The sequence below is a fragment of the Excalfactoria chinensis genome, chromosome 4 (assembly GCF_039878825.1).
Source record: "Excalfactoria chinensis isolate bCotChi1 chromosome 4, bCotChi1.hap2, whole genome shotgun sequence".
NCBI lineage: Eukaryota > Metazoa > Chordata > Aves > Galliformes > Phasianidae > Excalfactoria > Excalfactoria chinensis.
Window position 1 is genome coordinate 13,927,956 of NC_092828.1, and position 71,202 is coordinate 13,999,157.

Sequence of the window (71,202 nt, forward strand, 5' to 3'; positions counted from 1 at the left end):
GAATATTAGTTATTCTTGCTACTTAAGTCCATGGCGCTGCCGAGATACGTCTGAGGATGCAGCGAAGGCATGTAAAGATCTCTGCTAGCAACAATAAAGAGAAGGAGATCGCTTTCCAGACACATCAAACTTCTTACACATCTGATTCACTTTTCCATCACACGCTGAACTCTGGAAAACTAAACCCAACCGTGACTCAGTCTTAAGGCATTATTTAGGTACCTGCACACTCTACCTGTTAGTAACCTTACAGTTAATTGCCTGAAAAGCACAGATGCACCCAACTCACCCTCACTAACATTTAGTGGATTTTTCCACATCAAGATGCTAACTGATAGCAGCTATATTACAGTGCACAAGAACACTACGCAGTATAAAACTCACAAAACTCCAGACCCCCTCAAGGACAATCTGAACTTACGAAGAAAACGGCTTTACAGATTATAGTTAAGATGTAAGCAGAACTAAAGTCTTATCTAATTACAACATCTCGGTCACACAAAGGAAGTCAAACAGCTCACAGATTTTTTCCGGATACAGAGATAGTTCAAACAGTGGGGTCATGGGCCAGGCACAGCTTCAAGTTCCAACACAGGGCTAAAATATGCAAAAATAGATGCTTCCAAAATAAATAAACAGGCGAATCCTCATCCACATTCATGCTTATACTTCTTCGAGAGAATAAGGAAACAAGCAAGCGCACTCCTGTATGAAAAGAACTGGAAAATGAGAGATTACCTCCACTGCAGACTAAGCAGTTCTAATCAGTTTACTAGGACTTATGAGAACTAACCTTCCTGCCCATTTAGTTTCACTTTTAGGAAAACACGGTAAACTTGATTACTGCTTTGTGGACAGAAACAGGAGCAAATGACTACAATACTGGGCGGTCCTGTCAGCAACCTGGTTTGCACCTTGGCATAGAGGGGTGGTGAAGAGTCCCAGGTGTCTGCTTCCTTGTCTAAAAGCTCCTACGGTATGGCAGAATGAACTTTCAGGCAGATACAAAAACAATTTAAAAACAAACACAAAACTCTAGAGCATTTAGAGCAAAAAGGTAAAAGTCCAACTGCTCGCCTCGCTTTCCCCACAGACCCCCCCTGCAGAGCTCAGCCAACACAACAGAAAGCCGTTGGCATTCAGCGAACCGAAGGAGCCCTCCGGTGGGACGTGTGGAAGCCCGGCGCAGCACACGTGGATGGAACGCAGCGGGAGAAGGCGAGGCCTACAAGCCACGGTGCAGCAGCGGGCTGCCTCCACGTAGCCTCACCTTCATTTCCAAACGCTGCCGGGTGCTTGAAACACACACAGCCGCTGCTGGCCTACGATGGAGACGCAGCTCCTGCCGGCGGGACTGCGGGCTCTAAAGTACTGCCCGAAGCTCTCATTACACACAGCGCTGCAAAGTTCGCCTTGCAGGTGACTCACCAGGCTACTGCCAGCCACCCTGATGCAAGCGCAGAAATCACTTTTTAAGCACAGTAAAACCACCAGCACACACAGAGCTCTGCTTCGGCATCCTCAGCCACGCATTGATCAAGCACATCGAAACGAAGCGCAGCGTGCCAGCTGCCGGCGGGTGCGTACACACACACACACACACACACACGTACAGGGACAGGGCCACCTCCCGCCGCCCCCACCCCGGAGCCGGGCTCTACCGAGCCGGCACGGCCCGACCCGCGGCTGGAGGTGGGCGCTGCGGGGCCGCGGGGGAGGGGGCAGCCCGCGGCCGCTCCCCCTCACAGGCGCAGCGGGGCCGGCGCGCTGACAGCTGCGCACTCACTAAACCTGCCCTCAGCCCCGGGGGGAGCGGGCTAAAGGCCGCCGCCGCTCCCCACCCGCCCACTCTCTACCTTGTCGCAGTAGAGCCCCACGAGCTGCTTCATCCGCCAGTGCGGAGCCGAGAAGACGTCCACCTCCTCAGGAAAGGGAGCCATGTTCTCCCCATAGAGCCCGGGCGCTGGCGGCGCTAACGGCGGCGCTAACATCCGCCCCGCGCATGCGCGGAGGGCGCCCCGCCGGGCCTGACGCCACGTGACCGCGGCCGCCCCGCCAGCTCCGGGTGCGGTTGTTGGTGGCTGCGCTGTGCGCATGCGCAGCGGGAGGCGGCGGCCGCTTCGAAGGTGAGGCGTTGCCTCATTCGCCGCTTCGGGCGGCTCGGCTTCGTCGTGGCGCAGCGGGTTCCTCTGTTGCTCGGCTGTGGGGCCGGGCTGGCGCCAGCTCCGCTCGAGGGCAGCTCGGCCCGTCTGCGTCTGTGCTTCCAGCTGGGCCTGCTGCGTACAGAGCGGTTAACCAGAGCTGCGGAAGCGGTTCCGAGCGCTGCTGGGCTCCGCGGGGTATGGCGGCCGGCTCTGGGAGCCTCGCTGCTCGCCTGGCGGGCGTCTCGTGTGCTGGAATCGGCGCTTCTTAAATCTGCTTTGTAATAAAAAAACGGTTGTGCGTTTACACGAAATATCTCTAGCTTCTCACCCCCGGTAGAACGAATCGCTGCTGGGGTTATGATGCGTGAGGAAGGAACAGGGGACTGGCAGATGAGCCAGTGCGTGGGGGGAGGGCGTGTGAGGTGTCCGGGGCTGTGCCGAGAGAGCCGCGCTAACTGCGGATGTGAGCGATGAACCGTCAATGAGCTGCGATCTTCTGGGTGAAAGCAAACCTGCGTTTTAGCCCGGTGCTTGTCACTGTGCTGGCTGTTGGGAATGGAGCGGGAGAACATCGATCGGGAAATCAGTAGGTAACAAAGGGAGAAGAGAGGTGACGTGAGCTGGGTTATCTAGATCACCCAACACGATAATCCCTTCAGCTCTTTATCTGAGGAAATGATCCTTAAGCAATCGCAGTGCTGGGTGTTTCCTTTTCCATTCATCCCTTCCGCTTCAAGAACTTTCGAACATGTTGACCTGTTTGATCATATTTGACGAAGGTGTAGAAATTTTGGAGGATTAACTTTGTGCAAGCCTCCGAGAAAACGGCAGTTACACAAGAGGAGGGAAGGAAGGCAAAACAGAGGGATTACACAACTAGACGCCCAGCACACAGCTGTATTTCTTTGTGGCTAGTACACAGAGATCTGGTTTTGAACCAGGTAGGCACATTTCTTACACAGAGAAGTATTGCAGCATACTAGGGCATAGGGGAGTCTTGGAGGTTACTGTTCTAGGTAGAATTTATGAACCAAAAGTTCAAACCCTCAAGAAAAGGTGTTTGGTGAAGCATGTTGCTTGCTAATATGGGCAGTTCCAAAATCATACTTTAAAGCCTAAAACATGAGATCACACAGAATTAGGGTTCTCCTGCCAGCAGTTCATGCCTCAGTAATAGCAGAGGATTAATGCTCCCACCCATTAATCTTCCATCTGCTGGAAGTTACTGCCACATGTTGCAGAAATAACAAGAGAGAACATGTCCATCCTCGTCTTCCAGGCTTTCGAAACATAAACACGCTGAATTTCATGGTAGTTTGAAGTAACATTTGCTTTGTGGACTAGACTATCTCCAGTGCAGATGTGCTTCACATTTTGATGACTCTGCTTCATGGGCACACTTCTCTAGGAGAGAGGGACAGAGCAAGGGGCAAAGTGGTCCACGGCCACTATGAACTGCTAGAGCTTAGGAGGCAAGGTGGACAGACAGTTCACTGCACTCAAGTGAAATGGTGCATGAGAAAGTGAGATTAAAATGTTATATTTTTCATGGACAAGTTTAAGGGAAGAACTGGTCATCTACAAGTGTTTGCACAGAGAGAATATAGTTCTGAGGGTGGAATTATCATTAATATAATAGAAGAAGACATATGGGGATCCAGTGACTGGAAAGAGAAGGAAAATGAGTTCAGACTAAAGGTATGACTCTTAAGGCTATCTAACCATGGGAACAATGACCCTGAAGGCCTATTAGATCAGACATCACATGAAGTATTTAAATCAAAGCTAAGAACATACAAATTCAAGTGGCTCTGCTTTTAGTATCTCTTATTCCCAAAATAATTGGGCAAAATGTGTCTGATATTAATTTTTTTTTCCTTGGCTTCTATGGGTGGTTGCACTGCCTAATCCTAACCCAAAGCAGTATGCTTGAAATCATGTGATTAGTGTGCTAATGTCCTGTCAATAGGTCACGCTTTAGAGAGATTGTGAAAGGGAAATAGGAAGGAAAAGCCTTGAAGAAGTAAATGAAGCACATTATCTGCTGTGTCTCCACTATATTAAGCCCAATACTGCACATCTATGACTGGGTAAATATGGTTTTCCTAAAGAATTTGCTGCAGATAATAAGGCAACGTGTGGCCATGCTTACAGGAGAAATGCATCAGTAGCAATTTACTGGATGATGAGTAGGATTTTACCTTCAGCAAAACTTATTATGCAAGTACTGTTGTGTATATATGTTAGTATATTTATATAGTATAGTTATACAGCACATATATCTGGCATGATATCAATAAATACAGAAATAATAAAGATGTCTATATTCACTGAGCTGTGGAAACTGTGAAACAGAAACGCTGCATTCCTCAGAAATGTGGATGCATGCAAAAATTTCTCTGAAGCTGAAAAAAATGTATGAATTATTTTAAAGAGGGAAAAAAAAATCTTTACACTGAGTGCATTAATTTGTACCATTTGTCATTTGACTAACAGAGTTCGTGAGGAAAAAAGAATTTGGAGGCAAAATAAAAGCAAACAGAAGTTGAAGATATTTCTTCCATGCACAGAAGTGTTTTAAGCCTTTCTGGCTGTCATAATCCTGCCTGGTTTTGTTCACAGAGACGGCTTCAAATCACACATCATGACATCAGCATTTTAGTCAGTACCCAGTGGAGAGGCGGAAAAGGAACTGACTAATGATATCCATATGTGTGACACATGATCACACAAGAATTTGGATTATTATGAGATCAGCACCTATGTTTTTCAGTTTGTTCTTGACATGAATTTCAGCATTTATTTTTACCTAATCCATTAAAAGAATTGTAGCCCCTTCTTAAAACTAAATGAGACTGCTCTAAAATGTGCTGCTTGCAAACACTTGTGGAGTTCTGGGAATCTGTAGTATGGCAATTAAGCAAACCTAAGGCATTGTAAATACATTGTAAATGCTGAACAGTAGCTATGTTTAATACTAAACTATATTGTAGTTCTTCCCAGTTATCACCAGGTGGCAACATCAGAACCATAAAAGTCTCATTTTCCTGAAGTAGAGGACTTTCGGATAGAAGGAAGTGATGTGTCCCTTTGCAGTCATTTCAGGAAACAGTAAGATTACATTGTCCGGCAAGGTTCAGGTTTCCGTCCAACTTTGTCATTTGTGTACAGAGCTACAACTACTATTGAAGATATTAATTGTTAAGCTTTCTGGTTTCCCTTTAACTTGTATCATTTAATCTGGTTCTTTTTTTTTTCTTTTTTTTTCTTTTTTTTCTTTTCTTTTCTTTTTGTTTTTTTTCTTTTTGAGAACTTGGGTTGTAAAGAATTCATGATGAAGAGCCTTTTTTTGTCTTTCTTACTAGGCTCTATTCTGTTTATGAACAGCTTTTCAGAAGTGCAAGGAAGAAAATGGAAAGGTGAAGGTACAACACAAAACCTGGAAAGCATAACCATTGGAAGGTGTTATGACTATATTAGAGTTGTGAATCCTGCTGTTGGGTAAGTTATTGCATGTTTCTGGAATGGTGTTTATCTTCTGTACAAATTGGTCATTAATCAAAAGTCTGTTCTTTCACTCTTAGCCACAATGGTAGTCCTACTGAAACCAATTGTGTAGCTTTCTGGAAACAGAAATTGAACTTTGATGAATGTTGCAATAATACTAGTAGTGTAAATAAGGCAGTATTTTTAATGCTTCAACTTTTTTCCCCTAGTAAGGGTGTTCTGTAAAGAGAACACTGCACTGAACTTGTGGGGATGTTATTTCTAAAGCACCAAGTCTGTCGGTGCTCCTGGAAAGACCAGCATTACTCTGTGTGTATTGTAGGTCATGTCGAGTAAGAGGGTGAAGACCACACTTTACAGACATCCTGTGCTAGTGAAATAAACTGTTTAGCTCATCCAGGTGAAAAATCAAGTAGTAATCAACTGAGTGTAGTATTATTACCTGTGTGTTTTCATTGTCTGTCAGTTACACAAAATTGGAGGAAACATCCTTGCCTCAAATGACCACGTTTTCTTTCTTCTTTACATTGTTTTGGCTCTAGTGAAAAGGAAAAAGCTCTAAAGGACAGTCACTTTGAATTCAGTCCAAAATTGCTCCTGATAGTTTGAAGGTATTTTCGGAAGGAAGCGGTCTGGATTTCTGCAGTATCGAGTTGTGGTCTTGTATAGAATGTTGCGTAATAGTAGAAAACACCACTACCTTCCCCCAGCTTCACTTTTTCAGTTCCTGCTGCAAAACAGGAAGATTCAGGACTTGTCTTGAAAATGGATTTATGATATTTAAGAAAGACAAAACAACATTTTTCTTCTTAACGACTTTCTTAAGATATCAGAACCATTTGTTGTTGTTTTTAAGTTCCATAGGAAATAATACCTCAACCTAATGCAGGTAATAAGGTACTAAATTCTGTTAAAACAGCTCCAGCTTGGCAAATGTATAAACGCCTCACAGTGGATAGCATCAGTAAGCTTTAACTATATGTTCCTATGTACCTACAACATAAGATTAGCTACAAAATCATATGTCAACTGACATATATGAAGTCTTACAGCTATAGAGTTCCTGTGACAGTTAAGAAATGTCATTTCATTTCTTACAGAAGCAAGACTTCACTAATATATCAGAATACTCTAAAATGAACAACATAAAGGATGGTTACAGTGGAAATGTTTGCTTTATCATGTAATTACAGTAATATAGAAAGTAAAGTATTTATATATTACAGCTTTGTGACATTTTTGCAGTATAATTATAAAGTTGAGGAGTCTGAACACATCAAGTTATTCTCAATCTGAAGAGCATAAAGCAAGGTTGGATGTCAGCATTGCTTTCCTGAATTAAGGACCAAACTGGCAGTATAAAAAGAACAGCTGCACAATTAATTTCATATAATTTCATGATATATTTTTATTCTCTTTCCCTTAGGTCTATAGGAAAATACTATAACACAATCGAAATTGAAATTTCATACTGCACAGCTGCAAGCCAGATATTCTAATTATTTATAATCCTTTCTGTTCATTGTCTGCTTCTTAATTGCCCCCAGGCTGGCTCTTACAGAGGCATGGCCACCTGGATAGGTTTTGTTTCAGAATAATTTTCAAGAATACTTCACTAACAAAAAAGAATCTGCCAAAACACGTCTTTACGCTGCAAGACAATTAAAACATAAAAATGTTAATAGAAAGAAGAACAACCTTCCATTAAGAGAGAACATACAAAACTGCAAAAGAGGTATTTTACAAAATGCAGACGTGAGAAATTTGAATGAAAATCATATTGGAAGTTTTTTAATGGGAGTATGCTGTATTATACAAACACAACTGTTATATTAACTGCTATATTTTTATATAGATAGCATATAATGAAAGCTTTTGGGAAAAAAATATTATGAATTAAATGTAATACAGCTTATTTTTGTCTATTAAGATTGAGAAGAACAGTTCTGAAGCACAGTCCTTCCCCACTCTGTAGTTTATGAAGTATTTTTGCCAACTAAGAAATTTTGAGTTAACAGAGAAGAATAATCCTTTTGATTTACAAGCTGTTCAAACCTGAGATGAGAAGACATGAAGCGAAAAATGAAAGTGAATTAACCAGAAAATTACTGCTAGTTTCAACTGTCAAGAAAGATGTTAAGAGTTCAGCTGCTGATAATTTACAAGCACTGACATGAAGACGTGAGGGCTGACAGCACAGAGCTGTTCTGCAGAACAAAGCATAAATATATACAGTTGTCAGGAGCTGAAGTTCAACAGCTTGAAGTTAGAAATAGGGTGCAAATCCTTTTATCAAATAAGCTGTTTAATCATTGGAACCACTGACCAAGGGTCATATTGCATTACTGAAGATTTTCAGGTCAAGGTCTCATATTTGCTTAAGGTATGTTAGTTTTTAAATAAAATTTGCATGGGACCAAAGTTCTTTTTCCTGCATGGAAGCCTAAGCATGGAAGCTTATCACTGAAGGTCCTCTAACTTTAAATAATCTGGGATCTCTGCATCTCAAAGCAGCTGCTTGAAGAATCTCATGAGGAGAAGCACCAGCAGACACCCCACTGTATATGGATAACAGTAAATGAACTAAACACTCTAATGGCTAGGTTTAGTTTGTTCTTAGAGACTACTGTTGTTCAAGCTTCGTAATTACAGCCACTCACATTAGGAATGCTTGATGCATGTAAAATAGGTTATTCTGTTGAGCAGAGTGTTCCCAGCATAGACATTGTCACAGTGTAAGTGGGGAAGGTACCACAGGAAAGCGATGAAAGCAGCAATTCACTTTTTAATTACTTCAGGCAGGTTCAGAGCTTTCACAGATGAGCTTGTGCAAATCCAGAGATTTAGGATGCTCCCATCACTGAATACCTGGCCCTGTCCTTTTGCAAGAGCTTATTGTCTGCAGAGCAGAACAGGCAGAAGGGAACTAAGTGCACAGCCTCGCGTCTTTTTTCAGACCAGCTCTTCATGTGCAGTTTAAATGCTGAATCCTACAGTATTCTTGCAGCTGCTGCACAGTGACGGCACATGCCCCACACAGTCACTGTGCTCATTCCAGAAGTTAAAGCTGCATCACCCTAGAGTCTGCTTACACTGAAGGCGTTCTTTGTCGAAACTATTTTTCTGTCATTGAAACTGTTAGTAACTCCTCCTGCACTTGAATCTGACATTGTAAATTTTACATTCAGTAGCTTTGCATATTTAGCTGTGCTTTAAGAGAAATGGCTTTTTGAATCCCTAAGATTTCAAAGAAAGCTGTTTGGTTCTTTTAGCATTTCTACCGAGCTGGATAGCAGAGTTCATTGTGAATACTTTATAAGATTTTTTATGAAATGCATGTATGTCTAATTCCACTCTGTAAATCCAACTATTTATATTGCATTTCACTTCTTCCTAATTTCTTTGGAGAGGTGCTGCTGTAAGGAGGAGGAAGATGAATTACATGCTCTTCCTTGGTTGCAAATTTTCTGTCTTCATCTTGTGAGGGATTTACTTTGTGGATTGAAAGAGATGGGGAACAAATCACTTTCTTGTTCTGCTTTGAAAAAAAAAAAGCAAAAAAAAAAACCAACCAGTTCTGCTGTTTGTTTTGACAACTGCAGTGAGAAGAACTGTTCGGAGTTATGGGAAGCCTTTAGAAATGCTTTTGTTAACAAGGATCCTTGCAACATTCTGCCTCAAGACTTTGAATTATTTTTCAAACTGTCGTTGCACGCAATTCCCGCTGGCAAGGTAATGATTATTAATGTTATGGTAAATGTCCAGTGACATCTAGCAGATTTCCTATCACAGTCATTCAGAACAGACTAAAAGTCATTCTGTGGCTGATGATTCATTGTTTTGGCCCATCTGCAGTTTATAAACTAAAGCTGAAGCTGGGTAGCATTTTGCAGTATATTTATCTGAATTTCTTTTAAGCAGTAACTTAGGCAGCAATCTTCATAATCCTCTGTACTATCTTACGACTCCCTACTCCTGTGCAGGAGACCTTGGTCCCCCTATCAGTCCTGTCCCCAGGGGTTCTGGGTGTCCTTTGTCTCTTCCTTCTCCTGTAGGAGCCTCTCCCTGTGTCCACAGTGGTTGATTGTGTTAACGTTTCCTCTTCCTCACTGTTTCTGCAGTGAAAGCCTGGGATTTGCATGTCTTCCTTATCTGTGTTACTCCCTTTCCATGCTACAAAGATCTCCTGTTTTTCCTGTTGTGCCAGTAGTTCTGTTGCAGTCTCTGACCTTGCACAGCTACTTTTCCTCAGGCTAGATGCTCTGCCTGCAATGGCTGTCTCTGTTCCTTCTCCTTGAACACCAAATCCCAGGGCACTGAATGTTCAACTCCAACATGTTAAAAATGTTAAACTCACATAAACAGAAATGAGTATCCCACCAAAATGTGTGCTGTTGCCTTTTCTAACAGGCTGTAGTACAAAGCAGTTTTTCTGCTGACATAATTATTCCTTATCTCTAGTTGATACAAGCTAAACCTACAAATGCTACTGACTATGTAGATTCATTAATGAGAGCATTTTGCAAACATGAGAGTAACAGTGTAACACACAATTTTATTTCACACCATAAGCCAGTGCAGTAAAGGAAGAGAATTCTCTGAGCTGTATCTGGATTATGAATGCCTTCTTTTTTTCTTTCTTTCCCTAAACATCTGATGAAGAAAGCAAAGCTAGGCCTCATTATATTTAATATAGATGTGTTTCCAGTCTCAGCACGGTAGAAACACCCCTTAAGCCTCTAGTGACCAGAATTAACACTACTCTAAGAATTAAGTCTGTTCCTATAAATAGGTAGTTAACATTTCTGATTCTTAGCTCGATTTTGAGACAAATACCAAATATATTTTAAAATGTTTTCAGCACCACATAAACTCATGGTGTCTGCACCCAAGTGATGCTTCATTTCTTCTGTATTTTGTTTTCCTGTTTAATTTAGTCTCTCTTCTGGGAAAATAACCAGCTGCTAGTCAACAGCTTTTCTAGCAGAAATCGTCGCTACATGACTCTTGGTGATACTCTGTTTGGCTTCTTTGGAGATTTTCTAAACTGGTGTGGGCAGGAGAACAGCACTGGTAAGACAATGAGTGCTATATTATATGCTTGCCTCTGAAACTATAATGGAGACAGACTGCTGTGTTTTGGAGGATTTAATTTTGCTCTTACCTCATAAAAAGTTGGGTAGCTCCACTGTCTCCTCTCCTGTTTTGTGTGAATACTTTAGGGAAGCACACAGTGAAACAATGCTGCATGGGAGATAAACCATGGAATGTAGAGCTGTCTGCAGCCAAATTATCGAGTCCACAGCATGTCACTGATAACGTTAACTGCAGACAATGGAAAATGCTAAGAAAAAAATAAAAACAGATAACAGTTTCCTGTGTTATGTCAGGCTATCTTGTATGTAATTGCTTTCTGAGGTCACTTTTTGTAGTCATGATCATCTCTTTGACAGTACATATCACGTGCTTCCCAACAGGACTGGACTATGAATCCTGCCCTACTGCAGCAGAATGTGAAAACAATGCAGTGGATGCTTTCTGGAGGATGGCTTCGATGACTGTAAATAATGCATTAACACTCACTTTGTACATTTGTGAACATGTCCCTGGTGGTTTGGGAAAGCATTGCTGGGTCAAAGCAGATCTAAGGCTCGTGCTGTGCTAAATTATTTCCTCAGGTACAAATAGGCTTTTCTAGGCTGGGAATGGTGTTTAGCAGGGGGAGTCTGACTTTCATCCCATCTAGTTAACACGGTCACGTTCTGTGTTAGCTGTGTTAATACATATTAAGCATATACTAAGCACAGCAAGCACACTAGGGACCTTAGGACCAGCATAGATCAAGCCCAAGGAGTGCCAAAATGCTTTGTTCCTGACCTGAAGAAGTTGTTAGTAGGTTTGAGAAAATAATTTGAGAAGGTAGATTGAATTCATGCATTGGCTGTATGATTCTTGTCCTCTTTACTGGAATGAGCTGGCTGGGGTGCTAGTTTGACATTACTTTCATGATTCTGATACTGCCCTGATAAAACTGTCTCCTTAGTCATCATTGCTTGCAAGACAATAACAAGTCATATAACAAATCTGTAAGATGAATTCTGAAAAAAAAAATCTGTTATGTATTGCAGTATGCACAACACAGTTCTGGGGTGGTACATGTCTTGTTGAATGGTTCTGCAGAAGGAGGAGCTTATCCAGTCAAAGGGTAAGAAAACAGTGTGTGAACACAAAATAATGTGTTGAAGGTCTGATGACTGCAAAGAAAAGGTAAAACAGTGGTTCAGGTCTTCTGCATGGTTAAATAACTGGCTTAACTGAAGTCTGTTGTACATTGTTCTTCCTGGGCCTCTGGCTTCTCTAGTTACAGATCCCATTATGTTTTGGAGGAGTATGCATTTTTACTGGTGAGTGTGAACAAGTTTGCATGAACAAGCAAAAGAGTTAAAAAATAACCAAAATCTTATTTTTTGGTTATACTTTTACTATTTTAGGGAGGCTTGAACACCTTGGACAAACAAATCTACTGTTCCTGCTACAGATCATAAAATCATAAAATCATAGAATTACCCAAGTTGGAAAAGACCTTGAAGATCATCAAGTCCAACCACAGCCTAACCATAGTACCCTCTCTGGTTAGTTGCAGCCGTATCATACTTGACTGGAGATGGTAACTGTTAGTAATAGCCTTCCACTTCTCCAGAAGTATAAATTAACATATAATGAATGGGTCTCAGCTGGGTACCAGCACATGCCAATAACCATCCCAAGCCTTGTGATTCCTTTCCAAGCAGCTGCTTGCTCAGATGCAGAAATTTAGAAGACTCACGATAGGAAAATGAGTTCACACACATACATAGGCTGGGGCTTGGATCAGCCAAGATACAGCCCTTACAAGCTTTGTGACAGGGGGTGGGAGGGAGAAGTGCAAAGATAAGGTCCGAAAACATTATGTCTTTGCTGGAGTGTTAGAAATCTGTGGCTTTCAAATACCTATACACACACATACACACAAATAAAATAAAAAAGTTTCTTACATTAAAACAGTCTGTTGGACTTGGCATTTTCTATTTGATGTCAGAGGATTTAGTCTCCATATCATTATCCTGTTTTAACCAATATTTAATTACCTCACAAAGTAAAATTACACAAGGCAATAAAGTAGAAAATTCATCCTGGGCCAGGGATAAACACAGCTAGAAGTTTTTCCTTTATGGTCTTATGTATTCTTAGGCCAAATCTTTCATCACTATTGCTATGATTTCATATCTAAAAATATACATGTCTTGTGGCTGTTGTTAAATTTTGATTAAAACAAAATTGTATTCAGTCTGCAAGTGGTAACTACAAGAACAATCCTTTTTTGGCTGAATAACAAACACGCTTCATTTTGTGTTTGCATTTTAAAGTTCATTTCACTCCAATTCACCTCTAAGTCATAATTTTCTTTAGCCGAGCCCTTCAAAGATGAAGTATATAAAAACAAAACTTCAGATTAAACGTGTTTCACTTTGTGCATGTTTAGAGCATGAATTGGATTCTTTCAACTCTGTGTTGAGTCTGATTGTAATCACAAGATACAAACCTAAAATCAAGCAAGCCCATATCCCACAGCAGGATCAGAGGTTTGATTATTGCAGAGGGATTTTTTTCCACACAGTCCTAAAGAAGTGTTTCTTGAATCAGATTTTTTGCAGATTATGAAATACCTTATCTCCAGAGAGACAGGATCTCACAAATAGTCATCTGGGTTGTGGATGATATTGAAGGACCAAATATGTAAGTAGTATCTTCCTGCAAAAATCATTCTTTCTTTTTAAGCCTGTCTTTAAATTTTAACCTTAGTCTTCACTTTTACTACGGTTGCTCAGCAATTAAACTAAAAATATTTTAGATGCTTTTGCTATGACAGGAGGCACAAGCTGGCATTCCCAAAGAGTATATAAACACTGCAAGCAGACAAAATAATAATAAATTCTAATGTTAGTTCTGATGTCCACTTAGTTTGAGATATGTTTATGTGTATCTCAAACCTTAAGCGATGATTTAGCATGTGCTGTTTTACTAGGAAAATTTCAGATTAAATGCTGATGTGAAGTATTTATTTTGCCTTTCCAAATACATTATTTTCATTTTCACTGATCTTAACTGTTCTGGAAATCAGCAGAAGCATGGAAATACCACAGTCCAGGTCATCTTCTCTCAGAACGTAGAATCAATCCAAGAGTAAAAAAGTAAGCTTTAACAAGTCTCCTGCTGCTGTTAATTTCATTTAAAAACAAACAAACAAACAAACAAGTCTAAAAAGAATAGCCAAAGACCAAGTAAAGATTTGCAATAGAAATATGGTAAAAAATGGACTCTGTAGGTAACAAAATTGTTATGCAAGGTGATAGGCCTCAGTAAAGGAAAAAATAAGTGGTCTATTCTTTATTACTTCTGTGGAGAAAAGTTGTCTCTCCATGAGGGAGAGTAGTGGTTATCATGCATAGATGGTAGAGGAGTAGAGGAAGTAAGCTTTACTCCAACCATTTCCACAGTCCCTGCAATTTAGTATATCATCCTATGGAGATGTTAAAGACCCGTCTGGATGCCTACCTGTGTGACCTATTGTAGGCTGCCTGCCTTAGTAGGGAGGTTAGATTCAATGACCTCTTGAAGTCCCTTTCAACCCTTGTGACTCTGTGGGAGCTCTCAATTGGTCTTAAAAGTGCCCTGGTTGAAAGGGGCAAGGAAAACAGACTCAGAAGTCACCATATCCACCATGAGCAGCTAAATGTCACATGGATACTTTGGAGTGCGAGGGTGCTCTTCGTGAAACCATTCGTTTTTATCATTCTCTTTCGCATCTCATCTCTTTTCTTTTGCTTCTCTTTCATTGCCAATCTAGAGCACATATTTTACTGTAGTTCTATGGAATCTATCACAAGAGAAGCAAGTATAAGCAATTAGAACAAGCACTGAATTTGTACTGAGTTCACATTTCAGTTTGTGTTCAGCTGGATGCACGGGAATATTTGCATACTTTACTAAGAGTGATTTCTTTAGAGTCATGAGTACTGACTAATGGGTAAGTAGCAGTGGCCTTACTACTTGACATTGGTGCAAGTTTTAGAGATCGCAGTAGGTTCATTGCTATGCCAAGCCTTCTTTGTTGATTGGGCCAAATTAAAAAAAATCAATGCTAGGCACAAGAACTGCCTGTTTTCTTGTGTTTTAGCATTGTTCTGTATTCAAGAAGGGAGGCAAACTTTTAACTACAAGAATAATTTGAATTTATTTATATCCAACTTATTCTGTAAAGACACCATCAACTTTATCACTGACTAAATACCTGCCAAAGAACATTGAAAATGAGAGCCTTATTTAGTATTTTACAGAATTGTCTCTTTTCCTTTTTCTATAGCAAAACCTGAAAGATTTCTGGTTAATAGCATCTGCAAATGCTACACAGGCTGAAGCCAATCTTCAGTCTCTGCAAACTGAGTGTGCAAAATCCTAAACAGCTGTAAGCAAATGAAGGATTATAGATAGCAACATACATCTGTTTTCTATGTGTTTTAAGGAATATAGAAGAGACAAGTAATGGAGACTTACTTTACTAATTCCATCAAATTCAATGGGAACTAGGTAATATTTCAAAGGGAAAACAGATAATAAAATAATTGCAATAATATTCAAATCTTTTCTCACAGAGATTCCTGTGGATACAATACTGTACAGATATTAGAAGGCAGGCTGAAATCCCTTGGTTACAATGTCACCTGCACTGACAATTACAAGTAAGTGAAAATCCTTTATAAATGCAGTGCATTTGCAGATCTGACTGATCTACTTTAAATTATCGCTTAGCTTCAAATATCTAAGTGCCTCTAATGTTGTGTCTTCATTAAGAAACTCGTATCTTAGAGAGCTCATGCCACATTTTTTTAGACTTGGCATTTTTGAGCAATGAATTAAGCAAAGGGCTACATCTTATAGATGTGGATTGTGTAATTAAGTGGAACATTGTACTTATCCAGGTTTAGACACAGAAGATGACCAAAGGTATTCCAGTTTGCTGTAAAATATTTATTTGGACTGAAGATCTAAGCAGTAGTTTAAAACTGTTGAATATCTGCATAATTACTATTTATTTACAATAATATTTACAGCTCCAGTTCAGAGTATTGTTGTAGGGAATCTTCAGACATGGTAATGCTGTTGAGTTTGTTTTGTTTCTTCGTTAGTTTTCCTTAGTTTTCAGTCTTAAAGATGCAAAATAAAACCATCTCTTCACAGGCCTGTAATGTTCTTACTCTGCTTGGATAATCCTGATCATTCCAAGTGTACCCTTTCATCGTAAGTAAAAGAAGTTCAGTCCATCCTCAGTGTCATTATAACCACGTGAAAAACGCAGAAGCCAACAATTAACATTCTGTCTCAATCATACATATGTAATCCATAAGCAATGTGCGTTATTCCTAAGTTTATTACTTACTGTATATTGAGTAAATGATTTGTGTCTACAAATTGTGCACAATTGTCAGCGAGTCCCTGCTATGGCAAATTAGGTGTAAATTAATTCTCTTTAATCACACAATCATTGTCTGATGCTATGAATGAAGTTTGTAAACATGAGCATTCTAATGCAAAATCTATTCCAAATCTTGAATTATTTTTGTTAATATCCATAAAGGATGAAATAATGGCAATAGAACTAGAGAACATTTCTCCAACTACTGGAACTTCCAGTTCCAAATTTTGAGGAAGATTTTTGATCTTCCATTTTACAAGCAAACTCAGTTTGTACATTTTAATGTATTTACTTTTGTCTAGTAGGTTATTTGCAGGGAATGCACATTACATCCAAAATATGTATTTTACTGGGTGAGCATCACTCCCATAACGTGTTTTAATTGTTTTCCTTCCTATCAGCATTTTTCTTTACTGCATAAAGAGGATTAAATTAATTTATATTTTATTTTGGTTAATTTTACTTGAAAGATGGCTGTTTTCAATTGTCTTTTAAGCTATATGTGGTTACATGTATAAAATATTTGAACATCTGAATATGAAAGCTACCTCACACTTTGGAAAGTTGCAGGTTACACAAATGTGAAGTTGTTCTCTAGTTTTATTATTTTTATTCACAATCCATACGTTTGTGCACATTCTATCTTCCACTGCCCTTCCTGCCCTAATTCAGACATCTGCAAACATTTTGTGTGTTAAAACCCACCCATTTAATGCTGCAATAACTTTCTGCTATCAACAGCCCAATTTGCTCCCCCTGGATATGGCAGCACACAAGTCCTGCATGCAGTTTTGGATGCATTCTGCCTGCCTCTGAACTGAGACTGTGTGGCAGTAATACCTCACCTAGTATAACAAAGGAGGTGTATGTTGCTACCCATAGCATATGTTCAATTTTTAATACACCTTTACATAAAAAATGAGTACTCTGTTTGTTCAGGTCACCCATCACATGGCAACATTTATTCTAACATCAAAATTATGCCCCAGCACTCACCTATAAATGTGCAATAAAAAGAGTGCCATTTTAAAAATGACTAATTGCTCTACAATCCTTTCAGTTAGGAGATATTAGAAACAAAGCGTTCCTGACTTCTTGAGGCATTTATTTATTATCAGATACCACTTGAAGAGTGCATTAAAATATGGTTTCCTTGTTCTGCCAGTGAACTATGAGGCTTTGCTCATATGTGTCAAAGGAAAATCCAGTTGTTCCATGTAAAATCACAGCTGTGAACACAGTGATGATATTTGCAAACTGGAGGAAAGTGCTTTACAGGACTTTATAAAATACAATATTGTAAACTCTTAACAGAAGACTATTCTCTCCACCCAGGTTTTAATCCATTTGTCTCAAGCTTTTGTCATTGAGTTGCATTCCTTAATTGAGGAAATCTGGATGCAGAGGCTTTTGGAAACCTTTTTGTCTTCTTCTTTTCAGTTAAGGGATGAAAGTACCAGTTCTGCAGTACCACACACTGTTTGCAGGGCAGCAGCCACCTCTTCCCATCCATCCTTATTGGTATTAAAATGAACATAATCACTAGCATATTCTAAGCACCAGTCTCATACTCTCTTGGAGTAATTACTAAACAACTCAGCCATTATCATCCTCAGGAAAAGTTTCCTTGCTTCTTTTCTTCCTGAGCTTTCTATTCCCTCTTATGTGCATGGCAATGCAAGAGGCTTAATGCACTTCAAATCTATGCTATCCCTGATCAAGACAGAGCTTCCCAAAGTAAAATGCATGCTAAATATTATTACCTATCCTGAAAATTTAAATAGCCAAAATACTTAACACAAATGAATACTTACACTCTTCCCAGAATCACTTCTCTGCAAAAATAACATCTCTATTAAAATTAGCCACCCTTTCAAAAAGCGCCTCTAAGCAGATGTTTTATAGATTATTTGATGTTTATCTTATAGATCTGTTTTCTCTGTAGATGGATTCTTCCTCTGTGATGGTCCACGAACTGGCATGGGAACAGTTTGGTCATTAGTGGTATCACTATTAACAGCATATATCCCAGCACAGGAAGTATATGGACCTGTTAGAGCAGGTCCAGAGGAGACCATGGAGATGATCAGATAGCTAGAGTACCTCTTCTATGAAGAGAGGCTGAGAGAATAGAGGTTGTTCAGCCTGGAGAGGAGAAGGCTCCAGGAAGACCTCATTGCGGCCTTCCAGTATTTAAAGGGCCCTTACAAGAAAGATGGAGACTTTTTTACAAGGACATGTAGTGATAGGACAAGATGTAGCAGTTTTAAACTAAAGGAGAAGAGATTTAGGTTCGATGTTAGAAAGAAATTCTTCACCATGAGTGGGGCTGAGGCACTGGCACAGTATCTGGAGAAGCTGTGAGTGCCCTATCCCTCCAGATGTTCAGGACCAGGTTGGATGGGGCTCTGGCCTGCTTAACCTAGTGAAATGCCCATGACGAAGGAGTTGGAAATGGATGATCTTTAGTGTCCTTTCCAACCCAAGCCATTCTATGATGGCCATTAAGAAGAGGCTTCCTTTGCATTTTGTGTACTTGGTGTACACACATGACATTTTCATACTTCAGTAATAAATACTGAGAGTAGGCATGCAGGCTCTGCTGCATCCCCTTCCAGTATGGCTGTTTGCTATTACATACTCATACCTTGTTTTCATCCTCTGGAGATTAATATTTCCATCCCAAAGACATCAGTTATGAAAGTGACTTTTTTGTGACCATAGTTCCTGTTACGTCAGCATTCGAAAGGAGAGAAGTGGGTCAGGATAGCAAAGGAATGTTTTAGAAAGCGCTGTTATCCACTTAGCACTTAAGTGTGAACTTAACACCTGCCTGAATTTGAACTGTTTCTCCTGAGCCAAAATTCAGGTTTTGAAGAAAACGTGTAATTAAAAAATTACCCACTAGGTGGCAGAGATGTATTACAAACATAAGCAGAAAGGTAGTGCCAGCAATTAGTGGTGATATCTATTACTTGCGTTTTTGCAATGTCAGTGAGTCTTGGAAATAGATCTGGATACTGTGCGAAGCCTCTAAAAATATAGACCTTCAGAACTCTACTGCTGTCTAGAAGAGTTCTATACTGCCTCAATTGTAAGCCAGAGATGGTATGTGGATACGGAGATAAAAGAAGGTGCAGGTAGTATGGACAAACAAGGTAGAAGGAAGTGTTCCCAGGGCTCTGCACACAGATAAATCTGTTTATAAAATCATGACAGCTGAAGGGAACATGGTGACAAGCACTTACAAAGAATCTTCTGGGTTAGTACTTGGACTGCAAACTTCTCCCTTGACAACAAACCTCTGGTATTTAAAAGAATCCTAGCTCAGCCTTGTGCTGTGAACATCCTGTTTGTTTTCTTTTCTTTAGATCTGCACCAGCAGCACAAAGAGGACCTATATCTTCAGACAGAGGAGGCAGCTGGAACAAGCTCATGTTTGTTTCTTTTGTAGGCTTTTTGTTTAGATCTGCTCTAGTGTACTAAGTGAATAGACTGGATCCAAATCCTCTCTTGACTTGGCTGGCTTTAATTAATCTCTAACCACAATTCCACCCAAGTTCTGGGACTGGCAAACATGCATGTTAAAACTCTGCATACTTCTATCCAGATTTCAACTACTAATAGTACAAAAAAAATTCTATTGCTGCTAGAAAGCCTCAAGTGTATTTTCCTTTTCTTGTACAGAAGAACTCCCTTGCTATTCCCTGTTATCCAAAATCTCTAGAATGAAACTGAGAATAATGCTCTCTCTCTACTCATGTATTTCAGAAAGAAAAGCAAAACAATTCCCATGATACATCTCCCACACAACTAAAACAATCCTAGTATTTTGGCCTTGTAAACTAAGGGCTGGATGGTCATGGTTTGAGGAGAGAAAATGGAGGCAGGAAATAGGATTTCAAATGGGAGAACTCAAGATGACTTACCTAATAGAAAACTTAACAGGTGAAATAGTGGGAAAAATTAGACTCGTTTTCATTAATAGTATTTGAGCTGAACTTAATTGAAACTGTTAAATGGATGTAATAGTTACAGAACATGCAAGGCACACATTCTTACATGCAGTATTTTACTCTCAAATGCTTTGTCATTCAACAGCGGTTCCTCAGCTGGCTATTTCCTGGCCACAGCATAACCAGCAATATTGTCATCATAACCAGGTCTAGAAGGCTCCTCAGGTCATCTGCCACGATGTGAGGGAGTAGATTGATGGCATTTCAGATTCAGACAGGGATCTACCTGTCTGTGTTCAGTGGACTCACTTAGCGTGTATCAGAACATACTGAGAAGAAAGTAGCTGCCATCTTGAAGTACTCTTGAGTTGTCTTGAGTTATCTAAGTGTTCCAGATGGATCTTCATCTGAGCATCCAAGCCAATATAAGATGACACATACATCTTCATGGGGAGAAGTATATATATATATATATATATATATATATATATATTCTAGAAAATAATTCAAATTTTGTTGTACATTTTCTGTTTCTATCTTTGTCATTTGTGTCTGTATTAGTTGATTGCCAGGAAACTGGGAAAGAACGTTCCTGTTATCTCAGTGCTTGTGATTTAGGACTTCCATGGTAGCTTGCATCCTTTCAGTCTCCAGTACAATTGTGTCAGCTTGTATGTTTGAAAATTAAAATATCTGAAATACATCACTGCAGCTTATTTGTCTGGTTTCCATTCCCAAAATAATCTTTAAATTGATTCTACTGTGAATCCTTTTATATATAACTCCATACGGAGTTGCATTTGCCTGTGACAGGGTTGGATTAGGGCTCAGGCTCCAAGGATTTATGTGTATTTCAGATGCTTGAAAGAACACTGACATCAGGCTATGAAGTGTGTGAGAGACCCGTGGAAACTTACCCAAGACCTTCTGGTCTCGTATTTTCCTAACCAATGGCACAAATACTATAGTGATTCCAAGAGTAGTTAAATACCTTTAACAAGGCATATGCCTTACAGGCAACTGCCATCCACAAGCTGACCATCCCAGCTGGCCAACTTTTACTCCCAGCCATTGGAAGCCTTTCAGCCTCTGGATGCTTCCTATTTAAGCGCTGCAGTCAAGACTGGCAGTTATGAATGATACCAAACACACCGTAGGAAGTGATAAGTGATTCTGTTTTGAGAAACCCACAAAATATGTGTCAGGATAGATATGATTCCATTAACTTGAGGTTATTTACTGAATAACTTTATGTCAAGACCAACATACTCAGAAACCCCTTGTGCTGTTTTCTCATTTCTAATATTCTTGCACTCTTTCCCATTACATCAGCTCAGAAGCAAAGACAGCAGTTTTTTTTCCAGTATCTTTTGAATGAAGTGCCTCAAAGTTGCTGGAAAAGCTTGGGAATTTCTGTAGAGCACATACAGCTGGGAAAAGAAGACCAAGTTTTAGATGGGCCTCCTCTGATCTTAAACACAGCAAATTTCAAGCTGAGTAGGATCTCTTCTTCTGAGTTAAATGTAATTGTTTTAATTAACGTGAAAGAACAGTGTAGCCAGCATCTCTGAAGCAGCGGGGCAGAAGTGTTAGCAAATCTAGAAACAATGAGGTCATTTGTTACTCCCTGGGGGAGGGAGAGATGTTAGCAAAAAGTTGCAGGCAAGAAAATCCTCTTACCTCTCTTCTATTTCTGCAGCTACACAGAAGGTGCATAATGCTTAACACTTGGTAAATGCTTTGACTAATGACGCCTCATATAAAAGCTGTGGCACATTCTGAGAAATCATAATGTCTGTGTGCCTGCTGATGTTCAACAGGGTGGTTCAAATACAGATTCAAAATGTTCGGTCATCCATACTTTGCACTGGCAGTGCTGGAGATACAGCTGTTTGAAACTGCATTGCAAGGAGGAAAATGTTTTAAGGGGTCACTATTTCATATGAAGACATCATATCTATTGCTTCATTTTGAATCTAGTTTGATGCCACTATTTGGAACAGATCTGTTAATACTCAACTACTCACAGCCTATGACGGTATTGCATACCATGGCATCACAGGGTGCTTTGCATTTATGCAAGACAAACCTGTGGAAGCTACTGATTCTAATTCAGTATTTCCTATCATTGCCCATTTTTTGGACCACTTGAAGACTCAACTGTGTCGCATTCTTCATTACTGCAAGGAAATAAACATCCCTTCTGTTCACCTGTTTTGTTTATGCTGCGTGTCTTCCTGTTGTTGTATCTGACAAAAACAGAACTATAATTCAGAATAATTCATTTTATCAGCATGTTTATGCATGAACACAAATATATCTGCTCATGTCTGCTCTACCTGTTCTTAAATGCAAACTGTTGAGTGCTTTGGAGTGCGAATTAACACAAATAAATCAAGGACAACTTGTTTACCTCTCTGCCCTTTTAATACTGCTGGTGTTTATTTTTGTCATATTGGCATGGTGAGATATTCAGCTGACATGACCATGTTTCCAATCAGCCATCTCAAATGCAGTCAAACCTCCACTTCAGTCTCAGGAAGCTGCATAACACTTAGTTGTTCAAAGGAAGCTAACTTCTATGATAGTTTTCTTCATAATTTGCTAGAAATAATTCTGCCATATTCTGCTTCAACAACAGACAGTGTAAATTGGAAGAAGGCTTGGCTTAAAATAGCTCACTGTGGCGAGGCATGGCATCTTAGTTTAGACAAATGTTAGGGTGGCTCAAGCAGCTGACAAGGGTTGTTCTGATTTTCAGGTTTTTCCTAATTCCAGTTTCTGCCCAGTCTAAATTTACTTGCCATTTTACTTACAAGGTGAAGGTTATTATCTGCTGGTTCTTGCAGGTAGCCAAATTCCTGTACGTCTCCAGGAATTACAAAGGCAAGCTGTCTTTGAGACTCTGTCTCCCCTGCAGCAGAGCAGCTCAAGTGCAGGCTGGCAGCCAGAGGGGCCATGGAAACTAGAGCCTTAGTGCACAGCACATACCTGGCCCTCACACTGTGCCAGAGTATCCACCTCGTCTGGGCAGCCCCTCATCATCTGCCTTCTGCTATTTCCTGCCACCTGCAGCAAAAGTGAATCTGATCCTCGGTTCAGATGAGTTTCTTCACACTTTTAGCAGAATATGGGTGAAAAATTACAATGTTAGAAGTTTTATAAAAGGGAAAAGAAGTGGCAAATAATATTTAATAATACACACTTTTTTAAGTAAAAGCTACTAAGGTAATTAGCCCTTTACTTTTGTGACCATTTGACGAGGAAAACCTCTGTTTTAATGAAAGGTGCCCGAACACACAGAGCTGATATTTCCACAAAGCTGAGTGAAGTCTCTTGGCTGTCATCTTGACTTTTGTCACCTTTTCCCAAAAGCAGGGGGTTAAATTAAATGGGAGCTGCTGGAATACTATGAAAAAGGTGAATGATTGCTGGTAAATCCTGTGGCACGTATCATACAAAAAGAATCTAAAGACAATAAGAATAACTGATAAACTTGAAAGATACAGCATCTAATCCTGGACAAATATTTAAACACATATATACAAAAGCGTATTTTACAGAGATGACAACTAGGAAAGATCTTGTTTTTCAGGTTTCCTGTTTTGTGTTCACATGGATCCCTTCCAAGTGGCAGATCTACCCCCCTATGGTTCTTTCAGGATAAACTTTGCAATTTACACAATCTTGTGCCTGCGCAGCATACCTTTATATCAACTTTGTTTCCTTGACTGCCTCAGTGCGAGGGGAGCCTGCTGGGTACTTTGCTCCAAAATGTGTAAGCAGCATAATGATTAGCACTGGCCAGAAAACAAAATTAGTACTGGCTAGAAAACAAGCCCTGGAAAGCTGGTGAGATTAATGCATTTGTTTGTACTCTGCGCTAAAAGTAAACTTTGAAAAGTGGTTTGCAGTGAGAAGCACAGCAACCTCATCAGACTATTAAGCAGTCCCAAGCTGGATGCCTGCTCATGCAACCAGAAGATCCCTAACCAGTAAGTCACAGCTTTGGTATATCTCTAAATTTCTGGCAGTCTCTTCTATTGCAGCTGCTCCATTCTGTATAAATTAAACATCTACTGATAAAATAATTACTTTCTTCACAACAGGATTTGTCCTGAATTCATTAAATTTGTGCTTCCTACTCTGCAGATCAGTGCTTTAAATGCTAGATTCCTGAATGTTTCTTATTTAAACTTTGTCTAAGCCATTACTTTCTGACATGGTTAAGTAGAAAAGCATATCATTAAAGGGGGAAGGTGATGCAGAAGAGTAAAGCAGCTTGTTTACTCATATTGTTCTGTAGCTACTCCATGGCTTGTGTGCCCCCCGCTCCAGCAGTGTGCTTGTATGTAGGGGAGCTGTTTGCACATTGCACAACCCCCAGCTATGGCTTTGTTTTGTTACAAACATGCTGCTTGGGCTGTGAAAGACCAAACTGTGAACTGAAAAAGGCAAAAAAGCAGCACTGATGACAGCAGGATGTTCTCCAGGCAGCAGAAAAGCTTAGGAAGCGCCTATAAATGTGCCAAGCTTTCCGATTGAAGGGCAAGGAGCAGACAGCCCAGCACTCAGGAGTGCTAGCAAGAAACCAGCTTGGAAATGGGAGGAAGAAAATCGGTCTCTTGCAATAAACAAAGGAAAAGGTCAGTCATCAGTGTGTGTTAGTCTGTCCTGTGCTGAACAGTAAGATTCTGCTGTCACAACTTGAGCTTCACAGCAGCAAGAAGAAACACAGACATATAGCAGGAAAGGAACGAGGCTGGAAGAGTTATTAAGGAATAGTGATTCCCAATCAACCCTTTTCAGAACGTGAGCTTTAAATGCACTTCTCATCATAATGTTATTAATTGGTAAGGCAGTAAAAACTGTAGCCTGGTTTCAAACATTGAAGCTGCAGAACAGATGTTACCACTTCTGAGAAAGATCAGGGTGTATCTACGTCCTTGCCAGTCTATCTCACAGGATATTTGATCCCACTGAATAAATCTCGCTGTCCATAAATGATGGCCTAGAAACAAGCAGCATAAAATCTAGTAGCTCCAGTGCCGTTTCATTGGAGTACAACACTAAGGGGAAACGCAGGCCACTAATTTAAGGATTTAAACCTTAACGAGCCATGGAATTCACTGTGAAACAATCCCATATGAAAGATCAGAGCTTATTTTTCCTAGGCAGTGTTTGGATGGAGTTTCATTATTGAAAAGGTTTTTAGAAACAATTAACATGTTCATTCAGTAGTGGCTTTCTAAATGTCCCCGAATCATTATTTAAGACTACAAATAAACTTCACAGGAAAACAGTAATAATTAATCCATAGGGCAACAAACCTTACCTATCCAGTATTCAGAAAGGGTTGGAAAGTTAAATTTACTAGTAGGGAAAAAATAGCACTTGCTGATAAATTTCTCCTCTATGCTAAAGTGAGAGTAAGGACAATTGGAAGCACAAAATAGGATGAGACAGAGCTTGTCTTCTAGGAATCATAGGGAACTGAAGATTCTGCAGATATTTCTGCTTTAACAAATCCCTAATGGAATTCGTTTGGGCAAAAAGAAGAAAAAAAGAAAGGAATTGATCCCAACACAGCTATTCTGTGTGCTGTTCATCACAGCTTCCCTTCATCTCATCCTATTTCTTCAATAAATACTCATCTAAGAGGAAAGCTTTTCTTAAAATCTTTTTGGAATGGCTGGTGGGTGTGTGTCAGAAACCTGGAGCTGAACAAATGGGATCAGAAGTCCCTTCTGATACATGTTGGTGAATGATACCATGAGTTTTCAAACAATGGCAATTACTGAATATTTTCTTTCTGGAAGAGACATACTTTGTCTCCTTTATTTGTTCCTCAGTGCTAATGCCTAACTGGCAAGGCAGCTTTATTTTTATAACATATTTAACTGTACGTGCATTGTTAGCAAGCAGTCATACTGGATGTGTTTATTTTACTGATGGCTAACATCACCTGCTCACCAGATCAAGCTTTGCTGGTGATGGCACACACATTACACAGCCACGGTCACTCCACTCACTGGCCCCACATGCATACAACAGGCCCTCAAACCTGCGGTCTGAGTCCAGCTGACCCTCCCTTGTTCTACCTTTCATTCTTCCCCCTAAAAACTCTGAAGTAAGTCCTGTGCAGCCACAAAATGATTCATCCCTGCATCCCATGAGCAGCAGTGCCCACAGCTCAAGGTGATCCAGAGTGCTTCTCCTGATGGCAACCACGATGAATAGCACACTGGGACAGCCCTGGGAGGGGCCCAGCAAGGTGGTTGACCCTCCAGAGCCCTTGATCTATATTCCTGCCTGTCTTTGTGGCCCTGTGCTCAATCAGGGATTCCCAGTTCATCCGAGCTGGAGTCCTGCCACAGTTCAGCTTCCTGCACATCAGGACACACCATGTTTGGGATTTGAGGATTTTGCCCTTGAGTCAAGTAGCTCTTCCTTTTATTGTTTTCTATCTTCTGTGTCCCCTGGGCGCACCTTCACCATATCTTTGGATAAGCCACAGTCATTAGGCCAGAAGTGTTACTATCAAACTAAACAGAGTGCATCTCCAGTTCTTTTGGTGTTATTTTTCCTTCATGAGTCACTTTTTCGATGCTTTCCTCTAAGTATTCCTTGCTGACCAACTGTCAGTTCTGATCAAAAAGCTCCTCACGCTGCTAACAGCTAGAAACTGCTCTCTGACTCAATTCATCCCTACTAAAACACAATGGAGAACCACTCCTCAGTTGCACCAGGTCGCTGAACGCCAGTGCTGATGCATGGCACTAGAACATTCAACCCCGGGAGGAAGATTTGCCTGTGCCTGTCTAAGTTTATTCCCAGTTGCAGATGTGACAGACGATGGACAGATGGACCAGGCTGTGCAGTCATGCAGGAATGAAACAGCTTTGTGCTGTTTGCCTTAAGACTTCCTCCACCCTGCCCTTCTGTAGTGAGTATTTTTATTTGAGAAATGAAGTGGGAAGGAGGGAGAAACAAATGGCCCGAATCTGTGTAAATACAGAAATGTTATTTTAGATGTTGCTCTGTCATGGGCTGCTGGGTTGGCTCTTTCACACTGCAGTTCAAAAGCAGTGCATTCACCTCGGCATACAGTACAGCAATGTGCCCGTGTGCCTCCTCGCATTTATTTACACTAAAAGCAGTAACCCACGATAGATTTTATTGATATTATTCATTATTGATATCTATATTTTTTTTCTCTTTTACTCTCCTTTTCTCTCTTTTTAAATGGTTTTGTTTTTTGTTTTTTTGTTTTCATTTCCTTCCTTCTTTCCCTCCCTCAACCTCCTGCAGAAGTCGCAAGATGAGACACACTGCGTGTAGTCAAGAGTGCGTGTAGGGTGATGGAAAGGTCACTGGTGAAATAGGAAAAAGTGGTGACATTTGGTCCTCCCACAGTCACAGTGCATGAAAATGCATAGGAAAAAAAAGCCAGTGCGTTCCGGTCAAGAGAGTAGAATGCTTTACAGAGGAGAGACAGGCATCGTGCATGTCAGCATGAGCTGATCCAGTGTTTTCATTTCTTTTAAAGCCCTCAGCAGCATACAAAACAAAGCTGAATAAATTCCGGATGGAAAAACAGGCTGCTTAGCAGTGACATGGATGAAAGAAGCAGAAAGCCCCAGCAGCTTGTAGTGGGAAAACTGCAAACAATTGCTGGATGGTGCCTTTTTACAGGGCATTTTATCACACTTCAGGTGCGGCAGCTTGAGCCTTCAGTCAGGTGGACTTGCTCATGCTTGAAGAACCCGTGGTATGTATGATCTGTGTTTATAGAAGTGGAAGTAACTCTGCAGTTTCAAACCTACAAGCTGCGTTAGTCCCAAAACATGTCATCAGTATGAAAGAATGTGCATACATCCCCAGATCGATGCAGCTGGTAAGAGTGATGGGACACGGTATTTCTCCCACAACTGTTAACACATACAGAAGCACATATCGCTGACGGGCCCTCTGCAGACCTCCTGTCCTCCCTAGGAAATGTACTCTGGTGGATTTAAAGAAATCATGCCTTTACTTACAGCAAATGTAAGAACAAAATGGCCTATCCAAATTTATATAAATGCAGCAGTCAGTTTTACATCTGTATCAGTAACTGTTCAGGTGATCTACTTAGAAACAGCTCAGGTGCAAGTAATCGCTATCCAAAGAAGAGAGATAGTTAATGCAATGGAACAGAGTTAAAGGACAAATACATCAAACTCCTCCACCGTTGTTATGCAATATAACACATGTCCACAGAGCCCCGCATTCTGTATGCAAACTACCGAGGAAAACCAGAAAAGACTTGCAAACATCTGAATAGCTTCTAAGTTGAATCAAAGCAGGAAGATAAGTGCATGAAATTTATTTTCACAGAATTGAAAATATGCTAAAGATATTAATAATAATAATAATAATATATATATATATTAAAAGCCCACCAAGATGATGAACCATAGCAGTATCACTTTAGATGACCAAGGTTTGAAGCCCAGTTATATAGTTAACCAGTTGGGTTTTATGCTGCACCTCAGGAGGAGCCCTGCATGTAACAAACCCATCTGCAGTCAGATACCTATTCTGTATCACCACACAGCACTTTGCATCTGTTGTAAAGATGCTACTGTAGAACAGTTTTGCAACCTTGTAAGTGGGAAGATATTTTATCTCCAGCCTGGCTTACAAATAAAAGGAGGCATGCATTTCTTGATTTGCTTTTCCATTCCTCCATCTGTCAGTCCTTTCCCTTCCACAGACCTGTGAATTTATTGACCAACATTATCCAAAATCTAATGGAGTGAGTTGTAGAAGTTCTGTTCTTGTTACCTAATTCATGCGTATTCACTTAATTTTGGTTATATCTGTTTTTTTTCTTACTGTGTAGATAGAGTGAATGATGAGTTACGCTGTCCTGTTCAGAGGAGATAAACCCTCACTACAGTCTGATATTTGAACTTTAACATGTGGAGATGCATTTTCTCTTCAGAAGTAATCTTAAATTATTTCCAGTGGAAGCAAACGCAGTCAGAGTAGAAATTAGTATCAAATAACAACAACCCAAGCAAGATGATGACAGTGGGCTGAACAAGGCAGCTGGGTAATGGCAACCAGCTGAGAAAAAGAGATTTGGGAGAAATGAGTGCTGGTGTTCAAACTGCCTCACCCAGTAAGTGAAAGGGTAAGTCAGCCTGTGCTCCTGGTATAGGTATGGCTCTATCAGAAGGCACTGCAGAGATGTCTGGGTGCTGAGATGTCATATTGCAGATGCTTTGTTCACAGTGGTGTGTGCAGGGCTGGATGGCGTGCTGCTCTTCTCAGCTATCACTTTGCACTTGCTGTTCTACTTTTCTCAGCCCATTTCTCATTTTCACTGTTCATCTCGGCCTCCTCTAAATGTTATGACAGCAGTTACCCTGTGAAACCAGGAAGCTATGAAAAGTCATCGCTATTTTAACGAAAGGAAAGGAATAATTTCTTTGATTATTTTAAAAGCCTTTGCTCTTTTCAGTTCAAATTCCCTTATTCTAAAGTTCTGCTGAGCCCTGACAGCTAGAAATTACAGGTGTCCACAGTCATTAGTGGCACTATGCCTACTGTGCTATCATCATAATCCAGAGCATTATGTTAAAATGATTCTTCATGATTCCTAACCTGACTCTGTAGCCTTTGAAGCAGCCTGTTTCCTACCATACAGAGAATGTCAGTGCTAATAAAACGAAGTTTAATGTTATTAAAAGCAATGGTGTTATTTCTACTAGAGTACACTCACATGAGAAACAAGATTGTGAGGAACAGCCAGGATACAGTCAAATTCTGTCAAACCTTTTACCCAATGAAGAAACTGAAGAAGAAACACTTTCTAGAGGTGAGTTTTAACCCAGGGCACTGAAAAGATGTGCAGTATATTCTCTTCTTATTCACATTTGCGGGTTAGTGTTATTTGGTCCTACCTGCTGACAGATAATTCTTTCATGAAGGATTTGTGTCCTCAGCCAGGACTATCTGTGCTTATAGTAAGAAGCTAAATAATAAGTGAAACTCCTGAATGGTCAGTTGTTGGGGATGGCTGGGGGTGGTTTGTAGTGCCTTGCTGGGTCAAAAATGGGATCCATCAGGAAGCAGTGGAAACCATTTGCTTTTCATCTTATGATGTGCTTAGCAGTACCAATACAGGCTACTGAATTATATATCATATAGTTGTATTCTTACAGAAGCCTCCTGCTGCAATACACAGTATGAAAACAGAGGCTGGCACTTATGTGCTTAAAGCATGTCTGTCTTCCGATCTTTTATTCCCACTTTCTAATCCACCCAGGGACTCAGTATAAACTGACAGAAGAGCAGACACACCTTGCTTAGAACAGTATTAATTTGGCCTTGTCTTGGGAATTCACATGGCTTCAAGGGGTCTTCATGTTGGAGTTTTATCAGACATAACAGTACTTCAAAAATGTCAATTTCCTGATAGAAGGCATACGTACCAGTCTGAGAAGCATGCAGATCCACGAGCACTTCACTGCAGTGACAGTTACTGTCTTACTTATGCCTGCCCTGGAAACCCTCTTGTGCCAGAACATTTGCAAGGAGTGAGTTCATTCTCACATTCACACTGGGAAAGAAAGAACCATTTTCTGAAGCGCTGGCCTTCCTGCCACCCTCTCATCTCTGCTCAGTGCTGTTACTCAGGCTGATCAGGGAGCAGAGGCTTGTTGAAAGAAGGCTTGGCATTTACTTATCTGTTCCATTCCTTATACAGCTTGAGGAGTTATAAACCAACAGCAAAGGCAGCTTCCAGAGCAACTCAGCCTGCACTCACCTCATTTATTTATTCCTAACAAACTGAAACCAAACCAGAAAAGAAGGATAAGTTTTCTCATAACGGGTTTTTGATAAACAACTCTCTTATAAAGTTTTAAACTTCAACTATTCCAATTATGCCACTCAAAAAGAAACTGGTTTCAGACTTCCTGAAGGTAGGTATCTTCATTACCTACAACAAGCGGAGATTGCAGTTTTATTGTGCAAATTGTTTAGGATAACAAGTTCTGTTTTTCCAATGTGACATTTCCTCAGTTAATAAAACTGAACAGCAGCAAGTTGAAAACACACGCAAAGAAGCATTTTGGGGAAAACAAAACCTGTTGAAATGCAGTATGGCCCAGGTTGGAAGAGACCTCAAGGATCATGAAGCTCCAACCCTCCTACCCCAGGCAGAGCTGCCAACCTCCACCTTTAATACTAGACCAGGCTGCTCAGGGGCCCATTCAACCTGGCCTTGAACACCTCCTGGGATGGGGCATCCACAACCTCTCTGGGCAGCCTGTTCCAGCACATCACCACTTTCATATTAAAGAACTTCCCCCTAATATCTGACCTAGATCTTCCCTCCTTTGACTTAAAACCATTTCCCCTTGTTCTGCTATTATCTACCCTTTCAGAGTTGTTTATAGGTTCCCTTTAGGTACTGAAAGGCTACAATTAGGTCACCCTGCAGCCTTCTTTTCTCCAGGCTGAACAAGTCCGGCTCCCTCAGTCTGTCTTCATAGAGAAGATGCTCCAGCCCTCTGATTATCTTTGCGGCTCTCCCCTGGACCTTCTCCAACAGCTTCCTGTCTTTCTTGTGCTGGAGGCCCAGACCTGCACACAGAGTAGAGAGGGACAATCACCTCCCTGTCCCTGCTGGCCACCTCTCTTCTGATGGAGCCCAGGATACCATTTGCTTTCTGAGCTATAAGAGCACACTGCTGACTCATTAAGTTTTTCATCTACCAGGACCTCCAGGTCTTTCTCTGCAGGGCTGCTCTCAAGGACTGCTCCTTCCAGTCTGTATATTTACCTGTGATTCCTTGCATTTTGCTGTGTTGAACTTCATTAGATTCACCCTGGGCCACTTTTCAAGTCTGCTGAGGTCCCTCTGAATGGCATCCCTTCCTTCCACTGTGTCAGCCACACCACCCAGACTTCTTTTCATCCGGCGAAGCCAGTTCTTCTTTTACATTTACCGAAGGAGGTACACTCGCTTTGGCCTGTCTCTTCTGGCCAATGTACCTGTAGAAACCTGTAGAAACAGTCTTCATACTGTTTTTCACATCCCTTGCCAAGTTCAGTTCTGCATGTGCCTTGGCTTTCCTGACCCCAGGAATGTCTGCCAAGTCCAGACCTTGTTTCCAGAGCTTGTATGTAACTTTCTTTGCCCTCAGTTTGCCCAGCAGGTACTTGCTGAGCCATGCCTGTTTCCTGCTCCCTCTTCCCACTTTCTTTTTCAGAGGGACAGAGAGCACTTGTGCTCTCAGAAAGGCATCCATAAAGAGTACCCAGATTTCCATGATATCTTTAAGGACAGCATTCCAAGGGATTGTGGCCAATTATGTGAACAGCCTCAAGTTTGCTCTCCTGAAGTTCAGGGTCCTGACCCCACTCTTTGCCAGGCCCACATTCCTTGAGATCACGAACTCAACCAGGGCATGGTCGCTACAGCCCAGGCTGCCTCCAACCTTAATGCTTTTAATGATCTCCTCTGTAATGGCAAGCAGCAGGTCCACCAGCGCTTCACCTCTGATCAGTCTGTTCAATACCTGAACCAGAAAATTATCATCAATGGATAACCTCTTGTACATAATAATTTATTAAACAATCACAATGTTCAGATGCAGATACCTGTGTTATCAGTAAAGTAAACAAGGAACAAGTAAAGAACAGTAATGTGGGACTGCCAAAGCAAAAAACACAAGCTTATGGAAAAGATCTTGAGGAAGAACTTCCTTTGTGAGCTCAATGGTATTTGGGAAGGAACCCCTGCACTCATTCCATAACTTGCACTGTGGGTCCAATCATAGGTCACATCCAAGCAATCTTAGAAAGTTTAATTCAATTTTCCTATTTGTAAATAGGAAAGCTTTCATGTATTTTTATCAAGTTACCAACACTTTTTGCAACCTACTGTAGGGAACCCATTTCAGCAGGGGAGTGGATCTCCAGAGGTCCCTTCCAACCCCTTTGGCTGTGTGGTTCTGTGAAAGCAAACATCAGCAATAGCTGTGTAACTTCTTTCTGTGATGGTAAGCTAGACAGACATTTTTCAGCTGACAGAAGGCACATGGCAGCTTTTTCATGCCTGCCTCATCTCATCTACCTTCTGAAGCTGGGAAGAGATAAGCTGCTTCCGAACTGAAACTTCAGCTCTGAGAACTCCCCCAAGGTTGGTATCTTTGAAAACAAGATCTCAGAATCTCTTTATATGCTTATATATTGCTTATCACTGAAGGCTTTGTCAGAGCATTTCTCAGGTCTTTAGAACCCACAGGAGCTGTGTCTGGAACTCCCTTTCTCACACTGAACCTCACACGGAACCCACTGAAGACAGATGCTTTGTGATTATAAACGACTTATAGTTAATACTATGGGGACTTACAGATGTTTTGTCTATTTTTAGTTTGTCTTTGTCTATTGTTAGTTTATTTCAGTCAATTTTAGTGTTTTATTTTCACTTTGGTTTCTGACTGAAGGCAGCAGAACCGTCCTGTGTATTGAAGGAACCTCCCTCCTGCAGGGCCGTACCTTGGGTTATTTCACACTGCCTCACAACCCTCAATGTGCAGAGCTTTTTTTCTCTGGGGAATTCCCTTGACAATCAGTCTGAAGCCATCTGCAGGTGTGAGAATGTTTCCTGTTTTCTTAATTTCTCAAGGGATGATAACCCAAGTCTACCTTTGTTGATGACCCAATTTATATTCTCACAACTGCTGTAAAGTTAACAGATAATCGGTAAAATGGGATTCAGCGCCTGCCATTTAGGAACAAATTAACGTCGAGAAACTGGATTGTGGTCGTCCTCACTCGGGTTTCACTCACTCACGGGTGGCCGCAATTGGAATCTTTATTTAAACGAAACTTCGGGGAGTTTCCTTCTGTGACTGACCTTCGGTCATTCACACCCGTAAAGCAAAAGTTCAGAACTGCGACCCAGAGAGACCAAACCACAAGCAGAAAGCGCAGCAGCCAGAACAGCGGCTCTCTGAGCAACGCGGCGGGGCCACCCGGGGGCGGTGGGCCATCTGGGCTCTCTGGAGCCGGGCAGCCAGAAGGGGAGGCGCTGGACCGCAGCTCGGAGCCCGCTGTCTCCGCCGCCCCCCTCGCTATGCCCTCGCAGCGCAGCTCGGAGCGGAGGCGGCAGCGCTGCGTTCTGCTGGCCGGCATCGCCATCCTGCTGATCGCCCTTGTCCTGGCCGCCGTGCTGGCCTCCACACTCACAGGGCACAAAGAAGAGAAGAGCCCGGAGCTGCTGAGGTGGCAGGGCAGGGGGACGACCAGGAACCTGCGGGAGATCGTCCTGGGGAGATGCTACAGCTACCTTACCGAGGGGCACGTGGAGCTGGGGTGAGTATTGGCCTCGTGTTGAGCCTGAGTTGAGGGTAGCACGGCCTCACCTGTGCTGAGTGCTGGGGGCTGTGAGGTAGCACGGTCCTGAAAACTCAGGCAGTGTCTGCACACGGGGATGCCAGGTTGGGCACTGGGAGAGGTTCTGCACCATGGAACGTGCTCCTAGGGCTGCTGGAGTTCAAGGAGCATTTGGGCAATGCTCTCAGACACTGAGATTGGATTTCGGGTTGTCCTGTATGAAGCCTGGAGCTGGTGGTCCCTGTGGGTCCCTTGCGACTATGTGGTTCTGTGCCCAAGTGGGGATTTTTAGGAATCTGTGTGCAGAAGGAATGTGAACATTGGTAACTCTGGGTTGAGAGCCACCTCTAAGTACCTATTGCAACTACTGGACAGGCAGCTAAAGCCAGAACTGGATCCTCACAGTTTGGAGTAAGGAGAGGTGACAGCAGTTCACTAAATCCTGACTTGCCAGAAGTCCTGAAGTGTTTAACTCTGCATTCTTGTAACCAAAACTAAACAGGAAAAGGAGGTGGTTTGGCATGGATTTATAGAATGGACGGAGATGCTGGGAAATGCAGTGAAGTTATTGGAACCAGCCATTTTCAGCTTGTGGGAAAGACTTCTTCCTTTGTGGTGGGATGGTGAGCAGTGCTGGCATGGCAGCCCTGGGCACAGCCTACAGCCAGGGCCCTGCTCAGTGCATTGGAGCACTGGGTGCTGTCAGACTGTGCAGCTCACAGAAAGGTTCCCTGGATCCCTGTCAGAAATGAGGGCTGAGAGCTGAGTTTCTGCTTTCTGGCCCCACAAGGAAAGACAGAGTGCAAAGTATGGAGAGCTACATGTTCTCTGCAGGTAATGGGGACACTGAGCCCCTCAGGATGGTTGGCAGAGGACACAATCCAACCATCAACCCATCACTACTGAGCCCAATAAATCACATCCCTGTGGCATCAGCCATCCTGTTGTGTGTCCTCAATAAGCTCCACTAGACATTTCCACTGCTGTGAGCCTTCTGACATAACCATCCTGCTCTTCGTCTGTGAAAAAGACAATTGCAACCTCTCATTTTCATAACATTGAGCCAGTGAAATCAAAGCTGTATATATTTTGTTTGGATTTCATCTTCTCTTGGACAGTTCAAATAAGCTGATTTGCAGCATTTGAATGGAAATGAGCAGGTGGAAGATCATGGCCAGTGTGCACAGGTTTAATGTGTGCTATACATTAAGTATAAACACCTGAGTGCTCGCAGTGTATGTGAGGGAGCTTCTCTATTTGTAAAGCTCCTGAAGCTTTTACAGCATCACATACAGGTTTCTAAAAGTGCACATTAATTGATTAAAGAAAATGGACTCAGGTTTAACTCAGAAATCACTGTTAATGTGCTTTTGTTTTCAATATAGTTACTAGGAATCTTGTGTTTATTTTTTTTATCACAAACTCATGATCAAAAGTTTTCTAACAGGACTGTTTTTCCAAGGCGTAATCTTTTGTGCCATGCTTAATCCAGCAGTGCTTAATGGCTCGAACAACTTGTCTGCTGTAGGATTATTTTAAACATTATTCTACTTTTAATAAAGAAACTGTGAAATCTACCTAAGAGAGACCCAAAGAAGGACAAATATTAACGTGCACATGCAATGTTCAGGAGTTTACTGGACAGAGAAGTAAAGGAGCCTCCTTCTTTGGGAATCTGACCTTAAATTCCCCATTTCTGGTCCTACTGTGATAGGTGTAGGTTGTAATGTAAGTAACTGCTCTTATCACTGACACTTTCTGATAATAAAGCCTGTGCCTTTAGGACACATCAGAGAGCCCTCCATCTTTCATCCTGTGCTCTTTCATCATTAACGTAGGCCTTGGATCTTCCATTGCCTGGGATCTTTGGTGTACTTCATCAAAGAAAGGGAGTAGGAGCGTTGAACTGAAACTCAGGCATTCCTGAGAGCTGATCAAGCTGCGTCCTGCACTCAGTGAGGTCTTTTGTTGCTGCTACTACTGCAGGAACCTCACTGCCTTGCTTAGAGATCTGATGTTTTCCTCATCAGTTTGTCCATAGTCTGTTGGAGCCTTTTTTAATCTGTTGCTTACATGTAATTTTTTAAAAGCTCTGCTGGTAAACTCGTGTGTTTTCTCATGCTTTTACTTTTTTATTTATATACCAGAGCCACTGAAATCTCTTGTCTTTTCTATTCAAAACATGGCCCCAAACCCAGCATCATTTAGGCTCCTGGAAGGACTGCTTCTGTCTGTTGCAGAGTTTCATTGAGCACCTCACGTGCAATCAGATTTTATCACATCTATTTGCATCTTCAAAACCAACCCAAAGTTCAGGTGCTGTATTGCAGTTCCCTCTAAAAGCAGTTCCCAAGTAATGCATAGAGCATCTGCTGATAGCTCTGTTGTTTTATTGCCTGCGTGCAATGAAGCCTTGGGACTGCTGCTGCGAGAAGCAGGCAGGGAACACTGAACTGTTCTTGTCATGACTTTGGCTCAATTACTGCCCGCACAGGAGCAGGCTTTGGGAGTGCTGCCCTGCACGTAACTTTTAGTTGTTAACAAAAGATGCACATTTTACTTTCGCTGATCTTGCCGAGTTCCCGTACCCATCCACCTCGGCTATTGGTATGCTTTGTAGCTTTGTCTGAGTAACAGCCAGAGGCGGTTTTGACCACAGGAAGGAATTTGACCTCAAATTGCTCCGTGTCCCTTTTCCCAGTTACACGGGCTCCCTCTTCTGGCTGACCCAACACTTGCTATCCTCAAGTTCTCATGCAGTATAAACTTAAATTGCCAGGAATGTAACTGTGTAATCAGAAGAATTTTCTGGTACCCGGGACAGGATCCTACCTTGTGGCAGTTTCCACATATATGCTTTACACAGCTGAGCTATAAGGCCATGCAGAGCCAGGGCTTACCTCAGGTGCACAATATGTAACCCATTGCTTAGAGGATATTTTTCAAGAGTTTTGTACCTTTTTCCTTTTTGGGGGAGAACAGATTGTAACAGACACAGCATGAAACCTGTTGCTGTGAAGTTAACGGCTTTGATTTGTCTCTGATTTGGGTTTGGGTACAATTAACAATTAACGTGACCTTGTGAAGGAGAGGGAAGAAAGGTCACGGTCTCAGAAACAAAAGTAATGCTTCATTTTCAGCCTAGAAATGAACTCATCTGACATTTGCAGCTCAACAGACTTGTTATTTGCAGATAGTCTCTATTCCCCCGCAGATGTGCAGTTGCTTTCTGATTCACTCAAGCCAAGTCAAGTCTCCAAGGCCCTACTGCTTCAACATGGCCAGAGACAAGGCAGATCTTTTTTTGTCTAAACTGCCAGTGAGAGAACAACAGGGATGTAGGCAAGGAGCCACCTTGGTAGCATGTGTGGCTGTGCAGGCCCAGCCATCGCTGTGTGTGAGAGCAGCAGTGAAAAATGGTGGAGGTGCAAAGTGTTTTACGTGCAGTGCAGTGTGGACATATGCTGTAGATGTCCCCTTTGAAAACAGTTGGACCAAATAATGTAAGCAAAGCTGGTGGTAGAACGCCCCGTCAGGGACATGGTTTAGTGGACAGTATTGTTGTTAGGTGGATGTTTGGACTAGATCCAATCTTAGGGGTCTTTTCCAACCTTAATGATTCTATGATTCCATTACATTTTGAGAGCTTCTGTTTCCATTAAATCTAGCAAAAGCTGCTGCTTACTCAGGAGAGCTTTCTCTTCTGTCTGCATGACCATGGTGTGTTTTTTGCCTTTCCATTCCCTTGTATGCTATGGAGATGGTGGTTTATTCGGTTAAAAAGAACACGAGGTGCCATGATTTGGTGTGAGATACTATTGCACTTGTGGCACCTTTCCCTCCACAGAGCCATCTGTTGGGGTTTTTGTCTGCTTGTTTTTGCACTGTGCCTTCATGCTTCGCTGGGAGTATTTAATTTGATTCCCATGCTCACTGATTGCTCACGCTTTCACATGGAGCATGGCGCTTCACAGCAGCTATGATCTGATCCATTGTCATGTGAAATAAACAGCTTTATTTTGTGTAGCCGTGACATTATATTCCATTCCGCATATATTAATTGAGGTGTTAGTCCTCATTGAAGAGTTTGAGGCTGACAGCATCTCTGTCACTTTTTCCTTTCATTCTCTCCCCTGGTAACTTTTCCCTTTGCTATTATCTAAGTACTAAAAGCACTCCTTAAATCAGCTTCATAGAGTACCTTCTACCACTTGATGGCAGTATTCGCCCGACCTTAGCTCCTCGCTCAGTTGCAGAGGTCCAGCTGCGGTTGCCAGAGCTGCGACTCGCTGCACCACCAAAGTGACATTGCAAGGCTCGGAGAATGGAAGGGGCAGCAAGAGCGGGAGCAAAAAGATTTAGGGCAGAAAGCACGGAGCAAAAAGATTCTTGGTTACAGAGGGATTCCCCTCAGCACAGCATACTTTGTGTAAGATTTGAGCACGTAGACGGAGTTACTCATAAGTTCACATGCAAAATAAACTGAAGGTGAACATATAAACAGCACCACTGTCTCTGGCTACTGCAAGAGGCAGATAACTGCATGGCCCTCTGTAGGGAGGCTGGACTCAATCTCTGGAGATCCGCTGCGACCGCTACAATTCTGTGAGTCTGTGATAAACTGGTAGGTAGGCAAAGGTGGGTCTGTTAGGTGCAGAACTGGTGCTGCTTCCTTTAGTTCTGTCAGCATTTCAGTCTCAGGTGCCTCAGACTTCAAGCACAGTGTGAATACTTCTCGTTTGGTTAAGGAGCTTTCTTATAACCACAGAACTTCTCACTCACTTTTTAGTTTCTAAGTGCGCAGGTGTATACTTGCATTATTATTCTGGCTGGCGGTGGTAGCAAATGAGAAAGGTGCTCGGGTGAGTGCCTGCGCAAGGCAGCACCAACCCTGATGAAAGCCAGCATGACTTGCCAGCTGAGGCCAGAGCCTCCCACACCAGCCTCAAAATCTGCCTGCCTTATGAGGTTTAATCCCTGCAAAACCCATCTTTATAAAGGACCTTGCTTTCAAAGACCACAAGAGACCACAATTAAAATCTCTCTTTATGGCCTGAAGACATTGTTTTGTTTTTTAGAAAGGAAACTTGGGATCCTGGGAGGCCAGCACAGGAGGCCACTCTCAGCAGGGGGCTTCTCATGCATGTGGAGGGGTTTGAAGAATCTGGGCAGGACGGACTGAGCTCTCCAGAACAAAGCCTGAGAATCATTTTCACTTGTAAATTTAGAATGGGTCCCATACTTTAAAAATCTCTCACATTTCTGAGTAAAAACCTCGAGGTGACACAACTTAAGGCAATACTGCTCTTTGTAAAGTGTTTTTAGCTTCCACTGTCAGCCCAGTGATGAACTTAAAACAACTTTCTGGTGCAGCTGAAATCACCAGGGATGAAACTCATCCCTGATATTATACCAATTCAATCAATTTCAACTGGGAATGAATGTGCTCTGTCATGTCCAGTTAAAAAAGAAAAAGAAAGAAGAAAATAACACCACACAAAATTAATAGTGATTTCCCAGGCAGCTCAATGCCATTGTATTCCTTTAAGGGTGAAGATGCTCTTTCAAGGTTAGCCAGATCAATGTACTGATATGCAAGAAACAATGATGCAGAAACTGTCCATTTTTATAATATGCACATTAAAGTTTGGCTTAAAAGATAGCAGCTAATGGAAATGTTCTTGGCCCCAGATTCCTTTTCATAAATTTATACGATGTTCATAAAAAAGGTAAATGGATAGAAACACTCAAATTCACTTGAAGATGCAACATCCACTCAAACATTGGGATAAAAGTGCAGGACATGCTTTGTCATATGCATGACATTCTTATTTCAGAAGGAAGTGGGGTGTTGATGATGTGTATTTGTATCTCAGTTCTTGTTTCTTGCTGTGCTCAGTGCAGGATACAGAGCCTCAGTTCTGCAATCCCTGTGTTCCAGAGAACAGACTGCAGCTTCAGTTCCTGATCTTACAGCAGGTTCCAGTGTTCCTGCTGAGCTTAAGTGTTATTTCTAATTTAGCAACATTTCCCAAACTATATTCATTAAAAACATGCATTTGAAAAAGCACCCAAACACATAAAATGTCCGTGCATTTATTTTATCTGTCAGTGAACTTGGCTTAAATATTTCAGATTCTTTAGTAGAATAAAAGGCCTTCAATATTTCAGTGTAAACAAAGTTAGCCTTGGGGGAAGAGACTCATTATTGCAAAAAAGAAATGCATATGATGTTTGCTTGATGCAGAATTAATATGCAATCCAAAACACACAAAACCAACCACGGGCATTGCCGTGTTCCTGTGGGTGCTCTGAGAGGGAAAGCAGAGGCTGTGAGTGCTCACCTCAAGCAGCCCAGGACATGCAGAGAGTAAAACTGTAGCACAGTGGAAAAGCCAACACTGCTTTTCCAACCAGCACCAGGAGAACTGCTCTCCTCTGTGTTGAGAACAGCCCTCAGAGAATTCTTCATTTCTCGGATGCTTTTTGACAAGGGAGGTGTTCACCTTTCAATTGGAAGGTGCTCTTGCTAGAATTGTTAGTGTACCAAGTGCCAGCAGACTTCCCTTTTTATCTTCAGGAGAACCTGAGCTTCATCACACCTCTGCCCTTACCTTTGCTGAACGTGTTAAGTACTACACAGCAGGCAAATGTTTTCTTTCTTTTATTTCTAGTGTATATGTCAATAGCAAGGCCGTAAAGAATTCAGTCTCTCCCAGAGCTGGGATTCACAAATCCTAAAGCTTTCTCACTGCCGTTGCGTATCAGCCAAAACAATAACTCTCTTTGGCTCTTAAGATGCGAGGTGAAACCTGTGTTTCCTACCAGAGAAACAGCCTCCCAGAGCACACCGATGAGTTATTCTTATTCTTATGTAAAAACTGACATGTTGATAGGAGAGGGTAGTGAAATACTCTTTAGCTTTTGTAGATTTGTTTGTTTTTACGGTGAAGATCTGTGCTTAGGCTTCTAAATAATGCTGGAATCAAAATCTTTATGCCTTATCGTTCTTCTGTGTGGAACAAATAAAAGCCCCACACTCATTACCAGCTGTAGAAGAGCTTGTTTGAAGGCTAAGCCCTACCTCTTCTGTGACACTAAACATAGCTTTGCTCAGAGCTGTCAGGACTGTGGCTGAACACTGCTCTCCCAGATACTTCCCTGTGAGGTACCAGAGTTAAAGTGATGAAGATCTCTCTGGGATGCTTACAGAGTTTGCAGCCAGAGACAAGCTCTTTGAGAACAAAACGTAATATGCCAGGTTAAGTTCTGCTTTGACTTGTTCTCTCCAGAGCAACCAGCTCTGTGGGTCTGTAGAGGCCCAAGGGATGCTAGTTTCTGTGCTTTGTGAAACATGTGAGTGCACCCTCACATGACCCTACCACAGCAAAGCAATCTGCACACTGTGCTGATAAAACTTGGGAGCAGAGAAGCAGCTGGCTGTAACACAAGAGATGTTCTTCAATCTTTGGGGTAGCTAACTGTGGAATGAGAATGGCGGTAGCCTTGCAGGAAGGACAAGGAGTATGTTACAATACACAAGTTGTAATCAAGCTGCCAAATATGAGTAAGAATCTACGTTAGTTTGAACCAAATAACCAGTATCAAATAAGATGACAACTTAGGTTTGCCACTGCATAAGTAAAGGCAGGGTGGAAAGAAGGCCAGGACAGTTTGCTGTGTATTGCCCAATCCTTTCTGGTATGACACAAGCATGGGCCCTGCAGCATGTCTGTTAGGGGCACTCCTGCTGCTCCATGGGGCTGCCAGGTGTTGGAGCGCTTCTGGACACATCTCAACAACAGCAGACCTTCTCTGCCTGTGATGTTTCTTCTCAATCAGGCTTAGGAATGAGGGATGGGTGTTCATGTCCAGACACATCCCAGAACAGTGAGGAAATGGCTGGGAACTGAGAAGTGGTTCTGGGTCCCACTGTCATGGCATGGCCTTTTGTAATACAAACAGCTCATCGTGTGTGTTTCGCTTTACCTTTCTGATGCTCAAATAGCAATCTGGATCAAATTAAGCAGCAGGAATCATAGAATCGCCAAATCAAAGAATGGAAGGGGAAGGGACCTTAAAGATTATCCAATTCCAACCCCCTGCCATGGTCAGGTTTACTACCCACTAGGAATGTCACAGTGTTCTGAAATCCTCAATGAACTTCTGCCAATTTCACTTAATCCCTTTAGAATCCCTCTTGTTAAGACTAATCAAATTCTGCCTCATGCCTGTTACCTGAGTACCCACAGGTAAGGAAGCCTGCAGCTCTGTGTGTGTCACATACTAACTGATCCCTGCAGTTTTTACGGTGCTCTGAAGGCATTGGTGTCTTCACCAAAGACAAAGGCTGTTCTTCAGACAGCTTCTTCAGGCAGTGGGAACACCCAAGGAGGGGATTACAATAGTGGAGAAATAATGGATGAGTAAGAATTAGCCAGAGCAGCTCCTTTAGGCATGCAGACAGTGGGGTAATGCAGCTTTTTGAATTTACAGAAAGAAAGGAAAGAGAAAGCTGCAGAAACGCTGCATGGCTGTCAGTAAATGGGGCAGGCATACAAAGTGGGCCTGAAATGAGTAGGCAGGTAGTAACTGGGAATCATCATGATGCAATGTTATTGTTATTTCTTCAAGTATGAGAAATCAGATGTCCTGAGCAGACTCACACTCTAAGTGCTGCAATGTCATGGAGCATGGCACTACGTCAGTGCATAGAGATCATTTCTTGTCAGCACCATGCAGCAGTTTCCTGTTAGTGTGGAATAAGCTGAACCTTGTTTCCGTGAGCAGGGGTATGCTTTATTTCCCAGGCTGATGAAGCAACAAGCTGAGAATGAATATAGACTGAGGTGTATCCCGACATCCACTGGTTCCCCTCGTATTAATGCAGTGTGATTCCTCTGACTCACACCAGTGAGTGCAAAAGGGCCAGAAGCGCTAATATGCAGAGACTGAAAAAAAATCCCCTGGAATTGGAGTGCATGATTCAGATCCCTATGCTTGTACAAATCTGCTATGGCTTCAACAAAGCACTTAGCTGCAAGCTAGCCCTTAACTGCAAATAACATCAAGTCCAAAATATACAGACCTCTGCTTTTGTTTTAGAAAAGAACTGTAGATGCTGTTCAGTAGACACATAGAATCACAGAATGGCCTGGGTTAAAAAGGACCTCGAAGATCATCTAGTTTCAACCCCCCTGCCATAGGCAGGGTTGCCAACCATCAGACCAGGCTGCTCAGAGCCACATCTAGCCTGGCCTTGAATGCCTCCAGGGATGGGGCATCCACAACCTCCCTGGTAACCCAGGAGAGCGGGTTGACTCTGGGCATAGTTTTGGCTCAGATGAGAGATGTTTCAGAACTGCTCGTTCCTCAGTTTATACTTGATTTGCTGAAGATACTTTGCTTTTTTAATGCATAATGTATGTTGATGCTTGAGCACAGTCAGAACTCTTTAAAAATTTATCCATAATATTTGATTGTAACAGAAGGAAATCCTTTCAGAATCATAAATATTAATAATTATTAAAGATATTTAATAATAAATGTAAATTAATGATGCTTCAATCTTTTGGCAGAGACAGGGATTGCCTTAAAATATGGGAATCGTTGAAAGCTGCATTCATTCACAAGAATCCCTGTAATGCTACAACAGAAGATTATCAGCCTTTAATGGAGTTGGCAAGTCATCCAGTACCCTGCAACAAGGTAACAGCAGGATGCGCGGTGGGCTGTGCAAGGGGGATTGCTGGGGAGCAGTGTGTCTGTACAGTGCTCTGAGCAGTGGATCTTTTCCATAGTAACTGTCGATGTCTATAGAAGGACTGTTTTGCCACGATGTCTGATATTTTTTTGCCAGGGTCATCCTGGTTAAGCTGCAGAGATGTCCCTGTTCCTTAGGCTTGCAGATTTCAGTAAGGAATGTGCAGTCCTGCTGTCAAAGGAACGCTTCTTCCAAAAAGCTGCTCTCCCATCTGCAGTTGAAAAGCATACTACAGACTGTATAAATATGCTATGTGAAATAGTGACAAATTTTCTTTCAGAATGCTTTGCAGGCTGAGCACATCCATTTCTGTGAAAAATAATCACCCCCAAAATTGGGAAATGGGAGCAAAAACTTTCTGTTTTTCTCCAGGAAAATTTCCTGACCAGCTCGAGTTTAACTATTATTTATTGGGCATTTTACCTTATTTCACAGTCACTGTTTTGGAGCAGGACGTATGACCTCGTTCATCTTTATTCAAAATCCAATCGTCATTTCCTTACCTTGGAGGACACGTTCCTGGGTTATATGCTTGATGGGCTTTCATGGTGTGGAGACCCCTCAGCTCCAGGTAACAAGTCCTAACTTTTGCAAACCAAATACGCGTACTTGAATTTCAGATTATTATTTTCTTTTATATATATAGACATAAATACTGTCCATTTTCACATATTTTTCTTTTAAAACCACAAGCTTTTTTCTGCTCCCATGTTATGGAAGACCGAAAATAATGTAATTTAAAAAGCACGTCTTTTTGGCTACCAGGAAGACATTAAATGTTTCTGGGACTAATGATCATAGAATCATAGAATCACCAAGGTTGGAAAAGACCTAAAAGATCATCCAGCCCAGCCGTTCACTTATTACTAATAGCTCCCACTGAGCCCTCTTTCTCTATGCCATTTGGTACCTTCCTTTAACTTCTGGGGGACAAACTGCAAAACAAAAAAGATCCCTGGTCATAGGCCAGGCAAAGTAAGGGAGAAATATGGAGGGACCTGGGGTTATGCTGCCCACACAGTTCCTGGGTTGATGTGTTAGCAAGTTCTAAACTGGGCTGGAATTACTGGAAATATCGGGCAAAATTTGATTTTTCAATACAGTCAGAAAGTGTTTGTCACAAACCAACCTGGCTCTGAGTATTTAGAAATATATGTTTTCTGTACTGGGTTTTCTGAGAATTATTTGCATATGGGGCCGCCAGCTGCCTCACTGAGACTTGTGAGTAAAGAGGAAGATCTTTGAACACATGCAAATTCTCTTTCCTCCTAGAATCCCCTCACGTAGCCAACTTGTTTTGATAGGGAACAAATCTGTATTAATATTTTAACAATATTCGCTCTAGTCTTATTCTATAAGTATGTTTCTTCTCAGGAATCAACTACGAATCTTGTCCAAAATGGAGTGATTGTGAGGGCAGTTCTGGCTCTGTATTCTGGAAAATGGCATCCAAGATGGTAAGATCTAGAATAAATTTCCTCTCATCTGAGAATGTTAAAAGGCATAAAGTTCCTGACACTGTCAAAAATCTGAGTTTCCAGGTTGGAAAGTTCACAGTTCACAGGAGTTTTAGCTTTAGGTGCCAGGAAATATGAGTATGGAAATCTTTTATCATACTTTATGTAATGGGACCAGAACTGTCAGCAGAGTTGGGCATTTTTACTGTGGGCAGAGATTACACGCCAGGGTCTAGAACAACACTTGGCGGGCAGCTTTACAAATAAGGCTTACGGTAATAATTATAATAAAAGCCTTAATTAAATCACAGAACTGAAATGACAAAATGATAGAAACTTAGAACTTGTTGATATTGAGAGCAGCTCCCAGACTAGCACAGCAAGGGGCTCAGAGCCCCTTTGCTCCTTCCCAGTGTACTCCTGAAGAGGATGTCCTCTCACAGTGTTACCTTCCAGGGTTTCTGTGATGTGCCCACCTGTATGCGTGTCCCAGCTCTGATCAGATGAATGAGACATTGCTAGACTGAGTTAAGCAGCTGGCCTGTTATTTTGGAATCAGCACTTTGCAGAATGCTCATTTCACACATCTGCCAGAATGTATATGTATATATATATATACTCTCCTTTATCAGTTTAATTTTATGTGTCTCAGAAGAATTTAGTCTTGATGTGACTATTAATGAATGACTTTCTAGGTGCAGAACAAGCATTAATGTGTTTGTAATATCTCACGCATGTAAGAAAAAATCTTCACACCATAAAAAAATGCTTTGTGTGCAAACTAGCATCCATAAAGTTTTCCAAGCTCAAAACAGTTCTGAAGTCTAGGAGGGATAGATCACCATAGAGTGTGAGGCTTGCTGAACTACAAGTTTTTTACTCCAAGTAGATTTAAGATCTGCTGAAACAGACACATACTGTGTAGGAAAGTTCTACATAATTAAACTATCCTGAAACTTCACAGCTCTCAAGCTGGTTTTGAGACACACTGTTTATAAGTAAGAGGACTTGGTTGATTTGATAAGTACAGTCATCTGTATTAAGCTTTTCAAAATCATTTATCCTACCTTTGGGTTATGTATCTGGAGTACTGTGATTGTATGTATTTATATTTCAGTGGCCTTGAAATATTTGGACACAGGTTTAAAGAACAAAAGAACAATTACATGATCCAGTAATCAGAACTTGTGATGAGTTTTTCTAAGATCACTGGAGAGAAAAATCCCAAGCCACAAAAGTACACAGAGTGTGAGACACGAGGTAGCAAGTATTCCATGATTTCATGCCCTTAAACTTGCAGTACTTCTGTTGTGGCGCATCCTCACTACTGAAGTTCAGGCAGCCTGAGGATTACTCTAAGTTACTGAGAAAGTAGGCAGCCCCATTGGACAGCTATAGCTGCTGGGGCTCTGGAATGTTGCATCCCCATTTATAAACTGAAAGCAGTGACAGCAAGGTGATGCAGCTTTACGTCAGTACTGCTGTAAGAGTTTGGAAGCTTTTGTTTGCATGGACATATGTAGAAACAGGGGCCATGTTCTCTACTTGTGTAAATCAGTTCTGATGACTTCTAAGAAGTTAGAGAACTCTCTAGAGGTGTGGCATGCAGTACCGGATTATCATGTCCATTTGTTTTGGTCAGTTTGCAGAAGCAGCGTGCGGTGTGGTTCACGTGATGCTCAATGGATCGATAGAAACGGGAGCTTTCAGAAGCAGCAGGTATACCCAGCATCCGTGTTTCTGTTGGACACGCATGTCTGTCAGCAGGTTCTTGTCAGCGAGTTCTGATGCAGAATGGATTTTGGTGAATTCATGTGGGAATCTAAACCATTGTCTGCTGTAGAGTTGATGCACTTTACTCCTACTATACAGTGACTCTAACTGAAGTCCTTTCAGTGCATATAGGTAGATCTCTAGTATGATATTACTGCACAAAATAGCTTTTTTACATTTAATTTAGGTTTGCACACCACGTTATAGGAATTACATGCATCTAACTGCTTGTGGAGCTCTTTAGACTGTGCTTGCTCGCGTTATCTGGCAGTAGTCTCATATCGAAACATAAAGTCTGTTCTGGTCAGGAGAACAGCCATGCTCATCTCCCTTGCACCAAACAAAACTCATCATCAACAAAACTAGCAGGAGAGCAAGTACTGCAGATGGAAAAAGTTGAGTTTGCTTCTATCTGCAGTTTCAGAAGTTCTCACGGAAGTGAAATAAGAATGGAGAGAAAATCTTTTTCTACCAAGTATGTTTACATTAGTAGAATTCTTACATTACTAAGAGTGTTTCATGTCCCATTCTTACAGTGTTTTTGGAAGCGTTGAGGTCTTTAACTTAAATCCAGATAAAGTTTCTGAAGTACGTATTTGGCTTATGCATGACATCGGTGGACCCCAAAGGTAAACCATTCTGATACAAAATGACTGTCTAACATTAACCACCGTACTAAACCTGCTCTGAAAACCTGCTCTGAAAACCTGCTCTGCATTCTCTCAACTAGCTACTTACTTTATTGAAAAGAATAGCATTTTTATGGTTGTTTTTATTAGTCTTTTCATAGTTACAGCTTGTCACTCATAGCTAAGACACAGTGATGATACTTTCCTTGCTTTCAAAGTCCTGCGACCAGAGATAGTGTGACAGAGTCATTTCAAACACTGAAAAAGGTTGCCTAGAGAGGTTGTGGAGTCTCCATCCATGGACGTATTGAAAACCCAGCTGGGTCCAGGGCAGCTTGCTCTAATTGACTTTGGTTGGACTAGTTGATCTCAAGTTGTCCCTTCCAACTTAAATGATTCTGTGATTCTGACATTTTCAGGAATAAATCTGCAGTTTAAATGCTTATTGTAGAATTACTGTTATCAGAACAGTGATCTCAAATCACATCTGAGCCTTTCTGAGTGAACTTTTTCATTCTGTTCAGATTCCTTGGCAGACTTTTTGCATTTCAAGCACTGAGCATGAGGTTCAATGCCTTTGACCCTCATCTTCAGAGGTGATTCTGTTGTTCACATGGTTATAGTGCGTTGCTGTGGTTTCTCCTGTTCCTAAGGACCCCACATGCCAGAGACAGCAGCTTTGATGCATTGAATCAGTAGGAAGGCCATAGTGTGTCTCAGGAACTAGCATGGATCCAGGAGAGACCCTTGCTCAGATAGCTCAGTATCAGTTGCATTGTCAGCTCCAGTGTTGCGACCCTTCCCCTAGCATAAGCACCGACACTCAGGACTATTTCTTTTCCATACAAGCTGATGTATCTATCACAGGCTCCCAGTTGTGTGCCTATCATGTTGTTAGTGTGCTAGACATTGTGGTGACCCTCTGCGTAGTGGCTTGCTGAAGGAAAGGGCATAGGCTAATCTGTGCATTAATTTCCTTGTATGTGCTGTTCAGTCCTTTCTACCATGATTTCCCAGCATCAGAAAAATCATCACATTCCTCTTTCTCAACAGCTGCCACAACCTGGTGCCCTGCCAGCCTTCTTGACACATCTTCCTCCTGTGCCAAGTTCACAAGTGTTTCCATTTTATTTTCTGTCTCAAGAGAAAAGCAGGGAGCTAGGAACACATATCGCTTTTGTCTTCTGATTGTATTTCATGTTGGATCAGTAATAATATCTGTTAAAGCCTGTGGACAAAGACCAGCTGGCTGTTTTCTGCTAATGCCATGTGTTAGGAATAGTCCTGGATTTGCCCCAGTATTGTCTTCATCTATGTCCCATACTCTGTACCCAGAGGTGATTTTTCCCCCAGGGTGACATGTCTTTTGCAGTGGCTCTGTGGGTGTGTTGGACATTTGTCAGTCCTATCACTACAGCTGGAGGCTCCTTGGGCTATTTCAAACAAATTATGCATAAAATGTGGAACTGAGTTATTTTCTATAGATTTTCCTGCACAAATGTTTTTGCACAAGTTAAACAATTGAACATCATATATTTTCTGTTGTCAAAGGCCCAATGGTAATCAAAGCTTCGCAAACCAGAATAGCTTTTACAGCACATTTTAGGAGATCTTATCTGAAATAAAATGAAACGACATAGTGTGGAGTTCAGCTGAACTTCTCATACACACAAAGATCACAAGTAACAAAAGACTTTTCTCTCCAGCGATTCCTGCTCAGGCCATTCCATAAAGAAGTTAAGAAGTATCTTAGAAAAACGAAATGTTAAGATCACCTGTGAAGACAATTACAGGTAATTCTCAGTGGTGCCTACTTGCTAACATAACGCTGATATCCTGTCCCCCTCCCTGCTTGACATTGTCTCCTGGTTTACAGGAAATTGAGCAGATTGCCCTCTGATTTCCATCACATCTCTTTGAAGTGGCTGCGTGCTTCTCTCAGCCTCCCACTTGTGCTCTTTACCTTGTACTCCAGGATGTTACTGCTGCTGGCCTTGCTCGGTTGCCTTCAAAGCAAAGGAGCAATGCAGCCTCCTGCAACAGATTTTCATGTTCTCAGGCTTTTGCTTACAATAATAAAAGCCAAGTAGACAACTTTCCTTCCAGCTTTGTGAAGATAATACACTGTGTTAAGCATAATCCTTATTTCCTTCAATGTAATTTGAATTTTTTTTCCATCCAGTTGCTTTATCAGCGAGTGACACATAAGACATGATAGGTATTATTAATTATTATAAGTCCCCATTGTCAAGCGAGTCCAGAAAACAGAATAGCCCAAGTTCTGACTTGACTGAAATCTCTGCCTGCCTGCTGAGAAGTTACAAAAGCTTGAGAGCCGTTGTCCCTCTGTGTCAATTCAGAGATCTTTACAAAGATGAATAATGTCCTCTAGTGACCTTAAAAAAGTGGCTAGAGTTCAGTTTTACTCACAAAGCTCAATAATCATATCTTATCTGCCAAGAACCTATTTTCAAAGCAAATAACTCATACTTTGATAGGAACATTTCCTAAGTAAACATTTCTATAAACCACTGAGTTCATGACATTGGTTTTAAGTAAGGGAAAGGTTGCCTGCAGAGGAGACATTTGCCTTGCAAATACCCTATGAGGCACTAGGATTTTATTCATGAAAGCAGAGCAATATATCCCTGTTTAGATATTGCTGAAGCTGATAATGAGCGCTCTGCACACTGTGAAAAAAACAGTACAGGTGTGTTGCATAAATGTACCAAATTAGGATGCTCACATATTCTCTTTCTCTTTGGAGTACAGTAGTCTTTAACCAATACTTCAAGACTTGTAAGCTGTGTGAACTATTCTAGCCTACGCTGAAATAAGCTAAGGGGAAAGGAAGGAAGGGGAAAGATGTAATAAGTTAGATTCCCTTTGGCTCAGCACAAGAAGTGTATGGGAGATTGGTAATCACAGCCTGAACCTCTGATTAATCAGCTGAGGCAAGTATGGGGTCAGCTGTGGGAGCACAGGTGAGAGTGATGTAGCTGTGCTCCCGGGAGGGGTGGAGCTCGACTCCATCCCCTCTGAGACCTCATTTAAGGGCTGACTCCCACTGAAGCAGTATCTCTTGGAGATCACTCACCAGTGAGGACTGCCCCAGCTTCTTCAGCCAAGGCACCACCATTGGTGAGTTTTTCCTTTACTTATTCACTTATACCTTCTGTACATTTTGTTACCATCTGTACATTAAAAACCAATACAAGAAGAAATCTTCAAAACTTCATGAAGAATGTGTTGGCACTCTCATTACTGTGACTCACAGTTCACATCTTAAGATAGAATAAGAAGCAGGGCTTTTTATCAGCACTCAACTAAACATCCACAAGCAACTGTATAGAACAACCCAAACATTTTAAAGTTATTATTTTGTATACAGAGCAATAATAAAGTATTTAATTTATGTGTGCAGTAAAACTCTTTAGGATGGACTGAACTGAAGTCATGGCAGACAGAACTGTGTGGATCCTTACTGACTCAGCATCTGGCATTCTGTGACATATAGCAATTGATGCTGGTCGTTATCTCTTGCTTTTGTGGTTTTCTTTAAGTGTTTTCCACAAGTAGTTCAAAAAAGGGGATGCACTTGTGCCAAATCCTACAATAGGTTTTTAGCAGCAGCTATACAGGATGGCAGTAGGGGCTGCCAGTAGATAAGCAAGATGGTGAACTCCCAGCATGGCAGCAACTCTGTGGTCAGTGAAAGGCGTCTTCTTTTTGTAATTGCTTTTGCTGTCACAGCATAGCTGACATGTGGAGTGTTCACACTCTGCTTTACTTCCTAGACATTCATTTTTGTCTCCAGCTGCTACAAACACTAAAGATATGTCTGCAGCTTTATGCAAGAAAAGTTATCTTAAGAAAAGACATCCACTTGATAAGCACAGGTGTAATGTACGCTTTGACTTTCACATTGCATTTAATATCTGTGTGGTTGCTCTGCTGTACTTTCATGTGGCTACTAAATCATTGTTTTTGTGTCTTATCCCAGGCCAGTCCAGCTCCTTCAATGTGCACATAATCCTGACCACCCAGACTGCAGTTTTTGCACCAGCAGCAAAGAAGCTCCTTGAAACAGAGTGCTCCATGCTATATAAGACTTTATTTGTGTGCAAAACTGAAAAGGACATGGCTACGTAGCTTACTGTGATAAATAGCACCACGGTTGTACAGAGCCAATAACCAGGAATTCTTGCTGTGATACTAACAGCCAAGTCGCAGGAGGTGATATTTTAGCTGCAATTCCTGTACACAAGCAAAAAGCATGGTGTTTCAGAAGGGCCAAGGGCATGTTCAATGATTGAGGATACAATATTTGTTCTGGTTTGTTCCCTCATATGTAGCTACTGTTGTTCACAGAGCATCAGCGCAGGGGCTGCCTTGGGCATGCACAAAGAAAGTTGCCAGTGGAGACACAGCTTGCTATGATCTGTATGCTGCTTCGGAAGGGCTGGAAGGGAAATTCCCTGAGCAGGGAATATTGCCCATTGGCATATGTTATAGACACCCGTGTTTTATACAGAGTAGAGGAGTCTGTGAGGAAGACCTGGGGTTTCTCCCCCTGTAGCTGTATCTGAAGGTTGGATGTTTTGTTTACTGGGCAGTACCTCTGAGTCAAGCAGAGCCTGGCAAGGCCTTGACCCTTTCTCTCACAGACTGTGTCACCTCTGAGCAGGCAAAGCAAGTAATGGAAGAAGTAGAGCAGTTCTTACCTCCTAGTGGGTAAGCTGGTTAGGAAATGGCAGAGCTAAGCCAAGAGGAGACCAGAAACTGCTCAGAGCATTGCCAGCATCTGTAAGAATGCATTTAGTGGGTAGCTGGGAAGAGAAAATAACAAGACTGACTCAAGCATTCCTGTTAAAATCTTTCTGGAAACATACTTGTAGCTCAGATAGCATTTTATTAATATAGCAATAAGTGTAAGCCTTCCAGCTTTCAGACCAGATCTTGGCCATCCACTGGCATCAAGAGAAACATTCAGAGGCTGCTGCAGTGGGAGCCTCTCCTGACCCCAGCTGTGGAGGTGAGGTGATGCCTTGCTATGTGTGACTCACAAGCAGCACACAGAAGGTTGTATTGCCATGCATTTTAGTAACTGTGGAAGCTGGTATAACTTCAGGCATCTCCAGATGGACCTTTGCTCTGTAATACAGGGTTTTGTACTGGGTGTAGGTTGGCCACACCCAAGACTTCACCCATAATGTTTACATGAATTACATGGTTTTTTTTGTATGTGTAGTCTGTAATGTAACAATTAGCTGCATTGACTCAGATGCATATTAGTGTTTTTAAACAGGTTATTTCTGACTGTAAGTCAATAATCTGTCTTCATGCTCACTTTTGTACCTTTTCTGGTGTAATAATAAAATGTTGGCTGTCCAAACAAGGTCTCTGACAAAATTGATGATGGCAAATGCTGCTCATTTAGTTTCACATTCTAGTGAAAGTGGCCTCCCACACCCATCTGAAAGCAGTTTGTCCCCTTCTGGGCATGACCAAAGAATAGAAGAGGTCAAGCTGGTAGAAAAGCATGATGTGCCGCAAGGAGGGGTGTTCAGCAAGTAGCTTGGGAACGTTCTGGTTGGATCAAGTTGCTTTAAGGTGCTCACAGCACAGATCTGCTAGGTGTATTCTCAGATAGGGAAAATATAGTCATGCGACTGTCAGCCGTGTAATAGCAGCCAGAAGCACAGTGGAAAAATAACTTGGAAATTCACTTAAAATACGAAACTTCACATATAATCATCCAGGAAAGCAGAGACAGGCCACAGGGCATACCCTCCCCAGGCTGCATCCTATCTCCCTCCTCCGTCATGCACAGAGAAGTTATTGTCTCCGTAGGTGGCAGAAAGTGAAACATCCTGTCTTTATCTTGAACACAGATATCCAGATACGTATGCTGTTCTCAGCCGTATTAGCTAAGAAAGATTACTGTTCTTATCAGGGGTTGTGTAATAAATCTTCAAACAGCGAACCTGTGCTTTTGAAAAATGCAGTGCATGCTCAGTGCAGGCAACTGTGCTTGAGTAAGTGGCAGCTGTGTGACACAGGTGACTGGCATTGTCCCAGCACAAAGCCTTGCAGGTGTGCAAAATAACACACTAGCACAGAAACCTAAATGAGAAATTAGCTATGTGTTTTGTTCCATTGCCTAGAAGAAAAGTTTCTTCATATATTTTGAAATGTGTCCAGTTTTGAAAATATGCTTTCAATCTGATGAAGAGAGCCTCTGTCACAACTTGTTCAGGATAAATGGGCCAGGTTGTGCCCCAGGCCCATAGCAAACAGAGCCAAGAGCACTGCTCGGAACGCTCATTACTGTGTGATAAGGTGCTCTCAGCTCCCAGACATGCACTCTGCTGTGCAAGCTACTTCTGTGACCCTTCTACCACAGTATTTGTGCTCCCAAAGCCATGGCTGTACTTCACCTAACTACAGCCTGCTATCATTGCACTTAGTGTAGAGATTAGAAAACTAAAGAAATAAAGAAAAGTCTGTTCTCTTTGCCAGTTGTTGCTTGACCTTGGGTGTCTACCATGAATCACAATGTTTGATTTAAAACACTTTGGCCTCTTGTAGGATCAGGGGCCTCAATAGGAGAATATGAAAAGCCTGAACTCCACTCAGGTCCTTTGACCTCGTATTCGCTTGTGGCTTCTCATCACTTTCTCTACAGTCACCTTGCAGAACCACCAGCTCCCTCCAAGACTTTTGTGTGGGGACAGAGTTGAAATCAAGCTGTGAAGGGTTCTTGAATTTGTTTCTGTTTGTATGGCAGTATGTAATGCAGTGGACCCAGATCCCCCTAAACAGTGGCAACAGGGGTCTGTTTTTGTATGGGACTTGACATAGCTGCAGCTTGCTGGGACTACCAGCCAGAGGCAGAACCTTCACCTGGGCTGATGTGGGCCACCCTTCCTGCCTGGACATGGTACTCCCTGGTACTCAAGAAAGTGACCCTCAGACATTTTCTTACATAAAATAGCCCCAGAGAAAGAGTAGCAAAATGAGATCAGCGAGATTAAAGGTAGGAAAGCCTGCCAGGACAGTAATGAGAATGGGCTGCATCTCAGGAACTCTCTTAATTTCTTAAGACAGCAATTAAATATTATAGCAGACTGATCCTTCCTGTTAGGTAGTTTGAAAGGAAGAGTGCACTGGCTAATCCAAAGAAAGCACCTTGCATGTAAAACAAAAACAGATGAAAAGATGAAAACACTAGTGCGAATGACAGAAAATAGGTGAGAGACTAATTGTTTGTATAGGAGTGGGGAAGCTTCAGGGTGCACATTTTGCTTTCTTACTCTTCTTGAAATACTGACAGCACTGCAGCCAGAATTGAGACTTCCACAGCTGAGTTCTGAACCCTGGGAATTTCAGCTAAAAGTCTCCTTCTATCAGCAACATGCCATTCTGTGTGGATCAATCACAAAGGGAATATAACATTTACCATACAGACAATTGTAGATGCAGTGAGATAGATTATAAATATCATAATGCCTTATGCAGAGCCATATTTCTGTGCTATGAGATGCTACAGAGAAAGTTAGGTGACCAGAAGGATGTAGTCTAGACAAACATAGATTACAGAAATAAAGCAGTAATATGACTGTTCTTGCTCTAAAAATACGACTACAAACAGGAAGCAGGAAAGCAGTGACAGTTTCCACAATTTTCTATCAGTGTCAAAACTATTGTGTGTAATACCAGACACTTCACACGTGCAGAATTAAGAGAATAACAAATAGCTCAGTACATTCAACCAAGTCCCAGGACTGACTGAATCCTTTTTGTGTTAATCAACTATATTTCCTTCCAGCTGTATCAAATGCAGAGTGGAGGTGGGGATTTATTGCTACATCTATTAGGGAATTGCACTGAGGCACTTCGCAAATGATTTAATATACGGAGTTGAGATTTCCTGCCTGAATAGGAGGAAAGATGAAATAATATTTTTAAAAGTTGAGGTCATGAAGGTCATCATAGCACCTCCGCTGATTTTATGAATACTACAGCTTTTTGGCTTTGTCCTGTCATGCCTCTACTTTGTCCTCAGATTGTGCATTAGGATAAGTCATCCTTTCCAGAAGGGCCAGTAGCCTTGTGCTGTTTGATAACGTCAGGCAATGAAGTATCCCATGATAGTTTGTTTCAGTGATTAGCCTCATTATTGAAAATGAAACTAGACTTTGCCAATATTTGGGTTCCAGCAACTTCTTGTTCTGTACTAAAGATCTTTTGTGTTCTTGGGAAGTTTAGCTTCTGTTTGTGGAAAGAATTTTGCCCTTTTTTAATGTTGTTGAATTAAAGAGATCAAACCTTTTAAACATTTAAAGACAGCATGTTTGCTAGACATAGTGACTTTTTACTTCATTCTCCCATTCTTCATTATTCTTCCTGCAGTGTGGAGAGATATTTTATAACCCCTCTGGTGTGTTGACTAGTGGATTAGATTGACATAGATAGACTGAAATTCAGCCCTTACTTTTACTGTGTTTAATGCTGGTGTGTCATAATAAAACGATTACAGAAAGTTACAGGTTTATTAGAGGAGAGACTAGAGATTGATTATTTTTTTTACTACTCAACACCAGAAGAATGGTTACTTTGACACACCCTATCAGAAGTGGGTAGACTTTGTGATCAAAACATTCAGCTGAAGAAAGAGCATTTCTATGTAACAATGTACTTACAATGCAAACTATGTATATAAATTAGCTTTTATTATATATTGTTAGTCTTTCTGAAAAGCAAAAAGACCTCAGCAGCACCAGCATATCACTATCTCAGTTTACCAAGGGAATAACAATCCTGACAAGTTAATGACATTCTTACCATCTTCAGAGATTTTTCCTAATGTAAATACTAAAATTAAGGACACAAAGTCAAGTAAACATAGCTGTAGAGCTGTTGATGCTCTAGGCTCCTCTTTAACCGCCTAACCCTGCTCCAATGCCATACATGGTTCCATCTGGCCGTAATTCTGTTTTTTTTCCCCCTTGTTTATGCCAAGATTCTGCTCAATCCCCCAGGAAGTAGAGATCTCAATTAGTAAACTAGTAGGAAAGAACAAGCACATGGACTGTGGCGTAAAACTGAACACTTAAGCCAAAAACACATGATCGGAGAAGATGAACAAAACTGCTTAATATCTGATGCCTTTTTGGTTTGGGTTACTTGTGTTCACAGTCTCAAGATTTTACCAGAAAGTAATTGAAACCGAGATCATTTATTGGGAGATGACTGATTTTGATCTGTAGGTGTACAGCATGACAAATTACATCAGAGCAAAGGTAACTGCTTTTTAATTATGTCAAAAAATTACACAGCTCCACAGCAGAAATACTCCATTCTACATTTCTAAGATTGCCATTCTGTTCATTGACATTGCGTTCAATTAACTCACACAAGGTTACTTTGGCCAAGACTCGGCTTGATAAAACTTGACATAGTAAATTAACAATTGATTGGAAGTTATTTATGTACCTTCTCCAGTACTATTTTCAGCAGTGTGTGGGTTGCACTAAATATCAATAGCAGTGAAAGTAGAAAATGCCTGGGCTGTCCCATGGTTTGATAGGCACTTACTGGTGAACATACCCACAAGGGTCTGTTGCAAAATGTCTCTTGTCAGAGATAAGGATATTGTTAACGTTATCAGTTAATACTGTTATTTATTCTTTGTATTGACTAAGACTAAACCCAGCCTTTTCCCCAGTCACAGGCTGGCTGAGGCTGAAATGGTCCGGATGGCTTTGAAGGTCTCCAAGGAGGAGATTCCACAGCCTATCTGGGCAATACGATCATCATATCATCATTGGCAGCAGTGAGTTTTTCTTCCTGGTGTGACTGTCAGGACTTTTTCAGGCCTTAGAGGATGTCAGTGCTTGAAGAAAAGTGCATATTCCCTGGAAGGTTTCATTGTGGACGCTGAGGCCATACCTGCAGTTAGGAAACTTCTAGAGAGGAGTGTGAAATCAGCCAGCGTGTCTGACTGCATTCCCATTTGGCACCCATCTGTGCCCTTCAAACATACACATTTTTGTGATGATCAGCATATTGGCAGGTAAAGGAAAATTAGATCCAAATTTAGAGCTGGAATGAAATATTACAGATTTATTGGCAATATGCATGCCCACGTTGCTAATTATGATGACAAACTAGCAGGTCTAAAGATTTTATATTTTTATAATTATTTTCCCTGCTATGGATAAAGTGACTCAAAACAGGTCTCAACAGCCCTACAAGCTCTTGCTACGAACTGAAACAGAACCAAATGTCCCTTGTAGGAAACAATGCTTCTTGGGATGTTCCTGCCTATGAACTTCACAAGATAACCACAGGTGAAAGCTCTTTTTTCTGGTCAATTCTATTTGCAGTTTTCTGGCAGTCATACTGTCAGTAACAATGGATTTTTGATTCCATTTCTTCTAGTTTTCTGTAGACAACATCACCATCATCAGGTCCTGTGGACAGTGTGCTGCCTGCAAGCTGCGGGACATTTGTATGTTTTGATTCAATCTTTTGCGGAAATAGCACAGGAATAACAGAAGCTCAACCTATGACCTTTAGTGTCTCAGGCAATAGCTCACATCAAACGCATGTTACAGGCAGCATGGGTAAGATCAACGTTTGTGTCACACAGCACTTGTGGTAGGCTTGCACACAGTCTCTGTGTTTCCTATAACGGGGCTACTGCACTTGTCTCTGGATGCAGGCAGCATGTGAAACAAGGTCAGCATGTCCAGAATTTATTAACATACCATACACATGCTGTTCTCTCCCTGCTCTGCTCCAGCTACTAGATGTCCAGTGTTCTCAGCAAATGCAGGAGGTTCTCATGGTATTCCAGGAAAACATCTCAATGGGAGATGAAATGAAGTTTAGGCAAGGTCATGTTTATTTCCCCAGATGAAAATCATGCTGTGGCACATTTCCTTTTTCCTTTACATCATCTCTGCTTTATTTATGATAAATGGTTTCTGCTCTGTTACTAGCAAACAAGTTATTCACCATCATGTGTGACCTTCGTGGCTGAGAATGACCATGCAGGTGCTGGTTGGTTAAACCCATGCATTCTGCATGACCATTGCTGTTGCTTTGCTGCTACTCTTTATTTTGCATGTTTTTCCTGCCCCACATCATGCTGCTGTTAACTCAAAGCGCCAGTAGCTTTCCTTATCACAGGACACTGTGCTGCTACTTGCAGCTAAACATTGTGGAATTTGGTTAGTATGTTACGTGCCGTCAAACATATGCCTCATATGTCCCAAGGCCCTTTATCTTTCTTTATTAACAGATGATATATAGCAAATAAGTAATGAGTAATTTTATGCTTTTGACATGATAGGTTGAGGGGGAATGCCCTGAAGTTGTACCAGGGGAGCTTCAGGTTGGAGCTTCAGGGGAGCTTCAGAAGGAGCAGTGAGGATTTGGCAAAGGCTGCCCAGGGAGGTGGGTGGGTGCTCAAGGTGCTCAAGGAATGTGTAAATGTGGCACTGGGGAACACAGGTTGGTGAGCAGTATTGGTAGTAGGTTGATGGTTGGACTAGATGATCTTAGAGATCTTTTCCAATGTTAATGATTCTATGATTGTAAATTGGAGTCTCAGGCACAGCTTTTTAAATATTCCATTCTACATCTGATCTATCTCTACATGGGTGGCCATTAACAGAGTATTTAACAGTGGGTACCACTGGTTGAACTTGCTTTATTTTATAATTGCTTTCTGTTTTTTCCAAAAATGTTGATTGAGTTAATTATTTGCATACCACAGTGATAACTGTTGGCCTATTCAGGCAGAATTTAACCTGAACTCATGTCTTCCCTCCTTTAGGAGTCACCAATAAGGACCAACTGCAGGGAATGTGAACCGTACCTTCACATGTGGGAGATTCTGTGGAGTATTGTTCTGTCTCTAAGGCAGGATGGAGGTTGGGGACTGGAGATTCATGATCCTTGACGTCTCTTCCAACCCAGGCCATTCTGTGATTCTGTGATAGGTAGTACAGACATGCTCAACTGTCAGTGTAATTTAGCAGTTTAAATCAAAAGGGGTGCCAAGGAAGAGGTTTATTTTGTGCAGTGTACAGACTTGAGTGATTTAAATGTGGCTGCAGAAGACAAAGCTTTTTGAATTGTGCAAAAAAACGAAATTAATGCTTGTGCATTTCATAAGTGCACATAGTGGTGTCCTGAATTGCCAGCTTGCTTCATCTAATACACCCATTGCTCATAGATTTCAAAGTGACAGCCACTAAGGAGGCTCATACTTGGAAGTTTTTCACTCAGAGGGTGATGATGCACTGGACTTGGTTGTCCAAGGAGGCTGTGGATGCCCCATCCCTGGAGGCATTCAAGGCCAGGCTGGATGTGGCTCTGGGCAATCTGGTCTGGTGGTTGGCACCCCTGATTATGGTGGGGGGGTTGAAATTAGGTGATCTTTGAGGTCCTTTTCAACCAAGGCCATTCTATGATTCTGTACTAAATTTCCATGTGAGTGAAAAAGGATTTTTTTCTGCCCCTTTTCCCTACATGGCAGCTCACCATCAGTAAAGTCTTCATTGCAGGCTTCACTCATATGGCAGCCAGCATCATGGTGAGAGGTCTGCTCAAAGTTTGGTGAAGCAACCTGTCTTCTGGAAAGACTAAAGAAAATCACTGTTGATACGTGCTGCTTGTTGCCAGCCAGATGTATATCCAAAGTGCAATAAATCAACTTGGAACAAGTGAAGCACTGGTAATTGTTTTTCCACAGTGATTTTCAGAGGAGATTTTGTTTAAGCCTTTAGCCTGAAGCCCCTGAAGCCCCTGCATGAGATGCACTACAATGCAGCACTCAGATTGTGCCCAACATTTGTGGCTTCCTAGGCACCAGCAGTGTGTCTTTGGTGATTTAGTGCCATATAATGAAATGGCATGCACTACAAGGAGTGCTTAGACATCCTGCATCAGAGCTCTGAGGCATAATTCACCTACCTTCAACTCAAGGATCAAATACGAAGACTCCCAGCTTCCACAAATATATATTTTCTAATAATATCCAGAGTTCAGAGTTCAAATTTTAGAATCTACTATCTGACTTCTGAGGGCAGTCTAGGCATGTTTGGAAATAGATATACCTATACAAAAACTACTGGCCTAAGCCAAATACACATTCCTCTCTTTTAGTTTCAGAGCAGATGCAGCAAATAAACAAGTGGTATCATTCCATTGTTCCCATGGATATCCCAAATACAGAAGAAATCTTATTACCACAGAATTGTCTGGTCTTGAAGGTGTTTCCAGCAATGAGCAGGTATGTTGCAGCCTCCAGCACACCTGCAATTGGTAGATGGAATCTGAGGAGACTGATGCTCAGGCTGCAATTGGACACAGCTACTCACTCATTGCAGAAAGAGAACATTTAAACTAGTGGGAACATGCCTAAAGAAAGCAAACAATTCAAGTGTTGTTGAAACAGTGAAGTATGTTTCTTTCTGTACATAAATTAGGAAGAACATTGTGACATAATAGAAGCTACTGCACCTTTGCTCACCGCCAATAATCAGTGTGAGCGCTGGGCTGCAAGGGAATGGCTTTCTTCAGAACTTCCCATCATGAACAAAAAACAGGAGCGACCAGTTCAGGAGTGGGAATAACATTCTGTGATAAATGCATCTCCCAATTGCAGTACAAGCCAGAATAAGTTTTTTGGGAATTTTAGGTAGACAGATATTTTACATGATTTATATGGCTTAAGTGACCATGTCAGCTTAAATTGCCCTTTGCTATGTATTTCTGTTCATTTGCCCAGTTATATAACCTGCATTATGATTTTAAGTTGCCAAGAATTTTAAGTTGATTCTTCTGCTTGTAAATTAAAGCTATTTGGTTTATATATATAAATATATAAACCATATATATATATGGTTGATTTAGTGAGTAGAGGGGATGGTCTGCTAGACCAACATTTTAATAGGGCTGTTGGATTGGATAGTGCTTATAGACTGACTCTGCATTAGATCTGACTTATTCTAGAGTCTAGACCTCGTTGTATTTCCAGTGTGAGATTGTTTATATGCAGGCACACACCCATGTAAATATTTCTAGCTTTTGGAGGAACTGAGAAGCACTGAGCACTTGGAAAGCATAGGTGCTGGTGGAAGTCTTCAAGGGTTTACAAGGAGAGCACCGTTACCTCCATACAGGCTAATCAGAAGCTGTAGTGGAACTGATAGCTCATGTTTGATTGGCTTCCTGATGTTCCCTAGTGCAACTCCATTGTGACTCAAGGAAATTAAAGCTCAGAACGCTCAGGCCAAATTAATACTTAAAATAAATCCAGAAACTTGAATGTGCTCAAACTAAGAACAGATTCTACCTATAGATTCTACTGTCTCAGGCAAGTTATTTCGGTCTTCTGATTCTGTTTTCCTACTTGTAAAGCATAAATACTCTCAGTAATATGAAGAAAACCCTTCATATTATTCAGAAACAAGAAAAATTGATCTGAGTAAGAGGCTCTTGACATTTCATTTTGACAAGAATGTGACACTGTAAATATTAAAATTGTGCATTTTTTCCCTCTGAATCTATCACGTATGTGCATTCCTGCATACACACATGTATGCATCTGGACTGTTGCCCTTATGAGAGTCAAAGATTGCCAGCAGGAAATAAATGTCTGTCATTTCCTCTGCCTTTCTGCACATCACAGCACAATTTTTTTTCTACATTACTTACTGGATGTTGCTAATCATAAGTTTCGATGTGCTCCTGAACAGAAAGCTGCAGAATGTCAGGTAAAAGAAATTTTGAATTATTCCGAAGGTTTTAAGAGCGAGCCCTTTCTGACTAGCATTTTGCATGTATATGAAATGCGGCTAATTTTTCTTTAGCAATAAGGCAAATTCTCCTGTCATTTCAGCTCCTCAGGAGTCATGAAAAGCAATGATCTTCAGAATGGTCAAGAACTCTTGCAAATACATGGTGGCTTCAACTGCTTTACAGCATTTTTATGTACTCCAGTTCTAATATTACATGCAGAAGAGTTTTCAGCTTTCTCAGAAGTTTCAGTTCCATAATCAAAAGACATTTAAAAAGGGATAATAATCAATTCTACTGATTCTGCATCTCCTTTCTGAAAGGGCCCCAGATTGTTCCCATTGTCCATATCTGAGCAACAGAGAAACTTCTGTGGTTCCTGCAGCAGTGCTTATTTTGTCTTTCTCATTTCATTGCTCTTTGCTCGTTGAATTCTGTAACCCATAATATTCATTAGAATTTCCTGACATATCTACTGCCAGAAAAGGCAACAGTGGTAGTGTTTATCTGAGCAGAGCAAAACCAACAACCATACAAATACTATTCTAAATTAATTGCACAAGCTCTCTTGGATGAGAGCAACTCCTTTTGTCATGCAACCAGCTAACATGCCAACATTAGGAAGTAAATATTATGTACTTCAAAAACTATAAATTCTTCCAGACCAGATATTTCAGTCAAACATGAGGGTGAAAGGCGTGTTCCAACAGAATCATTTGATATGATCAAAATCATTATCAAAGTGAAAGTTTTATTGCCTAGGTGTACTGCTCAGTATTCTGCCTGCAACCATGGAGAGATGACAGATTCATGTTCTTGGAAATGGAGGAATTCCTTACCCGTCGCATCACCCTGTCCAAAATGTTTGGTGAGTTCATGTGGCAGATGTGTCTTTTCTTCATGCAGAAGCCCCAAAAAATGGCTTTACATCAACCAAGAGCACAGTCTTTACTCATACTTCTGTTACTTTCTCCTTCAGTCCTGTTAACAGTTGTTCAATTAATTTTATTTGAAGCAGTTAATTATTTGAGCACCTCTGACTTACTGGTCCATAGTAAATTACAGCAGCTATTTCAAAGAATAAAGTTCATCATAATGACAGGCTATTAGCCAAATTTACTTCTGAGTAGTACTTACATGAGTCCAGAGGAGCTCCATTCATACTGATGTATGTTCCAAAATCAGTGTTTTTACATCAATGATTGAACATCAAAAGTGAAAAATGGGGCCTCTCAAGGATTAAAACCAGAAAGTTTTCAAATGCAAAGCAGAAGCCAAATTCAACATTCATTTGGCTAGAGATAGGAAGGGTGATATGAAGATAGGTGCTCCATAGGAAGGTAAGTTTTTATCACTAAGTAAACCTTGTGCTGCTTCCAAAGACTGAAGCCAATACAACAAGTACTAGAAATGTAAGCTGTATCCTTGCCAAAACTAACTAAAGGAGCAAGCACACAGAAAATTCAGAACAGCCTTACAGGCACGATCCTGTATAATCATCTCCTAATAAAAGCCTAAATTAAGGCAGCCACAGAACTGCAATAATAGGCACAAAACAAATAAAAATAAAAATTAGTAAAAGGGAATGTCTTCAGTTTGTAGATTCAAATATCTACTAAGCACCTGTTGGCTCAGGAGCTTGTAGTGATTCACCAAGCCTCACTTAATACACACACTTACTTTAATACACACACTTAATACGCACACTTTAATACAGTTGTGCTTTGTTTTGTTTTCTATATGCTCTTGACTTTGTGTGTTCTTCATAGAGAAGAAGGAGACGTGAATTTATGTTGTATACTACTGGAGGGATCCTTGTTTTGGACAGGTCTTGGTTGGTTCTTTCATTCCCACGAAGTCCTGTAAAACGAGTTGCTGCTTGAATATCCACATTAACATATGGGATAGGCTTATAAAGTCAAGAAAGAAATATTACATATGGTAGCAGTTGTATCCAGCTAAACATTGCCAGCTTTTGAAAAAGGAAACTCCACTGCAACTTTACTTGGAAAGATACTTCTGCTGGGTGAGGAAAAACTGAACATTCAAAGTCTGAGAATTATATACCATGAAATCGTGACTGCATTTGTTTTACTTTTAGCAATAAGACTACTATATGTTAAAAAATGATCTTCCCTCTTATTTATTCTTTCCCTATATAATGTAGCAACACACTTCAGACTTTTATCTATGGAGATAGATTTGGCACCACCCCTACAGAATCCCATGGGGTTATTTCTTCATGTTTATTTTGTATGTATGTTTTCTTACTTTTTAGTTTGAAAAACCAAGCCAAGTTTACACATGCCCTTTCTGTTAGTACTGCTCCAATTCCATGGCCTGGAGCTTCTCACTACATTTTGTCAAAGGTGCAACAGATCGAAATTCTGAAAAGTGTTTGGACAGACTGTAGTTACCCTGCTGCACTCTGTCTGTGATTAACGTCATCTCTTTTACAGTGATGGTGACCCAAGAGCTCCAACAACCCTTTACAACCAGCAACCCGATTGTTAACAGGAATGGATTGCTACCAGATCCAGCACCCCTTCTGCAGCAGCCCATGCAATCCCTAATGCTGTGCTCATTGAATTCTTGATTAATTTATATGATGTCACACACAAACCAGCATCCCCTAGTGTCCCAACTTTTATCTGTCCACAGACTGACCACTTTAGCTCTCTTTGGTGTTGTTTGAACATGCAAATGAGGAATGAAGAATCTCTGAGATCAACACTTAACTGGAGCCCTCCCTGTAGGACCTAAGGCCTGCAGGCTGCCACACATGCAGGGCAATGGCCACATTCAGGCCTAGAGCCATATAAGACAAAATGCCCTGAAAGTCTGCACTGTAGAGACATGCAGTTGTCCATGAAAGGGCCCTTTGGAGCAAGGAATAGGAACAGCAGATGTGGAGCAGCCCAAAAGCACTACAAGATTTTGCAGGGAATCACATGACATCTCTCTCAGTGATTCCAAGAAACCATGTCACCTTCAGGCAACAGATGTAAAGGTAACTCATATTATTTAAAAAATTATATATAACTACTGCACATATTGTTGATATATAGGATACATTGCTGTTACAGACAATATTGTAATTTCTGGATTTTAGGATCCATCTTAACATCAGCTCTATCTTAACATCATCCATCTTAACGTCTTTGTGTACACAAAGCACCACAGTGCTTTTATGTGCATGTTCACAGGCAGCTTTGGACATGCTGCAGTCTCTCATTATATAAAGAGATCCCTTTGATGTGTGTTTTTGTTACCTGGAAATCAGCGTAAGACTTCCATGGTCCCCTGGGAGCTTCAGATTAATTAAGCTTATCATTTCTATATGAATTTCTATATGGTGCTAGGTCTGGTCAGTGACTGAGGGAGCCAAGTGGCAACAGGCTGATGGAATGTGTTTAAGAGCCGTTTGGATGTGGTGCTCAGAAGTATGATTTAGCAGAGGGTTGTTAGAGTCGGGGTACTATGGTTAGACTGCAGTTGGACTTGATGATCTTTGAGGTCTTTTCCAACCTGAGTAATTCTATGATTCTGTGATTCTATGAAAGTCTTCACAGTTCTGTCACTTCTTTACTACTTCTTTTTCTTAAAACAACTATTTCAAGTGGAATATACATGCATCTCTGGAAGAAGTCCTAGTAATGGAATGTAACACATACTTCACATGGATAAGAGCATGTTTTCAGGGAAACTTGTTACATCCATCCTCTTCAAAGAGAGAAGTCGACTCCACTGCATGCCTTACTGCTAGCAGTAGTTTTACGAACAAGTAAAATGATCTGTGACATGAGCAGTCCCTTCTGCTTCTTTCTGCTTACACAAATCCCTGCACTGTCTCACTGCTGTGATGACAATGGAAGGAGCAAGTGAGGCATTAGAGTGACCTTTAGAAACCTTGATCATGCCACGTCTTATCACTCAAACCTGGTCAAGGTTCTTGTAACACTGACTTCTCCTCTCTGGTTCTTTGAAGGGTTGTGATGACTGCAAATGTGGTTCAGAGATCCCCTGTCCTTACAAGGGAGAGAGCAGAAAGACTGAAAGACACAGGAGTACCTACAATAGTCTTGAGATTGTATATCTCAAGATCTACAGGATTTGTTAGACTACAAACGGTGCTGCTATATGTGCTCCAGTGAGGTACCACCACCCTGGTGACAAGATTGCAAACAACCTCTTTGGGCTGGAACAGCCTCAAAGATGTGTTTTCCTATTTGATCAAGTCCCAGTGTGCTAAACAAATTGGTATAATTCTTGGAAATAGCTTAGAGGAACAGGCAATATAACATATTAAACTGGAATAAAATCTGGGGAAAGGCAGGGGTGAGGTGCAGCATCTACCAACAAGTACGGAGCTGCCTTGCTCAGGGCAGCATCAGAAGAAGAAAAAAAGGAAAAAAAAACAAAAAACCACAAAAAACAAGGTAAAGGTGGAAAAGGGAGTGGAATTTGTTATCTAGGTTCAACTATGCCTACATGGCTTGAGCACAGCAGTGTAAAATGTGTCATGTCTGAACACCGAGTCTCTACAATGGTTGGCCAAATGCAGGTGAGGTGATATCAGGCGGTAGGTACTCATTGGCCCCCTCAGGGAAAGAGGAGGGTAGGGCCCTCTTGGGAGCAGGAAAGTTGACTCACCCAGCTCTGTTTTCCTACAAGCAGCCGTGCAACAGGAGAGATTAGATGTGTAATCTGTACTGCTGCCAAAGTGGTAAACGAATAAAAGCAGTTGCCAAAGAAGCGGAAACTCATTAAAATGAAATTGTGTGTGTGAAATATATGCTACAGAAAATAATAGAAGAATAGAAACTTTAAAATTAAAGCTGAAATTTTACATATTCTTAAGTCATGCGGCACTGCCGGAGCTACTTTGTTGTTCACTAACGACATCTCCCCATTTCCTAGTGAATACAGACTTACATTGAACATTTTCAAGATCAGACTACCAAGTACTAGCAAATAACTCCCCAAAAATGCTTAACTTTTATTTATTTATTTATTTATTTATTTATTTTTAATCTTCTTTTAACTTTTGGTTTCTCTGAACCTCGTTGAAGGTTGAAAGGTACAGAAATCCTGGGCTGCACAGCCATAATTTAAATCCATTTGTAATTTTTACTGTGTTCCCTCCTGCTCTGCTATAGAAGGTGTTAGAAACCTCAGTACCACCACTAAGATGTGCAGAGTGGAGGTCAACAGTGAACTTTTTCAGAATGACCATAGACCCTAAGGTGAATGCCAGAAAATACTTTATTTATCTAAACTGCTTGACTCCAGAAGGACCAATGTTATATCAACCCAAGTGGCCCTGGAAATGCTTAGAAGAGAGCAGTTCCCAGCAATTGTAGTCAAGTGATTGTAGATGCAGGAGTGAAACACAAAGTTTGCTGAGTGTGCTGAAAGCTTAAATGAGCTTTACTGTGGACTTGTGGTCTGTGTAATCACAGAAGTCTATGGCTGCCCATAATGTTGTAGTCCTTGTGCAGTACTGGAACAATCCCATACATCTCAGCTGACATGCATCCTGGCACTGCTAAGATTGAGTGTTTTCCTTCTGGAAAGATCCCTGCAAGAGGAAAACAGTCAGTCCTGGAAGAAAACAAGACAACTAAGACATGGAAATGCAATGTCATTCATCCCTGAAGAGGAGAGTGCACGTGGCTCCAGGTGCTGACAGTCCAGCAAGCAGAGATGCAGTCACAGCTCTGGAATCTCAGGCTGGAATTTGCTCTAGGATATGTCACTGGCTCCATGTGGCTGGCTGGCCAACTGCCACGGAGCTGAGCAGTGCCTCGCAGCAATTCCAAGGGGTGGATCACACTTCAGGCAACCAAGTGCTGATGTTAGTACTTGGGAGGGTAACAGCAGCTAAGGGTAGTTAGGACTGGACTTTTTCCTGAGTATCTGGAACAACTGAGCCTCTTAATTTAGCCTGGTCTAGTGCTCTGGTTGTCATCTGGGGCTATTATGGAGGTAGCTGTATATTCAGATATTTGTCACTAATTGCTACAGTATATTATTGGTTGAGCTGTATGCATGCTACTCATCCTTCCTCTGCATCTTCTGGCCTTATTTCAGCATTTTCCCTCTGTGAAATGGTGAAAGCTGAAACACAACATCTCTAGAAGCTGAAACTCCATACCTGCGTATCTACATTGATGATAAGAAATGGGTAGCTAGCTTTCCACCCAGCATGGCGCCAGAATGGCCGTGAGTCTTCTTGAAACACAGCACTAATGCCTCTTTACGGGAATTTTGCTTTACTGAGGGCACCAGTCTAACAACACTTGCACTAGAGAGCCTGGGAATACCCTATGTATCCACAAGGCATGTAAGGCTCAAATTTCAGTAAGACGGACCTGCCTCCTTTTTGTCATTTGGACTTAACTAATATACAGCTGAATCCTTCTGAAATGACACAGTTTGACTAACAGTAGCATACTACATTCAAGACATTTGTCACTTGCCAGTAGCAATATCTTTGCTACTAGCAAAAAGATGTAGATGAATATCATTTAAAGTACTTACCTGAGCTTCCAGAATATTCAAAGTCCTCTCTAAAACACTGTGCTAATGCCAGAGCTGCTGCCATGCCTTCTTCCTGACCCTGCAAAATCATTTCTGCTCTGTATACAGAGATGTGGTCTCTACTAACAACCAAAGCAACAGGAAGCTCTGTGTTTAATAGCCCTTTTCTCTCATCTCCTGTTGAGGACTTCCATCAAAACTTAAGTATTTATGCTAAGTGCTTTTTTCATTGCAAACAACGTATTAACTGACGTTAATAAGTGGCACAGACCTCTATTAGGGGCTCATGCCAATCCAATGGGTCAGTGGCTGCAGTAGGTATCTTAGTGGCATTTCCAACCTTAATGATCACTGTAGCAACACGCCAGAGCAGCATTAAAACATCGTCCCCAGACATGTTGATTTAAATAAAAGGTTACTCATAACTACTCATCTTATGAATATTCTTTAAAATTTTGAGGTCAGCCCAGGACTTAGCAGCAAGATAATTACAAAAAGGAATGGGCTTTATTTTCTCAAGAGACAGAAATGCTGTTTTAATCTGCTAGGAATGATCAGGGAAATTGTATTTCAAGGAAGTTTCTTCAAAGTGGACCACTATGGCAACAGACCCTCCTTTCCAGTCTACTGCCACTTTTTCCAGTGTAACTTATGTTTCTTTCAGCTGAATGAAACAAATGATGGTGTATTTACCTCAAACAAAATCGTTGCATGCTCTGGCTGAATTCTGCAAAGCTGCAGGTTTGTTCAAACAGCTGTATAGGCAATACTTTGCCCAGGTCTTGTGAATGATCAGCCTTTCAGAGAAGCTCAGCAATTCCAGAGAAATCTAATTCAGCACACACAGAGAATATTTTGAATATATCTTGAAGTTTATTTTTCTTAGTATTTAAGTCAAGTGTAGAATACATAACTGAGGAGTGCATAGCACTAAAGTCATTCCTTTGGCTAGCACAGCTCAAAGAGGGGCAAAGAGACTGCTTAGATACCTCTGTGCGGAGTATGTAACGTCAATGGGTAACCTTTGTGTAGAAACATATGCGCAAATGGAATCTGCAACATCTTCAACTGTGCCAAGTGTCGTCTTTTGTGTAAAAACAAAATCTGAAAAAAATATAAATATACAGCCACGTCTTTTTTTTTCCTATATACACTATATAACAGGAGAATAAAATCTGTGTCTTTGCAGTAACTTTGTTGAGATCGGACTGCTGTGATGCAGAACTTTGCAAATGCATCCTCAGCACTTTTTGTCTTGCACCATGGTGATAAAGAAGTTGCAGAAAGACAGCAAACTCTCTGGGCAATATTCCTCAGCCACCTTCTTCTGATCAATGTAATCTACGTCTTCCACGCAGTCTGGGGGGCTGTTTTCAGGCTGTTTTCCAGTCTCAGAAGCTGCTGGGACCTGGGCATCCGCTGTAGCATGGTGAGCTGGGTGCCCTTTGCCAGGGTCCACTGCCTCCAGCAGGCTTGAGCGCGTCAGCTTGAGGTGAGAGCCTCGTGGGCCTTTCCTGCATATTTTAGATTTTAGAACGCTCCTGGGGTCTTGGCAGATCTGCTTCTGCTTCTTCAGGGAACGGGAGACCTGCTTCCAGTAGGTCTTCTGGTTTGCTGCGTAGTGTGGGCAGGTGGAGGGGTCCCCTGAGAACTCACACCAGAACGTGCTGTCCCCATTCCTGCACTCAATGTGCATAGTTGCA

The 71,202-nt window shown here is 41.5% G+C and overlaps 4 protein-coding genes across 9 annotated transcripts in view; 2 read left to right on the forward strand and 2 right to left on the reverse strand.

Annotated features, from left to right (window-relative positions):
- The window catches only part of FBXL5 (F-box and leucine rich repeat protein 5), a 32,378-nt gene extending 30,342 nt beyond the window's left edge, over positions 1-2,036 (reverse strand). The window contains exon 1 of the mRNA XM_072335352.1: positions 1,857-2,036. Coding sequence (XP_072191453.1) covers positions 1,857-1,991 — 135 coding nt within the window. The 5' untranslated portion in view covers positions 1,992-2,036. The remainder of the gene's footprint in view (positions 1-1,856) is intronic.
- A 3,207-nt stretch (positions 2,037-5,243) lies between these two features.
- BST1 (bone marrow stromal cell antigen 1) lies at positions 5,244-22,547 on the forward strand. Of its 4 annotated transcripts, none has more exons than XM_072335376.1 (10): positions 5,249-5,284; positions 5,510-5,645; positions 9,254-9,383; positions 10,589-10,724; positions 11,129-11,211; positions 11,780-11,856; positions 13,335-13,427; positions 15,344-15,430; positions 15,930-15,989; positions 19,536-22,547. In XM_072335376.1, exons 2-10 carry the CDS (start codon positions 5,524-5,526, stop codon positions 19,648-19,650), a joined length of 903 nt encoding a protein of 300 aa, XP_072191477.1. In that variant the 5' UTR covers positions 5,249-5,284; positions 5,510-5,523; the 3' UTR covers positions 19,651-22,547. The 4 variants fall into 4 exon arrangements, with proteins under 4 accessions (XP_072191475.1, XP_072191477.1, XP_072191476.1 ...); XM_072335375.1 differs by having other exon boundaries at positions 5,250-5,344; XM_072335374.1 differs by having other exon boundaries at positions 5,244-5,645.
- A 1,509-nt stretch (positions 22,548-24,056) lies between these two features.
- Positions 24,057-53,547, forward strand: CD38 (CD38 molecule). 3 transcript variants are annotated; one of them, XM_072335371.1, is made up of 10 exons: positions 24,057-24,115; positions 29,879-29,985; positions 33,626-34,496; positions 44,096-44,225; positions 44,716-44,851; positions 45,655-45,737; positions 47,380-47,456; positions 48,047-48,139; positions 49,846-49,932; positions 52,143-53,547. In XM_072335371.1, exons 3-10 carry the CDS (start codon positions 34,258-34,260, stop codon positions 52,222-52,224), a joined length of 927 nt encoding a protein of 308 aa, XP_072191472.1. In that variant the 5' UTR covers positions 24,057-24,115; positions 29,879-29,985; positions 33,626-34,257; the 3' UTR covers positions 52,225-53,547. The 3 variants fall into 3 exon arrangements, with proteins under 3 accessions (XP_072191472.1, XP_072191474.1, XP_072191473.1); XM_072335373.1 differs by lacking the exon at positions 24,057-24,115 and adding an exon at positions 29,011-29,298 and having other exon boundaries at positions 33,871-34,496; XM_072335372.1 differs by lacking the exons at positions 24,057-24,115; positions 29,879-29,985 and having other exon boundaries at positions 33,540-34,496.
- Positions 53,548-70,739: 17,192 nt separating this feature from the next.
- The window catches only part of FGFBP1 (fibroblast growth factor binding protein 1), a 2,151-nt gene continuing 1,688 nt past the window's right edge, over positions 70,740-71,202 (reverse strand). Inside the window, exon 2 of the mRNA XM_072336446.1 lies at positions 70,740-71,202. This exon is cut by the window's right edge and continues 269 nt beyond it. Within this exon, the coding sequence (XP_072192547.1) occupies positions 70,740-71,202 (463 nt within the window).

Bases quoted from the DNA above. Each gene is read 5' to 3' on its own strand.
- CD38 (XM_072335371.1), top strand. From the start codon at position 34,258: ATGCCCTCGCAGCGCAGCTCGGAGCGGAGGCGGCAGCGCTGCGTTCTG. The intron at 34,497-44,095 runs GTGAGTATTGGC...ATCTTTTGGCAG, and splicing joins GAGGGGCACGTGGAGCTGGG to AGACAGGGATTGCCTTAAAA. The intron at 49,933-52,142 runs GTAATTCTCAGT...GTCTTATCCCAG, and splicing joins ACCTGTGAAGACAATTACAG to GCCAGTCCAGCTCCTTCAAT.
- BST1 (XM_072335374.1), top strand. From the start codon at position 5,476: ATGATGAAGAGCCTTTTTTTGTCTTTCTTACTAGGCTCTATTCTGTTT. The intron at 5,646-9,253 runs GTAAGTTATTGC...TGACAACTGCAG, and splicing joins GTTGTGAATCCTGCTGTTGG to TGAGAAGAACTGTTCGGAGT. The intron at 11,857-13,334 runs GTAAGAAAACAG...TTCTTGAATCAG, and splicing joins GGAGCTTATCCAGTCAAAGG to ATTTTTTGCAGATTATGAAA.